General features: G+C 38.7%; 5 protein-coding genes across 17 annotated transcripts in view; 4 read left to right on the top strand and 1 right to left on the bottom strand.

The window, feature by feature from the left end:
* bcr (BCR activator of RhoGEF and GTPase) overlaps positions 1-14,544 on the top strand; it is a 73,565-nt gene extending 59,021 nt beyond the window's left edge. The window contains exons 10-24 of the mRNA XM_017410651.2: positions 1,720-1,841; positions 2,810-2,975; positions 3,101-3,220; positions 3,540-3,615; positions 3,863-3,967; positions 4,145-4,219; positions 4,405-4,502; positions 5,285-5,416; positions 6,840-6,899; positions 7,242-7,351; positions 8,521-8,660; positions 8,919-9,053; positions 9,209-9,314; positions 9,982-10,144; positions 10,256-14,544. Of these exons, the coding sequence (XP_017266140.1) occupies positions 1,720-1,841; positions 2,810-2,975; positions 3,101-3,220; positions 3,540-3,615; positions 3,863-3,967; positions 4,145-4,219; positions 4,405-4,502; positions 5,285-5,416; positions 6,840-6,899; positions 7,242-7,351; positions 8,521-8,660; positions 8,919-9,053; positions 9,209-9,314; positions 9,982-10,144; positions 10,256-10,345 (1,698 nt within the window). The 3' untranslated portion in view covers positions 10,346-14,544. The remainder of the gene's footprint in view (positions 1-1,719; positions 1,842-2,809; positions 2,976-3,100; positions 3,221-3,539; positions 3,616-3,862; positions 3,968-4,144; positions 4,220-4,404; positions 4,503-5,284; positions 5,417-6,839; positions 6,900-7,241; positions 7,352-8,520; positions 8,661-8,918; positions 9,054-9,208; positions 9,315-9,981; positions 10,145-10,255) is intronic.
* A 3,235-nt stretch (positions 14,545-17,779) lies between these two features.
* adora2ab (adenosine A2a receptor b) lies at positions 17,780-26,706 on the top strand. Of its 3 annotated transcripts, none has more exons than XM_025004728.2 (6): positions 17,780-18,071; positions 21,282-21,440; positions 21,546-21,853; positions 21,987-22,118; positions 23,623-23,726; positions 25,275-26,706. In XM_025004728.2, the coding sequence occupies exons 3-6, from the start codon at positions 21,654-21,656 to the stop codon at positions 26,213-26,215; spliced, it is 1,377 nt and encodes a 458-aa protein (XP_024860496.1). In that variant the 5' UTR covers positions 17,780-18,071; positions 21,282-21,440; positions 21,546-21,653; the 3' UTR covers positions 26,216-26,706. The 3 variants fall into 3 exon arrangements, with proteins under 3 accessions (XP_024860496.1, XP_017266027.1, XP_024860497.1); XM_017410538.3 differs by having other exon boundaries at positions 21,282-21,446; XM_025004729.2 differs by lacking the exon at positions 21,282-21,440.
* A 1,852-nt stretch (positions 26,707-28,558) lies between these two features.
* snrpd3l (small nuclear ribonucleoprotein D3 polypeptide, like) lies at positions 28,559-31,833 on the top strand. 2 transcript variants are annotated; one of them, XM_017410639.3, is made up of 4 exons: positions 28,559-28,706; positions 29,866-30,007; positions 31,133-31,325; positions 31,632-31,833. In XM_017410639.3, the coding sequence occupies exons 2-4, from the start codon at positions 29,882-29,884 to the stop codon at positions 31,694-31,696; spliced, it is 384 nt and encodes a 127-aa protein (XP_017266128.1). In that variant the 5' UTR covers positions 28,559-28,706; positions 29,866-29,881; the 3' UTR covers positions 31,697-31,833. The 2 variants fall into 2 exon arrangements, with proteins under 2 accessions (XP_017266128.1, XP_024860495.1); XM_025004727.2 differs by lacking the exon at positions 28,559-28,706 and adding an exon at positions 29,513-29,636.
* A 149-nt stretch (positions 31,834-31,982) lies between these two features.
* On the top strand, positions 31,983-49,552 carry LOC108232688 (calcium/calmodulin-dependent protein kinase kinase 2). Of its 4 annotated transcripts, none has more exons than XM_037979548.1 (20): positions 31,983-32,328; positions 32,605-32,792; positions 34,236-34,315; positions 34,415-34,702; positions 36,864-37,147; positions 37,257-37,598; positions 39,218-39,265; positions 41,348-41,401; positions 42,939-42,990; positions 43,076-43,209; positions 43,640-43,676; positions 43,859-43,880; positions 44,004-44,092; positions 45,433-45,632; positions 45,806-45,859; positions 45,969-46,042; positions 46,128-46,215; positions 46,456-46,587; positions 47,003-47,106; positions 48,231-49,545. In XM_037979548.1, exons 5-20 carry the CDS (start codon positions 36,929-36,931, stop codon positions 48,301-48,303), a joined length of 1,722 nt encoding a protein of 573 aa, XP_037835476.1. In that variant the 5' UTR covers positions 31,983-32,328; positions 32,605-32,792; positions 34,236-34,315; positions 34,415-34,702; positions 36,864-36,928; the 3' UTR covers positions 48,304-49,545. The 4 variants fall into 4 exon arrangements, with proteins under 4 accessions (XP_037835476.1, XP_037835475.1, XP_017266125.1 ...); XM_037979547.1 differs by having other exon boundaries at positions 34,219-34,315; XM_037979549.1 differs by lacking the exons at positions 31,983-32,328; positions 32,605-32,792 and adding an exon at positions 32,832-32,983 and having other exon boundaries at positions 34,219-34,315; positions 48,231-49,552.
* Positions 49,553-58,291: 8,739 nt separating this feature from the next.
* LOC108232714 (NMDA receptor synaptonuclear signaling and neuronal migration factor) overlaps positions 58,292-69,637 on the bottom strand; it is a 41,560-nt gene continuing 30,214 nt past the window's right edge. For all 7 annotated transcript variants that reach the window (XM_017410685.3, XM_017410689.3, XM_017410690.3 and 4 more), the window contains 8 exons: positions 67,976-68,106; positions 65,746-65,829; positions 65,586-65,619; positions 63,883-63,953; positions 63,689-63,768; positions 63,264-63,366; positions 59,404-59,479; positions 58,292-58,637 (listed from right to left, as the gene is read on the bottom strand). In XM_017410685.3, the coding sequence (XP_017266174.1) occupies positions 58,540-58,637; positions 59,404-59,479; positions 63,264-63,366; positions 63,689-63,768; positions 63,883-63,953; positions 65,586-65,619; positions 65,746-65,829; positions 67,976-68,106 (677 nt within the window). In that variant the 3' untranslated portion in view covers positions 58,292-58,539. The remainder of the gene's footprint in view (positions 58,638-59,403; positions 59,480-63,263; positions 63,367-63,688; positions 63,769-63,882; positions 63,954-65,585; positions 65,620-65,745; positions 65,830-67,975; positions 68,107-69,637) is intronic.

Genomic DNA, 69,637 nt, shown 5'->3' with positions numbered 1-69,637 from the left:
CCCTCTTTTCACCATCCTGATAATGCATGTAGAGCGCATTATTTGTGATGCAAAATCATCCTCACATTTTTAGGCTACTTCTTAGAATCAGATTTATAAAGAAACCCCTTAAAGGGATGCATGACACCTGTCTTATATAAACATCAAGGAAACATCTTGCATGATTTGAGCTCAGTGTATGTGATAGGGATGACTCTCAGCTCCCACCAAGCCAGTTTTTCTTACTCAATGTTTATAATAGTGGCAGAATTGTTGCCATTGTTGTGTTTAAGGTTGGTTAGCTGTGGAATCAGGTTGACTCAAAAGGTTGTAGATGTCCATGCAGTGAGTGATTTTTGATAGTTTCATTAAAAGTCATCCGAACACTTACACAGATGTGAGCAAAGTTATTATCGTCTGCCTTCAGCTGTTGGCGGCAGACGATAATAAGCAGCACCCAGTAGAGAGAATTGTGTCGTAGTAAATCTATATTTTAGCTGCCATGATTGGATCTAACCGTAGGGTCTCAACGAGTGCACTGAAGACGCCTCAACAACTCATCACAGAGCTGTTTGTCACATGCTTTGGTGTCTCTGAACAGTAAGAGCAGTGTGACATCTGTTCTGTTCGGATCTATCCTCTCCGCTTCCTCCACCCTCCTTATCATTCATTTTAACTCTGCGTAACACAGAGTGAACCCTCTCCTTGGCATCAGATGCCCAGCCGGGCTTTGGGAACGCAGAAACTTTCTCCTTCATTAGCCTCAGCTCCGCTCCGGCGTTCTCCGGCGCTGACAGATACCGTGCATTCATGATGAAGGCGGGAGGAGGAGAAGAAGGAGAAGAAGGGAGACAAGAGGGGGAGGTCACAAAACACGATGACAAGGATGTGGTTGGTTCTGAACAAGCATGATGTCATGCTCCATGGCTTCGCTGCAGGGAGGGGGGTTGAGTGCTGTAGGTTTGTGAGTGGGAACGTGTCACACAGGATTTTCTGTGAAGAAAAACAAATAGTTCAGTTTGTTCTGTTAAAACAAACATTCAAAGTTCTTATATTTATTAAAAAAAGGAAAACCTTTTTTTTCTTTTTTTAAGTGTTTGAGGGCAAAAATCCACTAATTTGAATATTAGCTGCCATTTCTTGTCACTGTTTTGTATTAATTCAAAGATTTCATTGTCTATTAAATCGTTTATTGGAGGTTTCTCTTACATTAAAAGCAACATTGAACCTTTTAGACTTATTCAAGAAATTTATTTTTCACACCACAAGTAAAACTGAGGTTAAGAGCATGTAAAATTGAGACATTTACTGAGCTGTGGTTTGATATTTGCCTGCCACATTTCCAGTGTTTTAGGTCCCATTTCTGTCTGTAGAAAAGGACATTACTGCCCCCTTTTGGTAAATGGCAGTACACATCTCATTATGTAGTCTGACATCAGTGATAACTCCAGTGCTCCAAATATCTCTCATCCTTTTTCTCAGCAAACCTCTGTGGCTGGAAAAGTGATGATTGTGTCGCATCGAGAATGCGCAGACTGAAACTGGATTATTAAAATGAGTTTTATGCAAATCCCTCTCTGGTTTTCAAAATTGGTTTTGGATCGTGCTTCAGCACAAAGACTCTGTAAACTGACTGTGACCCCCCCGCACGCAGGATATTCTAATAAAAATGCCGTGCTAACACAATAGAAGTTCTGCTCGTGCAGCTGACCCACTTGCTGTCGTCTCTCGGTGCCGTAGAACCGCCAACTGCTGAAGGACAGCTTCATGGTGGAGCTGGTGGAGGGAGCCAGGAAGCTGCGACACGTCTTCCTCTTCACGGACCTGCTGCTCTGCGCCAAGCTGAAGAAACAAATCGGAGGGTAAAAGAATAAACAACATCATCTTTCTAATTATTGAATCCTGACAAATTAAAGTCACTCCAACAAGGTAGTGAAATACATCAAAATGCTGACACCTCATTCAGCAGCAGATCTTACAGTTGAGAAAATAAAATGAAATACTCTGCACTTTATTCTATCTGTAAAGCTATAATATACAACTGACTTTAAAGACCCCTGATGGTTTCACAACATTTGATCTGAACCTGATAAATGACTGAATAGATTACATGATTTTGATCTGCTCGTATAAAACATTCAGACTCTAACAGCTATTTAATATTTAGATTGTAGAGATCTAATTGTGCTTGGACAAGTGACTTATTTCAAAGTTATGTCTTCTATGTTTCTTCTTAATTGTGTTAATTGGAACGTTGCTGCTGTGAATCCATGTGGTCAAAGATGTTCTCACTACAAGTGAAACAGACCATCCACCAGCTGCAAACACAAAACAGAGTAGGAACATTAGCAGGGCACCACTTTTTGACATAAAAAGAAAATAGTAAAAGATGGCCTAGCATTCCTTGAAGTAATGCATGTCACCAGCAGCCTTTCATTCCAGAGTTTTGAACTAAGACTAAAAAAGACAACGTTGTATTCCTTTTGGTCAATAAATGTTGTTTTTTGTGATCTCATGCAATATTGTGCAATCTCACAACATGCGTTAGTGCTCAGAATATATACTGGGGATGATTCTCATCTACTACAACTTTATTTGTCTTTAAATATAACCATGTTTTATTGTAACAAATGTGCTTTAATGCTCATTTTTGATGGTTCCTTAATAACCTAAGATTTAAAAATTGCAGAAAAAACGGATAAAACTTCTTCTGATTAACTAATCTGTGTCATTGATTCTGTTTTATTGATCTGCCTCCTGCTTCAAGTCGACTTTGTGTTCATTTTTACTGACTTCCTTCTCTGATTCTCTCTTCTTAATGCCGTTGTAGTAAAAACCAACAGTACGACTGCAAGTGGTACATCCCCCTGACTGAGCTGACCTTCCAGGGCCCTGAGGAGACGGAGCCTCTCACGGTGCCCCAAGTCCCGGACGAAGAGCTGGACGGCATCAAGGTCAAAATCTCCCACCTCCGCAGCGAAATTCAGAGGGAGAAGGTAAAGCAGACGGGCACAAATTTGCAGATACTCAGAAGTTGTTTGCACAACTAGGTTTAGAATTTGCTAATCGTCTCATAATACGATTGATTCCCTAACAGGTATTTTCAATTCTGTGATTTCAGAGAGCCAACAAGGGTTTAAAAGTCATCGACCGCCTCCGGAAGAAACTATACGAGCAGGAGTCTTTGCTGCTGCTGACGTCTCCGAGCATGCCCCTCAGGCTCTACAACAGGAACGGCAAGGTGACCACCATCTGCTGTTCCTTCTGATTTTAACGAAACTCTCAGGCAGTAACCACTGGACGCACGTCTCTAACTGACTGACTTTTGGAGTCGATCTGATTCAAGATGGCTGCCACAGCTGACCAGCTTGAGCAAACACAAAAATGACTTTAAATTAAACAGTTTTACAGATATTGAGCTAAAATTTGATGTTGTAGTAAATGAGAGTCAACCCCAACATATACTCCAGCAGTGGGCCATAAGCATCCCTTTAAGGAATGCTAGTTTAATTTATTTCAATGTGTTTTTATTAAACGCTCTTTGTCCGTATGCGTTTCAGAGCTACAGCTTCCTGATTTCATCTGACTACGAACGTGCAGAGTGGAAGGAGATCATCAAGGAGCAGCAGAAGAAATGTTAGTGCCCCAAAGACATCCTGTCTGATCTAATTATAATTATGAAAAACAAAAAGAACCTTATTTTTCCCAAGAGCACTATATGCAATAGATACACTTTGATAAAACTTGGGCATGTGTACATTAGACACAGCTATTTCTTGCTGATATTTTTCATCAAACCCCAAAGAAAACTCTTGTTTCTGTAGTAAACACTGTCTTTGATATGCATTGTCACTCACAGTCTAAACTTATTGTCTACCTCCAGGTATTAAAACACCCTCCCTGACTTCCATGGAGCTGCAGATGTTAACCAGCTCTTGTCTCAAACTTCAAACCGTTCACCACATTCCATTTAGTGTCAATAAAGAAGGTAAGCTGCTTTATTTTGTTCTTAAAAGCCCTCTTAAAATCATAAGTTTAAATCACACATTGTCTGCAGTACATTGCAGCTCAAAGACAGTGGTCTGTGTGTTTTTCTTGTTTGTCCTCACTGCTTTTTTTTCCTCTTTCCCTGTTTTGTTTTTTTGCACGTTGACTGTTTTTCCAGAGGATGAATCCTCTGGTCTCTACGGGTCCCTGAATGTAATTGTCCACTCTGCCTCCGGCCTCAAACAGAGCTTAAGTGAGTCACTCAGCTTCCGTTTTTATGCAGAAAATCACGGGAAAATATGCTATTTTGAAAGCAAAACTGTAATGGAATCATCCAAAAGAACACCGACTATTATCATTATTGTTGGCTAAATGTTCGGCTCCTTAATGTTTTAACATTTGGATTTGATTAGATCTGTTTTTCCCCCTCTCTGTTAGATCTCTATTGCACATTGGAGGTGGACTCTTTTGGCCTCTTTTCAAATAAAGCTAAGACGAGAGTGTATCGATACACCACCGAACCCAAATGGAACGAGGTAAAAAGCCCCAGCTCACATTTTTCTACAGGTCTGCTTTATTGAGGATAGGAAACCTAAACAAACAACATGTACCTTCCTTTAGCTCAGCATATTTACGCTACTTAAACATATTTTCCTCCTTGGACAATTTATGGTGCCTGTCATGTGTCTGACATCTGCTCTTTAAATCAGTTAGCTGTCTATTTCTGTCTAATGAAACCCACAAACAGAGCATCAGCAGCTCCTGGAAGTAACGGCACACATGCAACTGTGTGGTAGAGTGCTTATGTCATCTGAAACAGCTATAACTCTATCAGGTTTACAGATATGGATCTAAAACTTGGCCGGGTAGTAGCTGACACTAATGTTCAATAAACATTCTGAGAGCTAACTGATTGCACAAGATTTCGGTTTAGCATTCTGGCATAAAAGCTGGCGGATGATATGCATTCCTTCAAGGACTGCTGGTTTTTCTAATTTAAACAAAGTCTTCTTTGGGAATTCTGCTTGGCAAAGTGGAAATAATAGAAACTAATGAGGAGCTGCAGCTTTCAGTGACTCACATCTGTCTAAAAGCTAAATGAACCGAAGTGGTGTGCATCTCCTAACAATCTGCAAACTGTATGCAGAGTGCTTCCTTACATAACACAGCAGGGAATGTTGCTGGGCTCTGAACTGCAATGGGATGGGGTTTTTTGTTTTTTTTTTTAGTTCTGATCAATCTTTGGGCTTATTTATTTTCATCCATTTGATACAAAACAATCTCACATCTTTAATTTTTGTCTTGTCCTTCCCTGCAGGAGTTTGAGATCGAGCTGGAGGGCTCTCAGACCCTGAGGTTGCTCTGCTACGAGAAGTGTTACAACAAGACCAAGCAGAACAAAGAAGACGGAGACAGCACAGACCGCATCATCGGGAAAGGACAGATCCCGGTATGATATGACATCACCCCCCGCACTGACATCCGTAACTGTGACTGTGTACGGATAAGAAGTTATGTCACCACCTCTGCTAATTCTACAGGAATCGTGTGATATAGCTTATCGTGGGAATTTGTAGCAGACAAATTAGCTGAACGGGAAAAAACAGATCAGTGGGTGTTTTTAAAACCAACAAAACGAGATCACATCAGCAACAATTTCCACTTGAATTGGATTATTTTTGATGGAGGCTGTCATTAACTGTTTAACTGTTTAACTATTTAAAGCACTTGACACAATCGTGCACAAGTGGAAATGACATCGGCGCTGTTCGGTGTCCACAAAAATCGCTCAGAATCCTCGATGTGATGCAGGAGTCTGTGAGGCGGACTGATCCGATGCTGACGACAAATTTAAAGTGTCTGTGATTAGGTTACCAAGACAACACCAGCCTGAAGTTGGCTCTGTGGATCAAGAGAAAAACCATTTAAAAGAAAAGAGGATTTTCTTCTTTTGCTCCTTATTTCTTCCCCTCAGCTTGGCTCACGTGTGATTTTTACCTGGGTCCTGTTTGGTTTAGTTAAACTGCAGGAGGCAAGTCTGCGTCCTTGTTGTCTGCTAAACCTGCAGACACATGTGCCACCTAGTGGTTCTCTCTGTAAACCTGAGACCTGATCCCTTTCTGACAGATGATGTCATCGCAAAACAAGCTGCTAAATTGGGTGGAAAAGTTGCTCAGCAGGGTTTTTTTTTTTAATTAGTATTAATCTGAGTGAAGAAGCTGCCACTTTTCTCTGATTAGTCTCACATTTTCTGTCCAGTCTGTTTGTTTCACCAGTCAGTGGACTTAATGCCCAAACACGATGTCCAGGACTTGGCAGTTTTCTGTTCAATTATGTTTTCCAATTAGACAAACTGATTTAGTTTTCTATTATTCCCCAGCAGAATCTGTTTTGTCTTATTTGTTTGTGGCTCCAGTCGTCTGCATGTTTTAATTACAGCTTTTGTCTGGAAACACAAGATTTCAGAAGGCATTGAATTAAGTGATAAATACAGCAAACATGCAAACGTTACACTATTCAATAAATATTACTGCAATTTACAAATGGAGTCAGAGTTTTGCTGCTTCTGGTGCCGGCATGCTGCATTTGCTCGTTTTTCCACATTTGTTCTTCTAAGTTTGTCTGTATTTACTTAATGAACTCACCTCTTTAACAGTATTCCACATGTCTTTAAATTCATTTTCAGTTTTCTTTGGCCTAGATGTTCTTTATAAACCTATGACCTGCCTTAAAACGTCAGAAACAGCCCACTAACAATGACTGACAACACAGTGTGAATGTCATGAAACGTGTAATCAGTTAAGCCGGTGTATTAAAATCCTAATAATTAAAAATGGTTAATAATTATTTAATGTTTATGCTGTTTTTCTCAGCTGGACCCCCAGACTCTTCAAGGCAAAGACTGGCAGAGAACAGTTATTCCCATGAATGGGGTGAGTGGGACAAACTAATTCTGTGCTGATCAAACTGATCGTGGTCCACAATTTCGTTCCACCTCATGTACCACATGTGATGCGAATGACAATAAAGTCTCCTTGAATCCTTGAATCCTTGAAATTTTCTTCACTGTAAAAAGATTTTCATTCAGCATCAGCTTAAGCTTCTGGTGACTTTATATTTTTGGTTAAATCTACATATTTTTCACACACAGCTGTATTTCTTCTAAGTCATGAAATATTCTTACCGCTTTCTGACCTGCTTGATGGCTTCCCATTAAAAAAAATAGTTTTAAAGACTTTGATGTTTTGTTTGCTTGTTTTTTTCTCACCTGACAGGTTGAAGTGAAACTATCCATAAAGTTCACGAGCAGAGAGTTCAGCCTGAAGAGGATGCCCTCAGAGAAACCCATGGGTGTGTTTGGAATAAAGATCTCCACAGTGACCAAGTGAGTTCACATTAAAATGAAAAATTTAAGAGTAAATACACTAACACCCCCAGCCCCATACCATCAGGGAAGCAGCTTTTTGAATATGCGTATAATATACACTATATATAAAATTTAAAAATACATTTTAAATTAGGTTAATGCGACTTGCAAATCATTGCATTCTGGATTTATTTACATTTTACACAGTGTCTCAACTTTTAGGGAATCTGCATTAACAAATCCACATTATATCCCACACAGTCTAAGAAGTGTCCCAGTTCAACTCTTAACTTTTGTACTTCTCATCAAGAACTATACATGTTTTTAGATTATTCATTCACAATGAGCTTACAGCCTTGTTATTGGCCGTACACACCAGGAAGGACAACCTCGTGGTGGCACCTAAAGAAAAGATGGACTTAAAAAGTCATGAGAATACATCTTTTAGGTATGCTGAACCGTCGTTTTTTTTATAGGTAATGTTATAATCAAAGCCTGTAAGAATAAAGCCAGAGATGGATCAGGAACTTAAAGAGATTGTGTAGAGTCTACTGGCTCCATCCGTGGTGCCAATATACTGCTAATTTTCTGTTTTCATTGGGCAGGTTGAATCTCCTCACAGTTTTATTTATTTATGTCTTTTGTTTTTTTTTATTGTTTTATTTTCCACAAGATGTAATTACCAAACCAGTATAGCTGTAATTGAATGTTTTAAATGCTTCTATTTGTAAGTTTTATGGATTTGTTGAGTCAGCCAACTGGACAGAAACACTCACCATTCAGCAGTGGCCACCCCCTTCCTTGGATCTCCTTTAGATCTGCTCATGAATGAAGCTCTAAATATCAGTACTAATTTTAACAGGAGACTACATACTTAAGTTTTTTATCATATTAATTTAAAATATAAAAAGAATTATGAAAGGATGGAAAATAGTTTGTGGGTAAATCAGTATATTTTGAGTTTATGGCAGTTGATAATAACACATGATATTGTTGAGGACTGATGAACACAAATGGGTCACCCTGAAGTTTTAGCTAAACTTTGTTATCCTGGTAGATCAAGATTTCAGCAGAAACAAAAACAGCAAAGAATCCCAGCCTTAATGAGTTCCTCGGGTAATCAAAACAAGCCAAACTCAATTAGCTGTTCAACCTTTTACTTATGGTCTGTGTTTGTCTCCGTCCAGGCGAGAGCGCTCTAAGGTGCCCTACATCGTCCGCCAGTGCCTGGAGGAGATCGAGCGGAGAGGCATGGAGGAGGTGGGGATATACCGCGTGTCAGGGGTGGCCACTGATATTCAGGCCCTGAAGACCGCCTTCGATACCAGTGAGTTCAGCCCGAATCCATGTGCCAACTGAAGAATTTGGAGTTGTGAAATGATTAATTAGACTTATTGACTAATTTACTTATGCTTGCATGTATTTGCTGATAATTACTGCATGTTTTGTGGCGTACTCCTGTTGACGTTCTGACAGCAACAAGGCACAGAAACAGATGTTTGTACCGAAGCTTCCCCATCTCGTCATCTTCCTTTGTTATTGCATTCCTCAAGTCGTCGCTCAGCTCTCGTCTTCCCCACTGCAGATAACAAAGACGTGTCGGTGATGATGAGCGAGATGGACGTCAACGCCATCGCCGGCACCCTGAAGCTGTACTTCAGGGAGCTGCCAGAGCCCCTCTTCACTGACGAGCTCTACCCTAATTTCGCAGGAGGCATCAGTAAGACGCATCAGAGAGCTTCTAATTGATTTAATTGTCAGTTTAGACAGCTAATTAAAGCAGAGGTTCATCGAGGCTTTTGTTACATAATGCATGTCTTTAACTGTATTTACACAAAGCAGTCACGTTAGAAATAACATGGTCTTCCTTTGCAGCCCTCACTGATAGTGTTGCCAAAGAGAGCTGCATGTTGAACCTGCTGCTGTCGCTGCCAGAACCCAACCTGGTCACGTTCCTTTTCCTATTGGATCACCTAAAGAGGTATGAGTACGCACAAACATTAAGTCATGATTGAACAGTTGATTTACCAGCACTCAGAATCAGATGCCAGCAGATCTATTATCTAAATGTTGCTGTAATATAACAAACTTCAGCTTCAAATTCAACCAGATTGTGTCCCAGGGTCACATCTCTTTTGTTTTTCTCCAAATCAGCTGCTTTTCTCCCACTGAAAGTTGTCACTTCATCTGTTTTCTCTGATTACCATCTTGATTTTAGAAAAGATTGCATGAGCTGTTTTATATATGTTTCAGTCTATTATGTAATTGCGAAAGGTACTTTTCTGTTATAGTTTCTTAAATCTGTGTTTTATTTATATTTGTTGGCCAGAAAAAAATCCACAACAACTCTTGTCATTTGTGAAAGTTTAAATCTTTGTAAAGATAACAGTGTAAAACCACAATGAATGATGATGCGTGGGAATCCATCACATATGTAAGCTGGAATTACCAGATTCTTGTCACTTTTTCTTAATTTATCATCAGATCTTAGCATGTTAATAAAAAGAGTGATGTCAGCCGGTGATTGAAGGTAGAGGGTGAAAACAAAGATGACCGAAATGATATATTTCTGTTGCCTAAAAACTATTTGATTATGGACTAATTTTCAAGATAGCCACTGATGGACTTGTTTGTCTTCGTCTCCCCAGGGTGGCAGAGAAGGAAAGTGTCAACAAGATGTCTCTCCACAATCTGGCGACGGTTTTCGGGCCCACTCTGCTCAGGCCGGCGGAGAAGGACAGCAAGATCCCCACCAACCCCACACAACCCATCAGCATGGGGGACAGCTGGTCCTTGGAGGTTATGGCACAAGTGAGCTAAACACCATCTTCTATCTGCCCCCCTGGAAGCTTTTTGTTGAACATTGTGAAACAACTAACCTCTTTTTTTTTTTTTTCCTGTGTTCTCCTCATGTCCTCTCAGGTCCAGGTGTTGCTGTATTTCCTGCAGCTGGAGACGATCCCCACCCCGGACAGTAAACGACAGAGCATCCTCTTCTCCACTGAAGTATAGAGCTGACACTGAGTCTGTCTGACCAACAGGGTGCACAAAGGGGGGGCGGACACTGGCTCAAAGTGAGCCTACTGTAGTTTGTTTTTGAATTGACTTGGCAGGATTGTCTCTGGCGGCTCCTCTTGTGCTCGAACACAAGAGGGCGCCACTTGTCTCTGCAGCTCAGAGGACTGGAAGCCGTTGCCATTCATGTCTCTTCACCTGATGATTCCTTGTACCTGCAGAGGTTCAGGGTACAGGTACGTCTGCCATGTGTTTCTGCTTTCTGTTTGTCTCAGTGCTGAACGTTTACATCTGCCGTTCAAAACAAGGAAACAAGAAAAGAGTTGAGGACGTCTGTCCGTGTAACTTTACATTTGGGTTCCTAATTGAATTTTATTTTGGACAATCATTAGCAAAGTGTGTCATTCCATCTCAAACATTACTTCACGCCCCGACAAGAGGACAAAAAAGAAGAGATCGTTTTTTTTTGCTGTTGACTGAAGCTGTAAGTCGGCCACCATCTTGGCTTTTTCTCCCCTTTTTATTTCTGTGTTTCTGTAAAAGCACAGAAAGCCAACCCCTGGGATACTGTTTACAACATAAACAAATCTGGTTGGAGGTAAAAGCTATGACTTGAAGTTCAGAAATGATACAAACCCAATTCTCTCCCTCTCTTTTTTTTATTTGTATCACAAGGTAGTTTTCAGTCCAAATACCCAGAAGCAATATATTTTCTAACATAGGAACTGTCTGTGTTCATATCTTTGCTGACGAAATGTCCGTCTTGTTGTAACATAGGACATCTTGCCAAACATGTTTTTTTTTTTGGAGGCGCTTACATTTAAAGGTACAGTCCGTGTACATAATCTTAAAGTTGTATTTTTGTTTTATTTAATGATATATTCATTGTTGCTGTTATTGTAATTTATTCGGGGGGCCCAGTGAAGAAATTGGTGTGTTTTTCTATTAGAAACGTTCTTCTCGTTTATGAAGGTGGTAGGTCTTAGCCTTGACTTCAGGTCTTGCCGTAAATTAGCAAGATTTTGCCTTTTTTTCTAATGAAAACTACTTGCCATTCAGATCAGCCTGTCAGTGACTCATCTAGATAACACACTGAAGGTAACACACACACGTTGTAGTTACACATCGTATGCTGCTGTGGGAGTTCAGGCACAAGCTCTTCGCCTGCTGGGTGGTCCTCAGCAGGTGTGTCCAGAGACCGTCGCCCGTCTGGTGTAGACTTTATGCAACGCCATAATTCCAGAACACACGCAAACACGTTAGGATGTTGTCTTTTTGTACTTTTTGGTCTGTGGCTGCAGAAGTGCACTCATGCAATATTAAAACTACTGTATTACAAATCGAGTGGCCTGAGCATTCTGCGTTTATGTCCGGTGTTTGTTATATTAAAAAAAGGTTTTTTTCTTACTATTCCTATTGAAAAAGACTACATTGCCCACTGAATAGCCAAACTCCTGCTTCTATGTTAGTTTTTTTGTTCTTACTGATTTAACATGCAGGCATGTTTGATTGTTTTTTTTTTTGTGTCCTTAATATTGCTGTCTTTTTCCCCCAAGTGTGTCATCTTAAACTCAGAGTTTTGGTTGTTTACTGTGATCCTTTTCACACTACTAAAGCATGCCTTTTTCTAGCCAAACTAGGATTAGTTTTCTGGGAATATTAAAACTACCAGCCGTTTTTCCACTTTCTAATACCAAAACAAGACCAAGTCGTTTGGACCTGTGGAGTCGTGGTTCTGACTTGTTCTAACCCCTTCATTAGCTGTTTGCTTGTTTGTTTGTTTGTTTTTTGGGGCTGTGTGACGAAGGTGCAGCCATGAATATTTGCTTTCATGATGATTGAGGAATAGGCATGCCTATGAACACTGGTATTTGTCCAAAAACAAACAAACAAAAAACATCCACATTTTTTCTCTTTTGTTGCCTAACAACCTGGAATTTAATTGGATTTTTATTGGAATTAAGAGCAATAATTTTATAATAACAATAATAATTAATTCATCTTTCCATTTCCTAATAATGGATTTAATGTTGCTCTGTGGGATATTCATGGATCTGGGATCATTTCCTTATAGTCTGACCCTGATCCGAACTTATCCACAACTTTATCTCTGACCTGCGTGGAGAGTTCCTTGGTCTTCATGATGTCTCCTAGCCCTGACTACTTAGAGCTGTGTGTAACAGCTGGCAGGTTCGATTGGCCACAGGGTTATGTGGCTTCGGCAACGAATGGTTGGGGCTTCAAAGCCAGGGGACACTTTTCAGTTTTAGATTTTATTTTATTAATATTTAAACCATTTTTTAAATTTCCCAATAAGCTTCATTAATCTGGAGTACTTTTCAGAGAGTTGTTGCTTTTAATCAAATTAAAAATCCACCTAAATTCCAGGTTGTAAGGCAACAAAATAGAAAGATTACTAATAGGGGTGGATACTTTTGCAAAGCACAGTAAAATCTATAACCCAAGGTTTCCCAGCAGAAAGAAGAAGCATTAGTTAACCTCAAGTGTTGGGATATTCAATATTGTGGCTGGTTGGTGTCTTTTAGAGGCTTAAAGCTGAAAACGTTGTTCAATCAGAGGGTTTATAATGGTTTGTTTCCATGCTTGAATTTATTGGCAAAGGATATGAGCAAATTATTACAACCAAAGTAGCTATTTTGGCTTGCAGAAGAGAAAAATAGTGTTTTTTTAAATGCCTCCATTAGGTAAAATCATATATTTTGATATTCTCATGTCCCAAAGACATCTTTCTGTTTAGCAGATTATAAATCCTGTTGTGTTCTGTCGGTTACTTTATTTCCTGTCTGGATCAGTTTGACTCACTGTAGCACACTCACATTGTTGGTTCATCTGTATTTTAGGATGTGAGTGGGCATAAATCTCCTGTTTATTTGGTCATATTTCTTCTTTACACCAAGCCCCAGCTGCCTGCACTACTCAACCCCTTCGTGCCTCAACACTTGCTTTAGTTTAGCACCTGTGGTTCTCTAAACGCCAGTGGAAAAAAGAAAAAATTAAAAACCGCTCGTTCCTCCTGTTGCCTTTGCCGAGGACAGACACACACCTCTCATCTCTTACAGGCTAAGACAGGACCTTAAATTCAAACACGGTCTTAGCTCATCCGAGTGTTCGACTCCCTCCATTTGACTGTGATGCTGTAAGTAAATGAAACTCCGTGCTAAAAGTTAACGGGCCGACACGAGTTTCATCTCCTAATATTTGCCTTCTTTTTTTTTTTTTCTTTTAAAACTCCTATTTATTTATGATTCCCTCCAGTTTGGTGCAAGATGGTCTGCTTGATCTATTTAATTATGGTTATTAAAAAAAAAGTAATCTAAAACTAAATTAATGTTAGAAAATTGTCTTTATATATTGTGCTTTCTTTAGAAAAATCTAAATGTGTTAATCAGCTTCTGTTTATCGAACATGCTGTGTATTTTATTTTATTTTTTTCCTGTCCGGATCGTGACCACTAAGTAGCTCTGCAATGATCTTTTCAAGCCTCAATTCCACCTCTTTCAGCTCAGTTTCGTTATTTGAAGAGCAGACTGGCCACTGTGATTGTTTCGGATTCGGACAAAGGAAACTGGGGACTCCCGGCTCGTATGAAATGTCTCGTACTCTTTTTGCTTGCTGTGGCGCTCGCTGGCGTATGATTGATGGCTCAAGGATCGAGCCGGTTCACCTCTCGTCTCCTGGAAAGTCCGAGCCGTCGGTTTGTGGTGGAGGAGAGAAATCTACAAAGTGTTTGTCTCTGTAACTGCATGTACCCTCCATAACCTCCTTCTCAGCCAAAAACACGTCATTTTTCTGTGAACTTGCCTAAAGATATGGTACATATTGCATTTATTGTACAGGATCCTGATATTTATTTCCATATTATGGTGAAGACTTTCACACGACCCTCTGCTGCCACTTTTCGAACAAACGAAGCGACTTTCTTTAGGGAATATTCAACTTTCCTCTCATTCAGCACATAATAATCTAAAGTCCAGGATGAGATTTGTTGACCAAATGCAACATTTTTTTTTGGTTGTTGTTTTTAATTTGTCCGTTTTTTGACTCTTGTTGAATATTTAATGTTCTGCTTGTAGAGCTGTAAAAAGGAATACTGTATTCTGAGGGTAAACATGTTTGAAAGGCATTTGCAGCCTTTGTTTGTACACAATAAAGTTAAATAAAATCTCCTGTATCTACATAGATGTTGTTGTTTTTTTTATTTTTATTTTATTTTTATCACTCTTACTGAGGAAATCTGGAAATAAAACCCCATAAAGATGATCTTAAACCTGTCAGAGTTTGCAGAATGGTTCATCTAGTAATGTATCATTAACAAAAGTGCAACATTTTACAAAAAACATTCATATTAATCTGAAAATGTTTGCTGGTAAGAGAATTTTATGGCAACGTTTTGTTTACTTTGAAAAAAAAAATGACATTGACACAAAAATGTCATACAAAGAAATTTACCTTTTTGAAGACTTCTTTAAAATGAAACTAATTGTTTTGTATTTTATTCATGAATCTAATTAGTCAATGTGGTGCAACAGAACAGTGACACCATCGCAGCAGCAAAGCTTCAACAGAAGAAAAACAAATTCTACTGAAATTGAGACACCGTCCTGCGGTTATACAAGAGGAAGTTGGTTTCAGGAACTTCATATTTAAACAACCATAATTAATTATCCTATTTGACTGTGTAGTAATAAATAGGCTAATAAAACAATGAGAGTGAAGGCTTTGTATGCAAATCCAAGGAGACAGACTGGTTTATTTGCTGCATAACATGACAGCAAGAAGACCCTAAAAATGCAAAAAAAGACAGTTTGACAAATGTATGGGCTTGTACTAATGTAATTTTTTCTTCGAGTTGTTATTATGCAAAGATAAAATCTACATATTTTGATAAATATAGCATATAGTCCTGTTAGTACTACAGCTCTGATTATTTATGTTGCCTTTAACTGAGCTGGAGTCACGTTTAAACTCACTCTAACTGCAAGCAAATCTTACAAAAGACGGAAATAACATTCAAACAACAAAAGGAAAGAGATCTTGAGCAATTAATATACAAACAAATGCAACAAAAATTGAAAAATAAAGTTTGGGTCAAGACTTTCCCAGGAGTATACATGTCTGTCTCTCCACTGTTTCTTATGTTTGAAGGACATTCTCGCAACAATGCTTCAAATTTTGGGCGCTTGTAGCTGCTGCTCGACAGTCACAGGAACGTCGTGTAACGGTGGTGCAACAGTCGTGCATCGCAGTTGAGAAATCTGGAACGTGCTGCGCCTCTTCCCCAGTCCAGCAGTTGTTTTGTCATGGCATGTCAGGCAATGTATAAATACAGAAGCTGCTGGATGAGGACACGTGGATCTATAAGGTGACGCCTGTAACGTTGCTTGGGTTTTGGAAAACTGTTAGTAGTCCCAGAGTCATTGTGGACATCTCCAACTCTCAGTTTAGTTTATAGCTCTAGAGATGTATTTTGGCACCTACAAAGGGAAAAAAAATCTAGGCTACTTCCCTGAATGTCCAGATCTAAAAACCACGCTGATATTAAATAATAACAGCTGAAACACTGGGTGCCTTTAAATCTCAACTTAAAACCCACCTGCTTATGGCTAAATTAGGGTTAGAGTGCGGGTTTTTGATGTCTTCGATGTTTTTCTCTTTCTTACTGTTTATTCAATGTCACATGCTGTTTTTATTTTGTTTTTGTAATTATGTAAAGCACCTTGAAATGCCTTGCTGCTGAAATGTGCTATACAAATAAAATTTGATTTGATTTGATATTCTTTTAAAAAACTGTACTTCTTTTCAAAATTGTACTCTTGTAGATTGATTTCTAAACATGGAGGCAGCTGCCATAGTGGGTATGATCCAGGTGGAGGTGGGCAATGAAATAATAAACAGTTCAGAGTATGGTTTTATAATTATGGATATAAAAAAAAACATGTAAATTGGGATTTTTAAAAATGGCAAAACAGCTGCACCACTCACTGGTCACTTGATCACAAATACTCAAAATTCTGTGAGACTGCAACGGGAAAATTTGTATATCTTCCCATAATATTGAGCTGAGTTTGAGTTGCAGCCTGCAGTGAGAGATGCTACTTTTTTATTTCTTTCACTTTCTGAAAAAAACTAAACAGAGGAGAGTTCGAGACGAGTTCCGGTCTTGTGCGAAATTCTGTTCCCGGTGAAATTCTGTTCCCTCCGTGTCGGGAGCGCGCATTGCAGCCAGAGAGGTGGATCCGGCGGATCTGACCATTTTCACGGCGCTTCTGATCGATTTCTCGGTAAAAATTACTCATATAATCATGTCAGTGTTGTAACTTTCAGTTTAATCGGCAGCTATCAAAATAAAATAAATAAATAAACGAGGTCTTGTGTGGAGGTCTTTTTACGCTGTTCTGTGTTATTTTAAACGCGAAGAGAATCGATCTTTTTTCAACTTTTGTCTCTTAAGCCTGACAAATAAAAGTCAGTCAAGAAACACAGGTTCCCAACAAGTAGTGTGCATTTATAATTTTTCATTTCTGATACAAGAGGAGCAAAGTTAGCTGATAGCAGGGCACAAAAATAAAGACTTCCTGAAATGATCAGAGTGTAGACATTTTGGCAAATCCCGTTCTAATGTAAAATATGACAGATTACTGGATTAAGGAAATGTCTAGTATGCTATCACACATAATGTTTGAGAATTTGGAAACAGTTGCTTTTTATTTGCCAAAGTTATGGGGGGAGGAGAGAAGAGAATGGATATTTCAGCTGCCTGAAATAATCTGTTCCCCCTACATAAAATGGAAACAAATTAATTTACCTGCAAGTCTTTAACTGTGTTTAATCCTTTCCTCATCAACAATAAATCCTGTGATTTTGATAACATTTGCTCTTTATTTGCCAAAGTTAAGAGAGGAAACAAAATATTTTAGCCGCCTGAAATAATCTGTTCCCCCTACATAAATGGCAACAGGCCCTACAGGCTTTTGCCTTGGGAGACCTCCGTCTTTGTAAGTATTAGTGTGTTTAGGAAGCACTTATGCATATATGCATTTATATGTACATTATAATGTTGCTTTTGTCGTTTTAATTCATGTAAATACACTGGTGTTATACCTTAGTATATGTTTTGGACCAAAACATATACTAAGGTATCACATAATTGACATATACCAAAACCTTTGGTATACGTCTATTTTGGATTTATAGCCCCTCCTTGAGACAATTCCACCAGCCGCCACTGCCCCTGCCTCTGTTTACCAGAATCACCTGCTGTCCTTCCGGCGCACAAACGGTTCTTCTGAGGATGAAAAACTGAGTCATTAAAGGACTATCGCGTCATTGTTAAACCAAACTGAAAACCAAATTCTAAGAAACGTCGTTTTGGTTTTGTTGAGGGTAGGCGGGTTTCCCCCGCCGTCTGACCTCACAATCCGAGCAGCACAGGGCGCGCACAGAGCGCACAGAGCGCAGTGAACCTGCAGCAGCTTCACACAGCTACTTGCAGCCGCACTTTCCTGCCCCAGCGCGTCATTACGCGGCATCCTGCGCAGCGGGGCCATCATGTCAGGAGCTTCGGCTCCGTTTCTCTTTCTCTTAGGTTCCTTAGTCCAAGTCACGTGTCTGCTTTTCGACTTTTGCTTTATTTCGATGTAAATTAGCAGGGAGGAAGTAGAGAAACGACTCTTTTTTTCCCCTCCTTCATCCAAGTCATCAGGTAAGACGCGCTCCTTCCTGTTTAGGTTGTTGTGAATAACTTGGTTGACCGTTTTGTGACTTTCAGTGACAGGTTGGTAGGTTTCCATCCCTTATAATACCTTTTGAAAACTTGAAAATAATGTTTTTAAGCTATAATTTTGGCTGATTCTTTCACACATGAAACTGGAAACATCTGGCTTTTAATTCGTAAAACGATGAAAATATCTCTAGCGTGGTTAAACTAAAGCAAATGCATTGCTTTAACGTTTTAGGAGAAAGCCTGGCAACTTCAGTGTGTTGTAAATCAATTCAAGCCATGAGTCAGTCGTTCAACAGAAACTCATCTCTCAGGTTAAACAGTATATGCTGTTATTGAAATCCTCTCCTGCAGGTTGTAAATAGTAAGAACATTTCCTATTTGTTTTCCTTGGACTTTGGTGGAGCTGAGCTGGCACACATTGATTGACAGGCAGAGCAGAGACAGATCCTTCCCAACAGGATGTGCATTTTCTTATCTTTTCCTCCACTGCTGTTTAGAATCGTGGCCAAACAGATCTGGTTTTCTGCCAACGCAGTCAGCTGGAGAAAGGTTAGAGAAGCCCACTGCGTGAATTTATTTCTCTCTTTTTCGTGCAGCCTTTAACGTGAAACACTGAAGAAAAGCATGTAAGTTTCTGGTTTCACCCTTTACTTCGGGGGATTTGCAGGTACTTATTGTGTTGCAACCTCATGAGGTCTTTTACTGCAGCTTTATAAGCAGCTGGATAAATAGTTTTGGAATTCCTTTGGCCTATGAGAAAGTTTAAACAGCACAACAATGGAGGAGAAACTGGACTTTGGTAAACAGACCGCCTGTCAGGATTACCACTGGTGGAGCTAAAGGGCTGACTGTGACTCTGATGTGCATTTAAGGAAATTATCAATGAATGTGAAATGTGTTACAAGGAAGGAAATAGCTTTTATCACTTGTTCTCTTTGTATCTTATCTTATACGTCTTAAGACGTATATATGCAGAGTTCTCACTGGTTCTTTACACTTTTATGTTTACCATTCTGTAGTCAACAGAACCGGTTTCCTAAATCTGGGTCACAGCCTCACCGTGGGCTGTGGAACACCAAGTCGGGTTCTTGAGATGATTTCCAGAGATCAAATTAAAGGGATAGATCCTTGAAGTGGGGTTTCCCGGGAGGAGCAGTTAATATCTTACCTATTGTAGATAACAGCACAAATAAATCTTTACTTTGTTGTCAGTTTCATGGTTATTTACAGAGAACTATTTGATCATTTGTCAGCAGCTAATTCTCCCGGTGCAGCCTGGGTCAGAAGGAATGTTACTATATTTCTGCCAAAAAAGCTGTTCAACGTCAAGGTTTATGAAATAGCATTGACACAGACTGATGTAAACTGTTTTAAGATTGGAGTTATTTCGAGACCCCAGAAATTCACTTTGGTTTTGACATCATGTGCGCGGTTGGCAGCGTGTTCCAATAACCGATTGGTCATATTTCTCATATTTCCCATCACTGCCATTAGAAGCTCATTTATATCCGGCTACTTTAGGGGAATGTTGTTTCTCTGTGAAAGGAGGCATGAAAGTAAAAATGTTAAGTCATTTGGAAAAAGACTTGGATGCAAAAATTCTGCTTCCTCCCATCACTATTTTGGGTTTTGACAGGATGCGCAGTTTTACTCAATTAACCGGATCTAGTCATAATGTTCTGGCTGATTTGTGTAACCCCCTTAATTGGGGTATTAAAATGTATATTTTAAAATTAGACTTCCTATTTTTAGTCATTCAAAGGTGGCAAGTTCAGTAACCCAATATTTCTGTGGTTTGATATTAGTCATGGGAGATTCCCTACATGTAAACTGAAGCCATAAATAATTTAGCTCTTAATCTAAAAGAATTGGAGAATATATTTAAACTTTTTTAATGCCACTATTACAATATATTTTAATTGAGACTTTATGCTTCACAGAATAATTGAATTCCTGGACTCTGAGTCTTACATAAAGTGTAACATCTTGCTTTCGAACCATTTCGTTGTTTCTTTTTAGTCGTCTTGTTTTTGGGAGTTTCCCTGCACTTAAAATCTACTAGAATCGTGTAAATGACTCAAGAAATTCCATTTCCTGACAAGAATAAGCTCTCAAGTATAACCAGTTACAATGCAGCTTCACACTTCTGCACATTTATTGTCCACCCATGAATGTTGCGGTGTCAGTTTCAGCTCTGTAAGTCCATGATGAACAAGTTTCCTATTTCAGTCGTGGATTGAAGTGCATTTTTGGTCGCGTTAGATCCCAGCTTTGGTCCACAGTTCTGCTGCTTTTTGTTTTTGTTTTCACATTTTTGAGAGAACTCCGTTTTCTTTCTGCGTGCACTGACACACTGGTTTTTATCTTTTGAATGATGGAAATTCTGGTCAAGACGTCTCTTGTTGATGACCAACCAGGATGCCTGCTTGTTTTCTTGCAGCTTCATTGAGCTTCTGTTGAGTTTATATGAGTAGCTAGAGTTTTATTTTACTTTTAAGTTGTTTTAAACACCCAACCAATGACCCATGTCCTGTTCTTTTATTACCATTAAAACTACACTTACACGCTTTTGCCAAAAACACATTTTACATTTTTTGTTGAGCTGCCATTTTTATCATCTATATGTGATCTTGAGGTGTAATTTTTTTAATGAAAACTTTATAACAAAAGTAAAAATATCTTCAAAATCAATCAGAAATTTAGTTTTTGAAGTTCATGAGATTTTCTAAAGGCGCAACAGAAGTACTTCATCAACACAACCCAACATTTAGCTTCACTGTGAAATTTTTTTTCCCTTTTTTCCTTCAGATCTCTTGTTGCTGACGTTGTACAAGATTTGTGTAATAAACCCCACCTTCATTACAACATACAGGAATTTATCTTAAAAAAAAGTGCAAAAGTTTTGCAATGTCTGGTGCAGCATATCGGTGTTTTTTTGTGCAATTATCAGCGAGTTTGGAGGAAAGTGTGTCAGTAACTGGAATGATTAGCAGAAAGGGTTTATGGGAAACTTTTCCCAAAATAAAAAGCCCATTGTTGGCCTGTCTGCTTTGGCCCTGTCCCCTTGTCTTTAAAGTGATAGATAGTTTTTCTAACGTGTGTGTGCACGAGTACTTTACGGTCACTGCAATCTGTTTGTACACGCTTGAATCACTGACACTGTGTTTTATCTCCTCCTTCCCTCCGCAGACCGCTGTTCTTACTTTAGCATTTGTTGGCCAAACCTCTCAGACGTTCCGTCCTTAACGTACTACTACTTCCTTCTGTGACAAAGTTCACTGAACCAAACAGAAAAGATGCTAAATTTATAAAGAGGAAGACCAATAAACCAATACAGCAGTTGTGACGGTAAAGGTATAAAGTGAAATCAGGCATTTGAACATGTGATCGTTGTGGTGGGAACTTCCTGCTCCAGCTCTGTCTTCATAACACTTTTTTTTTTTTTTTGCTTAGGTCGTATCAAGCAGCTCCACAAGCCAATGTTTTGTCTAAAAACAAGACGAGCAGCTGAGTGTGTGGGATGAGTGAGCAAAGAAAGCAAAAAAGGAGGAAAAAACAACCATGCTGAGGAACTACCAAGTGGTTTACATTGGCCTGGAGCTGCTGATCGCTCTCCTGGCTGTAGCTGGGAACGTCCTGGTCTGCTGGGCCGTCTGCCTCAACTCCAACCTGCAGAGCATCACCAACTTCTTCGTGGTCTCACTGGCAGTGGCTGATATTGCTGTGGGGCTGCTGGCGATCCCTTTCGCAATCACAATTAGGTATCATTTCCTTGTTATTTAATTTGGGGCTGGAGTTAATGTTGTGCCACTGAAATATTACATTATCAGACACAACATACTGATGATTTCTTATGTTTGATTGGAGATGTTTCCCATTTTGTATTTATATTAGTGTGGGTTTCTGTGCCGATTTCTACGGCTGCTTGTTCATCGCCTGCTTTGTCCTCGTGCTCACTCAGAGCTCCATTTTCAGCCTGCTGGCTATCGCCATAGACCGTTACATCGCAATCAAAAACCCTCTCAGGTGAGTGGGGGTGGGGAGGATGAAGGGCAACTGATTTCCAAGAATGTTAGATTGTGTGCAGTTCTTTCCAAACCTTAAACAAAAACATGTAATGTTTTTGATGAAAGTTATTAAAACGATGATGATCAGCTTCCACCACACTAAATTTTAGCTTTATATCGGTAAAATTCACTGAGTTAGACATTTTTGTTTTGGCTAAGTTTCTGTGGTGGCCATCTTGAATTGGATTGACTCCAAAAGGTAATCAGTGATAGATTTACGTCTAATTATTACTTTTTGACAGTTTCATTAAAATCCAGGAGATATTTTGCCAATATAATCCAGTATCTCCACTATTATCCAAGCACTCGTGTGCATCCACAGCAGTGAAATGCCGCACTAAACTTTCCTGTTTCTGTTCAAGGGATTTTAACACAACACTGAGGTGTTTACGTATCACAGTCCTTTTTTTGGTGCCACTACATTAGTGGCAGTTTCATTTTCTTTTGTCAAGTATATTTAGTCCTATGAATTCTCATCACATGATGAATTTACATAAGCAGTTGCATAACTATTGTCAGTGTGTGTTTGCATGCTAACACAGGTGGATAACCTGCCCCTACAGGGTCTCACTCAAAAATACTGGGACAGTTTTATGCCCAAGTACTTATCTAGTTAGTGAATATTTATTCTTTTTTTTAGTCTACCACCATCAAAAGGGGAAGATGGTCAGTAAGACTTTTTCCTATGTTTGTGTGTGTTTATGTGTCAACTGTTACCAAAATATCCCACAAACCACTGCACAAATTTTATTTAAATATGCAGGAAGTAATCTTAGGATGGACGTTTACAACTGTTTAGCTTTTGGAGTCAGCTCGATTCACGATGGCCACCACAGCCAGCCAAACTTAGAAAACACAAAAATTACTATAATTCACCCTTTTTTTTCAGAAAATGGAGTAAAATTTGATGTGTTAGTAGCTGAGAGTGATTCACAACATGCACTCCAAGTTTAAGATCTTTACTTAAAGCTTATTTCACGCACAATGGCTACAAATTCATCGTTTCTCAACATAAAATGATTTTAGTTTAAAACTGTAATCAGATTTGCAAGGGTTTGAAGTCAGAGTCAAAAAAGACATATCAGCAAACTGTAGCATGAAGAGGAAATCATGTTTTATTTACAGTGACACAACTATATGCAGACTCATGTATCATAACATCAGGATGACAACACGTCTACACATTGAAACATTTAATGTGTTCATTTTAATAGGCAAATTTGTGAACAAGCCAGGCAGGGTACAAATATAGACATGAGCTGATTAATCTACACCTGTTTTACAAAGCTGAAGTTGAAGTTAAATTCTGTTTTAGACAAATATATAAATGATATAGTTAGACTTCATTGCACAGCCTTTTTTAAAAATATTGGCAGATTTTGACTTTATTTTATATTTTCACAAAGATTAAACAAAACATTTCTCAGTATACGGTATCACTGGGGTTCTGTTCAACCTTTCAGGTACCACAGCTTGGTGACGGGTCAGAGGGCGAAGTTCATCATAGCACTGTGCTGGATTCTCTCAGTTGGCATCGGACTCACACCGATGTTTGGCTGGAACACAGGTGAGACGTGTTTACTTGCAATATTAATAATGTCACTTCTATAAATTTCATATGAAAACTATTGTCAAAGATGTCTTTGTGCAAGAAAAACACATGAATGTTTTGTTAATCATTAGGCTGAATCTTGTTGGTTGAATCTTGTCGTATCCTGTTTATTGTCCAGTCTTGGAAACAGTCAGCATATCTGTGTGTATTTTCTTCTTGTACAATAAAGAGGCTGAAGAAAAAGCCCATTATGAGATTGTGTGTGAGTTCCACGTTGGCCCATTGTCTGTTTTTCAGTCCACTTATTTTCCACACGAAATAAAGACATGAGGCATGTCTCCAAGTTCTCTTCCACTTGTTCCCTGTTCTCACCACAGATCACAATGTCATCTGCAAACATCATAGTCCACGAGAATTCCTGCCTGACCTCATCTGTTGGTCTGTTCATCACCAGAGCAAACAAGAAGGGACTCAGACCCAATCCTTGATGCAGTCCCATCTCCACAATGAAGCTATCTGTCGGTCCTACAGCGCACCTCACAACTGTCCTGCTGTCCTCATACATGTCCTGTACCAGTCTGACATACTTCTCTTCAACTCTAGATTTCCTCATACAACACCACAGCTCCTCCCTTGGCACCCTGTCATATGGCTTTTCTAAAGCCACAAAAACACAATGAAGTACTTCTCCGTCAGCATCATCAAAGCAAAAATGGCATCTGTGGTGCTCTTTCTTGGCATAAAACCACACTGCTCCTCAGAAATAGACACCTCTAGTCTAAGTCTAGTTTACAGTCTAGTCTACTTGCGTACTCCTGCCTCCACTCTTGTAGGCCTCCCAGTGTTCCTCCATCTTTTGGAAGTATGTGTTGACTACAGCCATTTTCATCCTCTTGGCAAAATCTACCACCATCTGTCCTTCCTGGTTCCTTTACTTGACATCAAACCTGCCCATCACTTCCTCATCTCCTCTGTTTCCTTCACCAAAATGTCCATTGTCTTTCTATCCACACCATGGTAAAATAGCTTAAACCCTGTCCCAATGCAGCAAGCTTTGCTGGCCTTCCACTTGGTCTCTTTCACACATAACAGATCTACTTTCCTTCTCTGCATCATGTCAGCCAGCTCTCTACATTTACCTGTCATTGTCCCTACATTTAGAATTGCTACCCTCAGTTCTACACTCTAACCTTTCCTCTTCTCCCTCTGTCTCTTGGCACGTTTCCCCCTCGTGGTCTTTGACTAACAGCAGCACAATTTCTGATGACACCCTGTTTGTCAACAGCATTGTTAACCCAGGCCTTGGATGTTTGCTTTGGCAAAAGTGTTTTACGCTGGATGCCCTTCCTGATACAACCCTCACCATTTGCTTGAAACCGGCAGGAGAGATACACTGGGCTGTACTCCACTTTGGCTGGTTTCTGAGACCCAAACTATGCTTGTATTTTTACCTCTAAATGGGTTATCTCATGCACATTTTCTATTATGGTGAAATTTATTTAGTTGATATAATTAAGAATTAGGGAAAAAAACTGACAGTATTTTTTTGTTTTTGTTGCACAGGGTGGAACTCCAGCATCACCACAGAGGGAAACATCAGCTGTCCTGAAGGCATGACCCAGTGCTTGTTTGAGAAAGTAGTCACCCTGAACTATATGGTCTATTTCAATTTCTTTGGCTGTGTGCTGGTCCCTCTGCTAGTCATGCTGGTCATCTACGTCAACATCTTTATGGTGGCTCTGCGGCAGCTCCGACTGATGAATGTCAAAGTTGAGCACACACTTACTCCTGGGCAGAAAGTGCCGGCTTCGAGCTCGTCTCGTTCAGTCCTGCAGAAGGAAGTGCACGCTGCTAAATCGCTGGCCATAATTGTGGGTTTGTTTGCTCTCTGTTGGCTTCCTCTGCACATCATCAATTGTTTCAACCACCTGTGTCAGGGCTGCAAACGCCCACACATCTGGGTGATGAACATTGCCATCATCCTCTCCCACGCTAACTCTGTTGTGAATCCCTTCATCTACGCCTACCGCATTCGAGAGTTCAGGCAGACGTTTCGGAAGATTTTTTACCAACACATCCTGAAAAGTAGACAAGAGCTTGGGGTTGAGAACGCTGATGGCAGGGGAGTTGGGAGTAACAGCATCAGACGGACCTCCCAATCCAGTAAAGAGGGTTCGACATGTGGCACGGTAGTAAACAGCTACATTCTGGACCCCTTTCCTGATCAAACGAGACACAATGATGCACATGAACTTTCTAGCTGCTGGACATCAAGTTCAGATAATGCACCGAGCAGCTATGTACCCAATGGACACCATGTAACGAGTGGGACCATGACATATTCTTCACAGGATGCATCAAAATCAGTCATGTGTTTACAGGAAGCAGCAGGTGTTTTAGAGCTCAAAGACGGAGGAAGCTGCATTGCTTTTGCAAACATTCAAACTCACTCCCCAAATCAGACAGATTGTACCTGCTCCACAAATATCACTGAGGTTTCATGACAAAGTTGACTGTTTGCACAAAAACAGGTTTTAACACCGTGACACCCAGTGTTGTGCAAACATGACAGCATTAATGAAGTCTCAGTAAATCAGCGCCAACAATAAAAGTGGTTTTTGTTCATTGCCTGCCGCCTAAGGCGAAAGGCAATAATGTTTTAATTCATGTCTGTTTGTGTATGTATGTGTATGTATTGTCTGTAGTGTTAGGAGATATCTCATGAATGGATTGATTTTAATAAAAATCTCAGAAAGTATTCATTTGATGTCAACTAATTAACATTTGGAGAAATTCTAGACCTTTAATCTTTCTTTGAAGTCATATATATTATTTGTGATATAGCTCTTCTATATGCATAAACTAGAAAACAAAATGCTCAAAGCAGGTAGATGCTGAGTTTGTGCTAATGCTTATGGTTTCCCAACAAGGTCAACTATGGTGGTGTGTCAATTTTTTAATTGTATACAAATTGTGCGTCTTAATGTGAAAAAAACTGCAGAAAGTTTCAAACTCTTTAAAGTTTTTCTTTATAATTTTGTGTTTTTATTACATTATGACAACACTAATAACAGTTTAGTTTTTCTTAAAAAAAATTCTGAAGATTGATGTGTAAAAACAATTTGAATTAATGTTAAAATAATTATGACAAAAAACAAAATGTGAAAACTATCTGAAGAATATACATGTTTATTGGAATATATTACATTCTGCATTTTATTTTTTGAATTGCACCTATATTCCTGCATCAGGTAATATACTGTCAGTGTCTTTATGGAGCTGTTGCTACTTTCTATTGAAACCTATGAATGACAGTAATGAAGTGTTTTGCCCTGAAACACAGACATAATGTCATAGATGAAGTGTTTACATGCTGTATATGATAGACAGAAGTTGTTATAATAAATGTGTAATCAGTACATGATGTTAGAACCTGAGGAGGAGTGTAATATATTCTGATGACGCACCACTGCTTCAGTAAAGCTCTACTTCAATGTAATTTCTCAAATGCATGGATAACTGCAGAACCCATGATAGCTTGAAGGCTTGATCGGTGATTAGATAGCTGCCAGGCAACATGTGGCTGTTGCCATTTCAACATCTGTGTGACAAGATTCAAAGGCACAGATGTACACAAACAAACTACCTATCAGCCAAAACAAAGGGCTTATTTGAACTTAGCAAATACAACTCCATATATATGTTATGCTACGACTTTCAGAGTTTGACTTGTACACAGACATAGTAAAACTGCACATGCATTCATATGGAAGCACACACATGTAAAGTGCATGGCCACAAACTTACTCACCAAGAGGTGTTTACAGAGTAGCCAGGCCACTGACGCCAGTCAATGAGCCAAATGCAATGAAAATCAAATGAAGGTTCATTTGATGATGTCTTTTATTATCCCATTATGCGGTCTCTTTTCCCATTAAAAAGCTCTTCCCCTGTGGGAAAGACCTGCATTAGGCTACTTTTATGTACCTCATAGCAATCCCGTAGAGATGTCTCCCAGAATAAACATACATGGGTATGTATATAATATGCGCTTTATATTTATTCTAATCCTATGCATATCAGTTGTTTGGTACACTTTGTGATCATATCCCGGGATATTAAAATGAAATGAAGCTTTCATTTTAATTCTTTGTTTTGTGTGTAATGTTGTTTTGACAAGGACGAGATAAAGATCATGAAAATTATGTGGTTATGGGTGATTTGTCTGTGAGTCATTTTTCCAAGAAGAAAAAAAAGTTTACCATTGAGCCTTTTTATGGAATGCCATAAAGTTGTAAATGTCAGCTTGGAGCCATGATGACAATGGGATGCAAAACTGTTGTGTGTCATTTTAGAAAGAACATGCAAATCGACTGTGCTACTGAATCAAATGTTTTATTAATGTTTTTTTTGCAATTTTGTGTACATTTTCATATTGTAGTAATATTATCAGAAAATTCAGATGTCTTTGACAAACCTTACTTCAGTGATAGGGAAAATGTAGTCAACAACTGATGCACCTCATTTAATAAAAATATACATGTATTTAAACAAATATCAGTGTGTATTTATAGCATTTCAAGATTCAGCTCCAGGTAAGCAGACATTTATAAGTTATAGTTCCTATGCCACTTTAGCTGGGTGTCAAAATATTTCCTTTAAAACTTTACCCATTTAAGTTCAATTTGGTTCTTACTTTTATTTTTATTATTTTTTTTATTTTTTGGTTTTCTTTTTGTTAATCACACTGTGTTTCACTTGTGTTTAAAAAGTGCTATAAAAACAAGGTTTAGATGAGTTGGATTTAGGTTTTAATTCTAAAACGACATATCCCACAATGCACCGCGGCACGTGACACAGGAAGCACTCCTGTTGACCCACCGTTGGAGGCGGAAAAAAGGGCTCCAAAGATCTGCGGTAGCGTCCAGCGCACGTTGCAGAATATTGCTCAGGAAGAAACAACAACAAAGCAAACAATTTTAAACGCAATTTGAGGTAAGTATAACAAGAAATACTAACTACCGAGAAGAAATGCAGTTTCCCCTCGTTTTACTTTTACTATCGGTTTACGTCTGAGTTGCGTTTGGGAGTTCTTTTCATTCATTTGTAGCTTGGCTACGCGTATTTTTCGAACTGAATCTGGTTTGCTTAAAAATGGTCAAATATTAAATTAGAACTAGTTAAATAACTTAATGACTTAAAATAATTTATTTAGTGTCAAATTTACCAGTAAATTGTATAGAAGTTTAGTTGTAGTAGCTAAATAGTACAGGAAAGTAGCCTTGCTAGCTAAGGTAGCTAACTTAGCTCGAAGCTACATTTGACTCCAGACCAATCAGTACACAGTTACGATGTTTTACTCACTAGTAAAACTGTTTAGGAAGTAAACCTGTGAATAAACCTTGCTTAAATACTTAAATCAATAGACTTAACTCTGTTTCGGTTTACTGATGAGATAATCAGCTATAGAATTATGACCGTCCATCTACGACTTAGAAGCATCCCTGGCCAGTGTTGTCATGACTTCTGAAGGTCTGATTAAGTCTCCTGCACAAACTTTCCCCACCATATCTGATCATTACTATCGGACTGAGAGCTGAAGGTCCATTAAACCACTCTTGGACCAGTTTTGCAGGGTATGGTGGTTCATCTAGCTGGAAAAGACCTTTTGGATGAACAGTAGCATTTCCATGAAAGGGGTTGCTTGAAGACCACTATCCTGCATGTTTTACTTGTTTCTCTGCTCCAACACACCTGATTCAGTGGTTAAATTACCTCTTCATGTTCTGCAGAAGCCTGTTAATCACCCATTGATTCAAATCAGGTGTGTTGGAGCAGAGAAACGGGTAAAACATGCAGGATAGTGGCATTCAAGGACCAGAATTGACCCTTGTTCTAGTGCATCTGGGTCACAGGTTTATTTAGGTAAGGGATACTCAAGGACCTAAACAGCCACATAATTTGGAAAACATTATTTATCAGAAACAATCATCGTTTTCTATTGCTGTGTGATTTGGTTCTGATTCAGATTGATCAACTTGGGCACCAATCTGTGGCCACAAACACAACAAACTTATGGTTTCCAGATTTGGTCAGCCTTGTGTAGCAGGAAACGTGGTGAGCAGAAGGGTTGTAACATTGGTTTGTGTTCCAGGAAGACCTTTTGAAAGATGTCCATCGGTGTACCAATCAAGGTCCTCCATGAGGCAGAGGGCCACATTGTGACCTGTGAGACCAACACAGGAGAGGTGTACAGGGGCAAGCTGATTGAAGCAGAGGACAACATGAACTGCCAGGTTTGTTTGATGACATGACTTATTTCCCTGAATAAAATTCACACGCTACAACTGCTGTTAATACTAACGAATCGTCTAAAATATGAATTTAAAATGAAATTGAGCTTGCAGTATTCCAGTTCATACCTGTTGCAGCTGATGTCAGATGTGTACAGAGTGAAAAATATACTGAAAACCTAAATATCAAACACAACTAGGGAGTCTCATATGCTGTCCTGTTAGTGTTTGTTTATATCATTGCCATTCCTGCTCCCTTTATTTTCCCCTACTTGAACATGGACAGTGAAGCTGCAAAAAATTTGACACTTTATTATTAGACTTGTAACACATTAAGTGAATTGTTATTTTTTGATTACTTGGACATTTTTTGTTAAAATGTTTTGTGATCTGTTCATAATTATGGAATCCCAGAAATGTGGTGTGTAAGATGTGCACATTTCTCTGCGAGCTAGTTTTCTGCTCAGCTTTTTTTGTGTATAATTACTGGCAACATGTTAGTGCATAGGATTAGCATTTCACTAAATGTAAATATTTTTAGCCTTTTTTGGTCCTTATTTGGGCATTTAATAGTAAGGCAGTACTTGGATACATGATATGGTGCATTCTTTACCTATATGAGATTAAAGTATTTACCAGAGTAGTACAATATAATCTTCAACCTTTAAGGTCCAACCCTAATTTCTAAAAAAAATGGCCCAAGGGGGTAGGGCTTTTTAATTAGTTGTTCAATCCAAGAATCCCAAACTTTATAAATGATAAAGTTTGACAGTGCACATTTCTATAATGTGCAACTAGTTTGATAATTATTTTTGTTCTTCTGGGCCCCAACTCTTGGAATGGAGTTAGTTAAATATAGGAGATTTAGATTTTATTTATTCACCCTTCAAATTAATATGCATTTTATTTTTTGAGTAAGACTTTAAGCTTTTGGTAGGAAGTTTCTTTCACAGAAGTTTTGACAAATTTGTGACTAGCAAATCCTAAACCTGGTTTCCTAATAAGATTTTTGACACCTTTTATACTAGGATAGGTTTCTATGTATTACCTAACACTCTAAAGAGATACTTTTTCAATCTTTAATGTGCTGTGACCTTACAGTTATGTTTGTTTTTTTTACCTCCGCAGATGTCCAATATCACAGTGACTTACCGTGATGGCCGAGTTGCGCAGTTGGAGCAGGTCTACATTCGTGGCAGCAAAATCCGCTTTCTGATCTTACCCGATATGTTAAAGAATGCTCCGATGTTAAAGAGTATGAAGAACAAGAACCAGGGCTCTGGAGCAGGAAGAGGCAAGGCAGCAATTCTTAAAGCACAAGGTGAGTGGAAAGGATTTATATAAATGTCTCCCCAAATTGTGAGACAATATCGTTTTGTTAACCTCATTCACACAATTGGCATTAATACACTGCTGATGTTAAGTACATTTAAGCATTTCTTCCTCTCTGGAATTCCACAAGAAATCAAGAGTTGGAGGTAAAGGTGCTGGGGTTACTACTTCATTGTTTAATGCATTAGTTTGAGTTGATTCGAGTTTTCGGATTTGTGTGTTTATTTCCTGATGAGAAACACCCACACTGGAATTTCTCTTTAGTCAAATGTTTTGTTTTGTCTTTTTTCTACAGTGGCTGCAAGAGGGCGAGGCCGTGGTGGAATTGGAAGAGGCAACATTTTCCAGAAGAGGCGATAACTTTCCCGTTCAGTCTTTGTTTAATTTTGTCATCTTTTGATTCAAAATAGTTTGGTATTCTTTGCAATCTTGTGCTCTGCGGTTTATCACTTTGATTTTATTTTGTATGAAAATAAACATATTTCAGTTTTATTGTTTCTTATCCTCTCCTTGACTCAACTTTACTTTTGTAAAACTACTTTTATAGTACTTTACCTCACTGAAGCCAAGTTTTACAAGTTGCTTATGGTGAAACTTTATTGCTTTAGCTTTATAGTTTTTATATGGAAGAAATAAAAAAATCTGACTACCAATATGGACTTTTGCAAGTAATCTATTAATGTAACAAAATATCTGTATAGTCAAGTAAAGGTGGAAAATTGTTTTATGTAAACCAATGAATTACTGTTTATGTTGGGCTGAAAAAAATCAGCTGTTTCATTCTTCAGTTTGAGTTTTAATACAACAAAGTATTTTACAATAGTTAAAATATGTCCAAATGTTGCATTTCCCAAGTACGCCAAAAGTGGGGGCTCTTGGCTATTAAATGTTTGGAACAGAAATCGGGAACCGTGAAATGTTTTGTGCTTTGAACAAAAAGAAGAGCAATGGGCGGTGCGCGCCTCGTCCGCGGATGAAACGCATTTCTCTGAGTATATTTTGAAGCACATTTTAACCTTAAATGCATGCGCTTCTTGTATGTAAAGCACGGGATGCAGTTGTTTAGCTCGGTTGGTGTTGTGCTAAAAAAAGCACCCCTTCCGTCAAACGCATCCTCATCACGGGAAGCGCTTTTCAAGGAAGCTCTCAGGCGCACCCCTGATTTACATACACATCAAAATAGAATATCTGTACACTTTCGTAATAGTTGCAAGCAAACACAAACCAGTTTTTTTCCTCCTACTTTTGATCTCTCTTTTTTTTTTCAGCGAATACGACTGAGCTTCCCGTGACGGGGGAGGGTGCCTTTTTTTGGCACAACACCGTCATCACAACAACGGCTGTCAGAGTCCCTGCTACACACTCCCCGTTTGTCAAAACAGCTAGCTTGGCAGAAGCTGCTCTTACTTCTGGAGACGGGACCTTGTTTTAATTTAAAACGTAGCAACACAACAAGGTAAGGCTTAATGCGTGTCAGAGCACGTCTTCAGCGGCTGTGTTGTCGGCTGAACGCTACTACCAGCGACATCGGGAGAGTCGCACTAGCATCACTGAACGCCTATTTCCGCAACAGCAGCTGTATCGTGACAGATGTTGCAGCTGCTAACGTTAGCCGAGCCGCTCGACTTTGACGCCTAAAGAGCCGAGGTAGCTCGCTTTGGGACCCGAGACGACGAAAACGCCGTAGCTTTTTTATTTTTTATTTTATCTAAAAACCCGTCAAAGTCAACGTGAACAAGTCGCTAATAAGTTAGCTATTATTACCTTCCAGCAGAAAAGCTGAGAGCGAATTCCCGTGTTCCCTGTTAATGTTAACGATTTGTTCGTCGGATTCGTGGTTTAATGATGTCTTGACGTGTTAGATATGAGAATTTATCAACTACTCGCATTAAAACATTTTAATAGTCTTTGGGATTATGCAGCATAAGTTACAATGAAAATCCTAAATTGCATAACATTAATTCTTGCCCAGACGCTATTGTTAATCTGAACTGAATGCTAGTATTATCAAAATTTAGAATTTCTTTTAGTCTGATGGCATGAACACAGTTAAAATAATGATAAGTTTTAACCACCAGTAATAACAATCAGTGTCACCATGTCTTGTCTTAACAGGTGTCATTTAGGACCTTATTTCAGACCAGATCCTGGTGATCATTTAGTTTGTTTATAATTTGCTTTTTTGAACATTGTCAGAAATGATACTTTAGGACATTGTTAAACATCTATGGTTTAGTAAATCATAGTTATCTCGTGAGCTCTCAGTTATTTGATGTTTATATAGTGTTTGTTTGAACTTGAAGGTGGTGTAAAAGGATACAACTACTTGAGGTTCAAAAAAAAAACATTATATGACTATATAGTAGGCGATGCCCCACCTATCATTTCCTGATCTGCTGATAAAAAGCTGTTTTTAGTTTGCAAAACAGTCTGACTAATATAGGTGAATGTACGTGTCCGAGTTTTTTGAAGGATTTTAAAGGTAATTTATTTTAATTTGTTTCAAATTGCAATTTTTGTGCCTTGGAAAGGACGCCGTAACGTTTCTCCCTTTTAAAGTATTAATAAATGTATTATACTGTATGCTTTATTTGCACGTTACCTGGCTGCACCTGGCGTCCTTTTAAAAATGTTGTTAAAACACAACATTTGTCATACTGTTTGTTTGTATGTGTTATTTACGAAGAAGTATTCTAGATGAATGTCATATTGGTGATTAATTAAGAACATTCCCCTAATTGTACCTTTGACGTTCTAGGTATGTTTGCTGTTGATTCGTAGGTTGTTGCTCAGTGTTACCATTTTCAGATTCTTTGGTATAATCAGCCGTGCGAGAACAGTGTAGTTAAGTAACTCCAGCACATCCTTCATTCCATTTACAGAAGCTTATCTGCTGCAGATCGCTGACAGTGTTGGCCTGTTGATCTTTTAATGAAGCTGGGGATCCTGCTCTGATCCAGATGGCCCTGTTCTGTGCTGGTACGCTTGTAGGACCGTGTCCGTCTCACCATTAATGCTATACGTAGATTGGAACCCCAGGCTTTAATAAGTACTCCCTTCACCTCCCTTCATGCTCAGATCGTAAAGGTTAGGTCATGTGATTATGGTAATAAGAGGCATCGCATGGCATCTGGAGCTACGCAGCATCTGGCTCATCTGGCCTTTGTTCGTCGTGATGCTGCTGTGATCATCTTGGATCAGGGAAGTTAAAGGCTTTTATCCCGCAGTTCCATTATTTATAATATCCTGTCTCTTGATGTGATGTTTCGGTCCACAGATGTCTGATGATTTTTTTTTTATCTTTACTGTGAATTAACACCAGTTGCTGAGCACCTGTTTTTTGATATTCCACAAGTTTTGTTGAAGGTTTGGATGCATTTTTGTTTTGTGTCGATCCGATCTGAGCTAGACTAACAGTGGTTTTGGTGTTGTCTTAAACTTCCTTTGCAAATATTGGCTGCTGATGGCAAAATATTAACAGAAGTCACTGTTTGCTTTAACAGCATGCATCAAGCCGCTCTCTAATTGATTGATACTTTGAGCAAATTTCTACACTTGCCAGGCTGCAAAGAGGTTTGTCATGTCATTATCAGTTATGAAACTCCACAAACTGCCTGTGGTGTAAGTGGAAATATGACTTCATGTGTTTCTTACAGTTTATCAAAGTAGGTCAAGCATGATAAGTAGCCTCCGCTCCTTAGATATAAAAAGCCTGCTGTAGCTGTGATTTTTTAGTGTCACGACTCTGTATTTTTCTCAGCCGCGCTGAGGCTTAGTGTTCTGATCTGGGAATGTTGTGATAATTTTAAGAGGCGGAGATTGCTTTTAAAACTGGATTTCAGGAGCTTTATTTTCAGCTCCGTGCTAATAGCACCATTTCACATGAGCGGTACTTTGTCTGCTTTTTAGAATACACTGTTCGGAAAAATCGAAGGCCAGAATATGTCTTTTCTGCCAGAAATAAGCAACACTTGGACGGCGCAGTAAATGCTGAGCAGAGTAGAAAATCAGGCTTTCTTGGTGTGATGTAACGTCTGAAAATAATGTAACTGTGCAGCCATTTTGAAACAAAAGATACAAGCAGCTTCCCATGAAACAGCCATTAGCATTCTTCTGGTTAGTTTTGCCTATATATAGGCATGAAGGCCACCTGAAGTGGGTGTCTCCTCCCACATATGATGCTTATTCAACACTTGGCTGGAGCACCCACTGTCTTGTTTATTTTAAGGTTTCCTTTTGTTTTTTTATGTATCTGTTAAGTTTCTCAGGCATACAATTACATCTCCATAATCCTCCTGAAGCTCTGATGCAAATTGCATCCTTTTTCTTTTTTTAATTTTTTTTATTCCATTTTTCAGATTTCAAGAATATAAGCAGAGTGGCCTAAGCGATGGAAAATGTGCTGTTGAAATTATGCAAGAAAGTGCTTCGGTTCAGATAATGATTATGCGTGTTGTATAACTGACTTCAAAAGCAGACTGAAACTTTGCTCTTAGAGACATTTTTTTTACGCTGTATCTGCTTATCAGAAGTGAAATTTGCAAAACTAGATGTGTTTGCATGAATTAATTAACACCTAACATAATGTGTTGGGTAAAATTCGAGGCTCCACGGATGGTTTGTTTGGAAGGAGCTACGTCGACTTGTGTTTCAGAGTAGGTGATTAGTATTTCTGATTGTGTTTCCAGCATCTATTTATGACATTATTATTATGCCGCCACTGATGGCGATAATGTTTTTGCCTGTGTCAACCCCATTCAAGATGGAGGCCACAGCTAAGCAGTCTCAGCAAATACAAAAATAGCTGCAACTCAGCCAAGTTTACAGATATTGTAGGGAAATCTGGAGTGGTTGTATCTGAGAGTCATATCCAAGACATACTTTGAGCACAAACTGATTGCACCAGATCTGTGTTCAAAACTTTGCCATCAGCTATTTCTGTCGACTCTGCCTGCCTGTTAGCAAAATACATCTTGTGAACCACTGGCTGGATTTTAATGAAACTTTTAGAAAGTAATTATCAGATCACACAAGATGTTCTAATATGAGACTTAAAAAACATGGACAGTTCAGCAATATAATGGTGTTTGTCCCAGATGTCTTTGGGTTGCAGGTTTTGTAGACACCAGCCAATAACAGCTTGCAGTTGTCTTAAAAATAGTTTTGCTCTGTCTTCTTCTATGTTCTCTGTGTGGAAATCTACAGCACACTCACACATAGAGGCATCTGAGAGCAAAATAAAGAAATCTAGCTTAATATCTGACAATGCAGCAGCCTCCCACAGAGCCATGTGTAGGTGTGCAGCTCAAGAACAGAACTGCTCGGAAACAATCGGTAAACAAAACCTGATTTCTTTGATTTGCTTTGGTTTTCTATGGCCGGCTGCAGTCTGTTTTCAACAATACATTTCTCAAGCACTAACTACTTTATCTAACGTTCGTGCTTATGAATCACAAAACAACAATTCTCAACATTTCTAAAGAGTACTATTATATTTTTAATTTTATATTTTGCTTTTGTATCTTAGGCACAGTTCCTGTTGAAATTCCCATCTGATGGAGCGGTGGCTGTCAGTCTTTGTGGAGAGGCACCATGTTTCCCTGTCACGTAACCCCCTGGCCCTCTGCTGAGCCCCCAGCGTCGTGCAGCAGCCATGAGCCCGCACAACCTCTGCCAGATCTGCTGTGCAGCTGTCCCACTCCACCTTTAAACGCTGACTCGGAGACGCCGTCCCCGGATCCCATGGAGTCTCTCATCGTGGTCACAGAGTATGAACCCAGCAGACCGCCTGGGCAGGCCGGGGAGGACGAGGTAAGATGAACTATACTCCGATTTATACTGTGTACAAAATGAGTCAAACAGATATTTACTTCACTGCAAAATGTAAATAAATGTATTTAAACATAATGTGTCACTTTAGGTGGAAGAAATGGACAGCTCTGAGGCGCCCGAGCCAACCTCCTCCACAGCGGCAGCTTTCCGGCCTCCATTCTGTGACCTGCTGTCCCACACAGTTGGTCGGCCAGAGGCTCTGCTGCCCGGAGGCCAGGAGCAGAGGGGCAGATTGAGCCTGTCTGACCGGAAACTCTCTCTGCAGGAGCGCTCACAGACTGCACCCTCACCCTGCAGCTCCCCTGGACTTAACGGGCGCTATATTTACCCGTCGTTACCGTACTCCCCCATCACGTCACCCCACTCCTCTCCACGTCTGCCCCGCCGGCCCACTGTGGAGTCGCACAGTGTCTCCATTACCGATCTGCAGGTATGATAAAGTGATTTCACTTTTAAGGTTTAAAAAAAAAAATCGGTATAGTTTATTTATTGAAGTTTAATCTTTACACTTCTTAGAGATGCACAGGTTTTGGTAACAAAGTTGTTACTGATCAGATAAAATGGAAATAAATTAACTAGTTATAGGCCACATGCTGTGCAGTTGTAATCCTGATTATATAATTTTTGGAGTTTTGAGCCATCTGACCCACTGTATTCTCTTGAGGGGTGTGTATTGCATAAAACATCACACATGGATGGACGAACTCAGACTGACACAGAACCAGGCTCCAAAAGTGCTTCTGTTTAACATCTGTTAGTGTTCAATATGATCAAACTTGACTTAAAATAAGTAGACCTATGTGTGCATTTGTCTCAAAAGCAGCAGCACAGTGGTAAAGACCAAGTTTTGTGGATGCCAAGGTAAGGTTTTGTAAGATGTAGGTAGTAGCTGTGTTAGATGTAGATGTGAGTAGCATTTCTCTAAGGATAGCAACCTGCAGAAGTTCTTTGATGCTGGAAGGAGGTTTTGTTTTCAGTGTTGTATTTTGTAGATGATAGAGGTTCATTATTTAGCAGTCATCCTTTTTACAGGGATTAACATTATCGTAGGTTTAGTGCCATGTAGAAAATAATCCAGAAATACTTTGATTAGATTCTAGGGTTGGGTGACTGGATGAATCTATCATTACTGGCGATTTTAGGGACCAAATTTTCCACTTTATTTTAGCAAGTTTTACTTGACCTGTCTGTTATTAGCATGACAAAACTGCCTGAAGCTCCTGTTGCACAGATTCAGTACATTTCTTGAGTTTTAAAACCAAAAAAATACCAAATCAGTGACTTTGTATTCTTTAGACCACAAATAGTCCGCTTCCACTGTTGTACTGAGAACAGGAATTGCTCTGTTTGCTCCTGCTTAAAACAAAAAAAACAAAGCTTAGACACTTACAAGAATATGACATCAATCGATGGTTGTTGGACTGATGATGGATGATCAAAAATCTTCAGCCTGTCACCCAACCCTGGTAGGTTCTGGAGTATCATAGTAGCTCCTTCTTGTGTTTTAAATCTCCATTGCTTTTCGCTGTAAAACAAAACCTTTACTATTCTAAACCTGCTCCCACCACACATCTGTTTGATAATATCTCTTCTACAACTCAGAGCACATTTGTTTAGATTTGCATACTTATTATAACCCAACTGTAATCCTGTCATTTTTTTTATATAGGAAAGTTTAATTATTTCTAGGATTAAGCTAACAAACACATTTACTGGAAACCCAAAAATGTTTGAACTCACTTGTCTAGTTTTCTTGCTAACAAAGTAAAATATGCTACAAAACTGCTAAAACCGAAGATAAAATTTGACTTGATTTAGCAGATAGACATTTTTATGAACAGAGTTTAAAATGCAGATAATTCAAATGTAAAGAATAATTTAGTAAAATGTTATTGTGCATGGCTTTCTTTGTGATTTTGAGGAAGAACAGATTTTGAATGCCCAAAATGCACCGTATCTGAGGTGTGTAATTGCTGATGTGATTCCTTTTGAAAAGAAACAGATTTTTCCCCTTTTCTTTCTGCTTTTTTCTCTCTCTTTCTCCTCAAGGACTGCGTTCAACTCAACCAGTACAAACTGAAGGATGAGATTGGAAAGGTACCATCTGAGACAACTCTCTGTGATTGCTCCCTTTTCACTGACTCTCCTATTTCCTTCGCCCCACCGCCTACTGCATGTCTGTCAAGTAAACGCACATCATCAAGGACAACAGCCTCTGATATCCTCTCTCCCGGCTGTCCTCATTTTCCCAAACTCTGTGTAAAGCACCGGGGCCATGGGAGAGTTGGAAAATGGATGAAAGGCTGGTATAAATAGTGCTCTCTAAGGGTTGTGCTAGGCTTTCTGAATAGAAATGTGTGTGTGTGTGTGTGTGAGAGAGAGAGCGAGGGAGAGGGTGTGTGTTCACATTTTAGAGACTGTTGGTTTTCAAGCAGAATGAGTCTGACTTTCAGATAGGGGGTGGGAATCTTTGGGCACCTCACGATGCGATTATAAAATGATTATGGATGCATCTTGATCCACCCATAATCCCACTTCAAACAAAATCCTGAGTATAGACTCTCTCAGACCTAAAAGAAACCATTTTTTTTTTTTTGCTTACCACAGTAAAAAACAGTTTTCATTCATACAGTGTTTTCAAGAACTAAATGAAAAAGAAACAAGTTAAAATACTGAGTACGGCGACATAAGATTTTGTGGCAATTTTTGTCCATGCATCACATATTAGAGGTATTTTATCCACTTCCTTCAGTGTTTCCATGATTTTATTTTTGGTCTTGTTGTAGAGTGTGGGAATGGCCGTGTTAGTATCCTTGACATAAGGTTTTGTTGTAGCTCCAAAGGGTGCAACATAAGGTAGTATTTCACTTGGAAGCAACTGTTGGAGACTAGTTGATTACTCAAAATTGTGGGAAATTAAGTGAAATTGCCATTGCAGTCTCACTGAATTCACATAGTTTGTGACCAAGTGACCAGTGAGCTGTGCAGCTCTGTTTCGCACAGCCTGTGTTCATGTTCACGGCTTGTAGAAACATACTCTAGGACATGCACATTATTTGTTGCCCAACCCTGCCCACATTGAACCTACCTCGGCTCATTCTGTACTCTCCTTGGCAGCCACTTTCATGTTTATGTTTTGATCTACTTTTTTCAAATGAAGGTTGAGATCGAGTACCCTCGCAAACTATTTTAGAACAATCTAGAGACTCCCTCGTGAATGCCGTTTACCAACAAATATCCAGCAGTCACAGCCCAGATACTACCTTTATCAGCACTATCAACAGCTGGCAGTTTTTCTCCTCCTCTAGGGTGAAACGTGTACACAGCTTGCACATAGTGTGACTCATGTGAACATAATTTTCATAGAAACTAAGGCGCTTTGGAACACTGGCTTTGAATGCAGAAGACGTCACTTGCTCTTGGTTGTGTCTCTGTCTCGTGCTCGCTATAAACTGTTCAGGTGCTGCACTTCTGCATTTCAGAGTTCCACCTTTTGCAGTTCTCATGATGTTATTAACAATAAATAATAATCTATTTTTTGACCCTTTAAATTGATTTAGACTCGTTTATATCCGCATGGAGATGTATCTAAAAACAGATTACAACCCTCACCCATACTTTCAGTGTGTACGTTGTAGATGGACATGTTGATGTGTGGAGTTCTGAGCCCAGTGGAGACAATTAAAGCCTTTTAGGATTGTTGGAGAGGCTCCTGTTATCAGATCATCTCTTGGACTGAGGGATGAGCTATCTGCTGCCTCTCCATGCTACAATCTGCTCCCCCAGCAGGATTCGATCCTGCCCTCTCTCTCTCCCACTCTCTCTCTCTCTGTTGGTTTGTGTGTGTGTGTGTATGGGTTTGTCTGCACAGGCCTCTAATTGGGCCTACTTTCTGTCCTGAATTTCCTGTGTGTGGGAAGGGGAGCTTGATAGCACAAACCAGATCCAGTTAATTAGCCTGAAATCAAAAATGAAAGAGATGAGAGATGATTTGAATTTCTCTGTTCTCTCTTTGAAGCAGCTGGTACTCTTTCAGTGTACACTGTCAGCCCCCACACTTCCTGTGTGGGGAAAGTGTGTATTTCTATGTATTATTAATGTTTGTTTTCCACATTAATGTGTTTTTTTTTCCTTTCCTCATTTCTACTTGTAGTCATCGGCTTTATTCTCTTTTTATAGGGCTCTTACGGTGTTGTCAAACTGGCTTACAATGAGGATGACAACACATACTATGTAAGTTCTTCATGAACACAGTATTACAAATATTAAAACTCTTGTCTGTCTCACTTGCTTTTCATCTCTTGTCACATATCACACACCCTACACCCACTGTCTAATCTTACATTAATCAAACCCTCCTTGTGTCACTTACTGATATATTATATATTTAATTTAAAAACTCTTCATGTGGAAATGAGAATCTCCTGATAAACTGACTTCACAGAGTTGTGTAAAATGCGGCACCTGCAGAAATTCTCATTTAGCTGCGTGACAGCCACTGAAAATGAGTTGGGGATTATTTTAATAATTGACAAACTCCACATGTCACATTTTATAGTGATTATAGTATTGTCATGATGACTGAGCGCATTGAGCTAGATTATTAAAAATCAGTTCAAACCTTCATGATGTGACTGTTCTCTCTGTTGAACTCAGCGGATGCCAACTTTAGCACCATATTTTCCACACTATAGGTAGCACTGGATTATAATATGCACTGTTAATGAATGAACCTTTGTCATAGATAAGGCGCACTGGACTATTAAGCGAAACAAAACAGCCCCCTGCCTTTTCGGAGAATACCGCATCAATGTAAGCGTCACCAAGCACGGAGCCCTGCGAGACGATACAAAGCACGATTATAACTGAGCCTTAATGTTGCGAGTGGTGTGGGTTTGTAGTTTACCAAAGTGGTACTAAAACATCACGACTTCTTCCATATATAAGGTGCTCTGGATTATAAGGCGCACTGTCGTTTTTTTGAGAAAGTTGAAGGCTTTTAAGTGCGCCTTATAGTCCGGAAATTATTGTAATGATTAACAGGAAATAACTGGGGAAAATATAGCTCAGTGGTGCAGTGATCGGAAGATTAGTGGTTTGATCACCAACCCACATTTACAATACATTATCTGTATTATCTAAGTTGGAAGAAAATAGCATTGCTTACAAATAAAGTGTGTACATACACCCGTACTATTGCATCAGTCTATAATACTATCCAAAAATTAATACAAATTTAATTCAGTTTAACATACTGCTGGAGGGGTTTTAAGTTATGTATTATTCTAAAACCTTTTTTTTTAAACAAAAATATCTTAATACTTCATATTATGAATGCTGGTGAACTTGGACATTTCATTTTGTTCCTTCATGTTTTTAACATGTTTTAATGACAGTAAACATAATTGAAATATTCAAGTTAATATATTTTTTAAAGAAAACCTGTTTTATTAAGGATCTTTAATCATCAGGCCGAAACATGTGGAAGAAATCCTGCATGTGTTGACTTGGTGTCATTCACACTCCAAGTCTTCTTCCACTCAGAATCTAGCTTTTAACTTTACTTGTGCTGATGAAATTGGACAGCATCATATAAAAGATGTTCTTGGTTGGAAAGAAGTTCATGTAGTAGATGCTGGGACAGTCATCTGTACAGTTTGTAGGTGTATGAGTGGGCGCTGGGTCTTACTTTGCCAATGTTTCTTTTTTTCTGGGCTCTCCCACTCTCCCCTTTTTCTTTTCCTTCAATCCAATTCCATTTCTCGTGCAGGCGATGAAGGTTTTGTCCAAGAAGAAGCTGATGAGGCAGGCAGGCTTCCCACGTAAGTAAGAGCCTGTAGGTAGTCCCTTTTCCATCCTTCCTCCTGTCCCTCACTAATCACTCTTTGTCCCTTTCTCCTCCGTCAGGGAGACCGCCTCCCCGTGGACCCAAAGCGCTCCCTGAGGGTCCCGCTCAACCTAAAGGGCCACTGGAGCGAGTTTATCAAGAGATTGCCATTCTTAAAAAATTGGACCATCCTAATGTAGTCAAACTCGTAGAGGTGGGTAAGAAAACATACGTCTAGTTGGATTTTGTTTATGATTGTAAACATGTCTTTTAAATCAGTCTGTGGAGTGTTTTATAAATTTAAAGTGCAGATCGTCAAACTCCTGGGGTTCAGTTTTGGCCTCTTTCATCCTCGGCAGAATGAGACAGTTAGGAGGATGGATAAAGATGAAAACTAGATTGATTTTTTACAGTAAAATCCTGTCAATCAGATTTTCAGGAACCACAAATACATTCATTGTGTTCCACCTTAAAATGAATGTGGAAGTCAGAGCTGTTTTGTATTCGTGTTAACATCACGGAAAGAAATACCTCCACACTATTATTAGTAATCCCATTGCATGTGAATTTAATTTGACCACAAACAAAAGATGTGTATTGGAGTGTCTGTGTTTGTGTTTCATCCGTCTGTGTTTTGGCACCAGGTTTTGGATGACCCCAGCGAGGACCATCTGTACATGGGTATGTTTCTGCCAGGCAGTCAGCCCTCGGAGCAACACACACACACACACACACGTTATACAAAGAGTCTTACATAAAGAAAGCATTTGATGAGCTCATTTCAAATCCATCTTAGAAAACATTTTGTGTGTTGTCAAATGGAAAAGTTTCCCTCACTATTTTCAACTGTGTTTTTGTCGCAGTGTTCGAGCTGGTGAAACAAGGGTAAGTTAAGCTTCTTTTATGGAAATGGATGCAACCCTGGAATGGGCTTAATCTCATTAGTTATGATTGCTAATTTTATGCGTGTGTTTGTGTATCTGTTAATTCTCCCTCGTGTGTATTCAGGGCAGTGATGGAGGTGCCAACAGATAAACCCTTCAGTGAGGACCAGGCACGTTTTTACTTCAGGGATTTACTCAGAGGAATTGAATATTGTGAGTCTTCACAACTCCTTACGTTTTTTTTTCTTACGTTTTTTAACCTTTTCTTGCTAGTCCAATCTGTGGACTGTTTTCTGACTGACAGCACATTATAGCTTAAACAGGTCTAAAAGCAATCAGAACAAACATTAAACCAAAGAAACCCACCTACACAACATCCTGTAATCCACTTTTATTATCAAAATCACAATAAAACAGATATTATATTGGATTTTGATAAATAGTTGTATGCAGATGAAAGTGGTTTAGATGAAGAAAGTGGTATGAGCACTATCCGAATGCAATCTGATCACTTACTTTATCTATATCTATTTGCTTTCAGATTATTTATTACCAATGTAGATACACTGTCAGTGTGAAAGACTCAATACAGCTTTTTTATTTTTACTTTAAATGTAGGTTGATATAGACAATTACCTGCTTAAACTGGAACAATTTTGTTTCAAAACTATGCTGTAGTTATAGTTTTATTGATGTGTGTCTAAATTTGACTTGTATGGTTCAATAAACAATTATAAGCACTCACTGTGTTATCAAGATCTGCACTTGTTCTTTAAATCTCCCCCTGCTTTTTCCACGAGTCCTTTATCTGAGCCGTTCTTGACTCCAGCCTCCTACAAGGCTCATTTCACATCATCTCTCCCGCTCTTAATGCGTTTCTGCACGGGAGAAGTGATTTTGCTCAAGTGTTGTCTAGGAGACTAGTGCCGAGGAAAGGAGAGGGAGGACTCTGCATCAAGGATAGAAAAAAGTCAGAACTTTTTATAGAAGTCACTGTGTTCACAGGAATAAAATGTGCTTGTTTTAATTTATGGGCGTGGCACAGTGGCATAGTGGTTAGAGTTGTTGTCTCCAGCAAGAAGGTTGCAGGTTCGCTTCCCGGCCTGGGGCCTTTCTGGGTGGAGTTTGCATGTTCTCCCTGTGAACACGTGGGTTTACTCCGGGTACTCCGGTTTCCTCCCACAGACCATAAAACATGCATGTTAGGTTAATTGATGACTCTAAAATTGTCCCTAGGTGAGAGTGTGAATGGTTGTTTGTCTCGTTCGTCTATATGTGGCCCTGCGATGGACTTGCGACCTGTCCAGGGTGTCCCCCGCCTCTCGCACAGTGACTGCTGGGGATAGGCACCAGCTACCCGCGACCCGGAATGGAGAAGCAGTTAAAGAAAATGGATGGATGGATGGATGGATGTTTTAATTTATAGTATATGTTAGGAACTTCAAACTGCTGCTGACCCCAAAACAGTTCAGATTTTCTTACTGTCGCGTTTTAGATAGAGAATAAAAGAATGTTCAGGCAATACGCTAACATAACCGTGTTGTTTTTAACAGTACATTACCAGAGAATCATCCACCGAGACATCAAACCCTCGAACCTGTTGGTGGGAGAAGACGGGCACATCAAGATTGCAGACTTTGGAGTCAGTAACCAGTTTGAGGGAGCTGACGCTCTGCTGACCAGCACAGTGGGAACGCCTGCTTTCCTCGCGCCGGAAACTCTTTCTGAGACCAGAAAGAATTTCTCTGGGAAGGTGAAGCAACGTTTAGCTAACTACTGCCACCTGGAGATGATTTTCAGTAATGCAAGAAGTTGTGTTTTTTCTATTTTCTTTATATTATTGTCCATGTTTCCTATTTTTTCATTTTTTTTGTGCTGTTATAGTCAAGTGTCACGGTATTCACAGGGTGTTTGTTTTCCTCAAAGGCTCTGGATGTTTGGGCCATGGGAGTGACTCTTTATTGCTTCGTCTTTGGCGTGGTGAGTTGGTGCATTAGGCAGAAATAGACAAGCTTGTTTTCTTAAGGTTTCTTCCGAACGTCTGTCTGACAGTTTTCCCTAAAAGGCAAATGTTTTCTTGTCTTTACAGTGTCCATTCATGGATGAGCGTATTCTCAATCTTCATCAAAAAATTAAAACGCAACCTGTGGTGATACCAGAACAGTACGTTTTGCATCTTATTTATATGTATGTATTTACTCAATTGTCACAGTTTCGTCTACAGCAGGGGTTTTCTTTCTGTTAACAGTGCTGACATATCAGATGATCTCAAAGATCTGTTGTTGAAAATGTTGGACAAGAACCCAGAGACAAGGCTATCAGTACCACAGATAAAGGTAAACGCTTTAATTACACATGGGATACTTGAACCCAAGCTTCAGATCATATGCAGTTTATCAATTTATCTTTAATTTTGGTTTGGATATATAACCTACAGTGCACAGTTTTTCTATCTGTAGCAATTTTGGACATTCAGAACCACCCATATTTATAAATATTGCTTAATAAATCAGTTGGCTCATTACATAAACATTATTGAAAAAACTTTTCACTAGTATCAGTGGCTTTGTGTCCAGGCACACCCATGGGTGACGAAGCAAGGTGCTGAGCCTCTTCCTCCCGAGGATGACAACTGCTCCATGCTGATTGAAGTGACCGAAGAAGAAGTGGAGAATTCTGTCAAACACATCCCGAGTTTAGCTGCTGTGGTGAGATTTTCACTTCATTTCTCTGCCACAGAAGCATAAACAAGCCCTCCATTTATAAATCATATTGATTGCTCTTTATTAGCTGTGTTAAGCAGGTGGAGGCCTTGTTGGCTTGTTGCCTTTTATTAAAGAAATTAGTTTGGACAGATTTAAATCCAGAAGGCAGATGTAGCATTGCTTATTCACACAGCTGCAGTTAAAACCAACAAATGTTTAGTTCACTATATTTTCAATTTGTTAAGATGCTTTATGTGCAGATCAAATATGGATTTTTGCCCTATGTAAGCTGGGTAATGAAGAGAAATATTACATTTTTGAAAGGGTCTATGAGCTCTCTGCACTAGTGTATCATGTTTAAGTATAATCTTTGAATTTGTGTCATTCTGTTCGAATGTTGTTGTTTTTTTCCCCCCAGATTCTGGTCAGAACCATGTTGAGAAAGCGCTCTTTTGGGAATCCTTTTGATTGGGGTCGGAAAGAGGACCGCAGCAGTTTGTGTGCCCCGGGACAAACACTCACGTGAGTCCTATTTACTGACAGTAAATGTTCCAACAGTAACATCTGCAGTCTGTGAGCAGTGTTTTCTCAGCGGCATATTATTTTGTAGAGCTGCTCGAGTCTTTTACTCTCAGATGGTATCAGTGTACACGGCCGGGGCTTGTTAGTGTTTGTCAGAGAAACCGTTTTTAGGCTGACAACATGTATCTCCTTTCTTCATGGCCTGCAGCAGAGGCAGATCAGGAGATGCTGCAAGTTTCACTGTAACAAAAGATACAACAAAATAAAGATCAAAAATATCAGGACGACCCTGTCCTGGTTATACTGTCACACTGTACAGTTTGTAGCATTGTTTGAGCAGCTGGTTTTCTTCAGTTTGAGATGGCCAAATACTCATGTGTGTTTTCACTCACCATTACTGGTAATGATCAGCGTTGACCGTCTTCACAAGCCCATGTGTCTGTATTGATCATAGTGACATCTTTGTTTTGGATGACCTTGGAGCTTTAAGGTTGCAAACATCTATCAGTGCTTTCTGATTTGGGCCTTTATGCACACATATTTCTCCTGACTTTCTAAATCCTGTCACATTTTTATGCATCATAGTAGCTGACAGGTTTATTTATTTATTTTTTTTAGAAATGTATTTTGAAGTGACTGATGGCTTTCTGACAGCGTGGTGAGCCACATCTCCATTCTGTTAAACCCAAAACCTTCACCTGTCAGCAATAAATCCTGCCACCGACTTCCAGAATATCATTACATGCACATTTTACAAATTGCTTTTTGCTTTTTGTCTTAACATTTTCAGTGCTTTCTGAGTGTGATATCTAGATTTTTAAGAAGTATTTTGTAAATAAGTAAAGTTTGTCTGTGAAGATGCTGATCTTTTTCTTTGTTCTTGCCTGTGTTAAATAAAAGTTGAAACAAATGACCCAATTTAAGATTAGGGAATTTTTTCTTATTATTTTTGCATTAAAACAAACTTTTCTTGTAATGCACTCTGCCTACAGTGGGAACTGGTAAATGGTAGCTTAGATTTCGCCTGTACACAACCTAAAGCACATTATTTTTGGTTTTGTGGGACTGGCACAGACCCACAGCGTTGCTCTGACTAATACTGTGTCTCTGTTGGTGTTGTGTAGGAAACAGGAGAGCGGTGACGGTGGGAGAAGTATGGGCCTGCCCTACGTAGGAGAGGACGAGGCTCTTTCCTGATACAGACGCTTTAATATGCACACTGAAATCTTCCTACCTGTAAATGCACAGCTCGACACCCCTTTACTCACTTTAATACTGTCAGCCGACAACTACGGACATAATCTTGGAAGGTGGACGCAAAAAAAGGACGTTTATAATCTGAGGCACTTTGGCAACAATTTCTTAACTTTAAACCTCTTTTTGTCTTCTTGTACAACTCAGTTTGGGGTTGTTGGATTTGTGACTGTCACGTGTGAACCCCAACCCTTGAACTTTGACCCTTTTTTTTTTTTCCTCATAACCCTCTTCTTCCTGTCCTGCATGCATTTATAGTCCAAGCATGCCTCGTCTCAGGCTTCAACTGTACAGTTTCAGGTTTAAACCTGGTTTAGCCTCTCATTTTACTCCTCGTTTTTTTTTTTTTTTTTTTACTTAACGAGACTTTCAGGTGCACACAGGACTTAGATACGAGAGATGGCGAAGGTTTAAGAGGAGTTTGTTTTCACTGCCGTGGTTCTCTTTAGCGTTTCTCGACGATGATCGAGTTCAGTCCGCTTGAAAGTAGCAGGGCCCTGTTTTGTATCATAGGTCAGAGAGAAGAATCTGTACAGTTTACCGCAAAGGAAAAAGGGAAATGAAAACACGTTTACTTCAGTAAAATGCATGCGTCTATTTTCTTAGTGCAAATATTTTAAAAGCTGTTTATCTAGATTCTCACATTTGATGTTCGGCACATTTTTTTCCCCCCACGTCTCTCATGTACTGCAATCAATATAGAGCTTTAAAATATGAAATTAATTAATATAGTGCTTTGTGAACAATCATATTTATTATGAATGCATATAGATGACTTTGGGAAAACTAGTGCTTTTAGTAGTTTTGTTTAAGTGAACAGTTTTTAGATGTTTGCTCTCAGTTTGAAATTCACTAAGCTGCAGTAAAATGAGAATTAAACATACTTGACCTGAGAAAAACAGAATGTTTGCAAAAAAAAAATCTGTAACCTCATTTTTTTTTGTTTGTTTGTCCAACATCGGTCTCTTCAGTCAGCAGGGGTGTAACGGGACGCGTATTTGTACCGTGGCCTTTGGGATGGGCACAGGGAACCAGATAAAGAATACGACAGTCACAGGCGAGCACCGCTCCTGTCCAGAAGCACATTTTAGGTAATTGCATTTTGCTAAAAGCCACGACAGAAAAGAAGCAGAGAAAGATGCTTTCTGAACCATCTAGATAAAAAAAAAAAAAAAAAACGAAGCCTGAGTGGTTCACAATAACACAGAGAAGCTTCTTGAAGACCTGTGTTGAAAAACACAGCTAATCAAGATGGCTGCAGAGGGGGGAGACGAGAGGCACATGTACACAAAAATCAAGGTACAAGAATGGTGCAGAGCATGTACATTTCAGGTGTAAACAAAAAGTTAACAAATGTACCGTTGCTCATGTTTATACCTTTTTAAGGTACAGAAGGAGCAACGAACCAGGCTGCCTTTTTAGGTATATTTCTGTGCTTTGATTTATTATTATATATGGCAAGGAGTTACTCCAAATAATCACAGCAAGCTTCATTTTCCCTCACTAGCATCCACTTGGTGAGAAGCTTGGTGAATGTTTCACAATGTTTTACTGATTTTGGTCAAATTAACTAAAGCAAACACTCCCTGTTTTTTTTTTCTTCCTATTTTTGTACAATTTTCTGAACCCAAGAAAGAGATACTTTTCTGGATTTTATCAAACTATCTGTTTTGACACATAGAAACTCCTAGCAGTTCAAACTGAATGAAAATTTTATATACCAGTTGGTATATATATATATATATATATATATATATATATATATATATATATACCAACTGGTATATAAAATTTTCAAACAGCTCCTGATATATATATATATATATATATATATATATATATATAAAACCTGACCCTCTCCCACTAGCATGGGTGCTTTGATTTTCTGTCTCTGCTTCTGGGAGAGTTATTATCTGTATAAAAGGAGAAAAAAAACATTAGCATTAGGTGTTTGTTTCTCCTTCCTGTTGTATTGAACCCGCACTGAATTGTGACCCAGATACCAAGGAACGAACCGAACTGTGACTCGGGCGTACCGTTACACCCCTCATATCCAAACAAGATATTTTCTTCTGCTGAAGGACATGTTTCCAGCTGTGTCACGCTGAAAGCTGCAGTTTTTGCAGACCGAAAAACCGAAACTGAAGACAACAGAACCTCAAGATAAAGTCATGAATAGTTTACGTGTTTTATTCGTTTTGTCGTAGAAAACTTGTATTCATTTAAGCCTGAACATTTCAGGACACCACCAAAAAAGTTGGGTATTTTTTAAAACTAAAAACTAAAAAAAAAAAAGTTACATTTATATTAGCTGGCTACTGACCTAAAGTTAAGATGGAAGCATAGTGCCAATGCCGACTTTTCCTACAAATCTATGCATGACATGTCCACATGGGTGTTGAACTTTAAAGAATGTTGTCATCTTTGGTCAGAAGGTAAATCAGCAAATATTTTCACTTTTAATGCACTATTTCTTTTTATTCATCAATGTGTTTGACGTTAGATCTTAAAGCAACAAATTAGAGCATTTTTACCCACTTTTCTTCCTTTTGTTCACTTGTTTTATTGCATTTTCTTGACTGAATGTGTCTCTTGATAACAAATGTTCTTGATACAGTATATTTCCACAACAGTTGATGCTTCCACACACTTATTAGTTCAGCACTTATGTGTTGAATGTAGAAAAAAAAAGGGACTTGACTTTTTTGTACTCATTTCTGTATTTGCATGTCAGTCTGATCTGTACCTGCTGTATGTCTGTTTTAAAAGACTCGTACTATGCACATGATGCGTCTTTATGGTGCAGCGGTGTTGGATTGTACAGTAAGCACACTCAGTCGTTACATCCGGGGTGCTGTGTGTGCTTTGTTGATGCTAATTTAGTTTGTTTTTACTAAAATAATCAAAGTTGTGCTCTCGACGGTAGAGCCCAGCACATGAAGACTGCTCCTCTGGTTTTACATTTCAATAAAACAAAACTTATGTTAGAAATTCCATCCCGGCACCCGTTTAACAATGTGAAAGATTTAGTCAGGAAACCCCTCCGTTTGTTTTAGTAGTGTGAAATACCACCACTCATTTACTGATGACAAATATCACCCCATGGCAGACTGGAAACTGCTGTGGACGTCTGGTAATTAAAAATATTTTGTCCTCAATATTCATCTGGTTGTGAATACAGGGTCACAGGGCAAAAAACAAACAAAAAAAGGGTATTCATATTTTATACTTGTAATATTTAAACTTGTACTTTGTTTACCTGCCCATTGTTGTGAGAGTGGCCAGGCTAAAGTGATTTATTGTTACATGTTTTTACATTCGAGCGCGTGATTCCTTTTATTATGAGCTGTGGGGGCTCTTTTCCACTAAATGCATGCCAACATATTAAACCATCAGATGAGAGGTCCATCACAGAACAACAGGACCTTTAACATTAGTAATTCTACACAAACTGTACCTTGTTCATCATATAAAATAAAAAAGAACATTGCTGCCTTTCTTTAATGTTTTTAGTCATGTCATTATTTCAGTTATGATGGCTTCAGGAGGGTTAAATAAGCCAACAGTGTGTCTGCAGTATTTAACCACTAGAGTGTGCTGTTTACTGTAACATTTTTGAAGCTACAACATATAACTTTCATGTTTACATCTATGTTTATTTTAAGGCTCTTAAACACTTTGTACATATAAAGTGTAAACACTGTTTTTGGATAATTAAGGATTTATTCTTAAAGATTTGTTTTTGACGGACAAGTTGAGCAGTAATTGTTTTGGTTTGCTGATTTGAGGAAACATTTCAACTTCAAAATGAAAAAAAAAATTAAAAGTGGCTTCAATATTTGCTCCTGTCTTTGGAGATTTACATCAAGCGAACTGACTAGGGTGTTAAAGCTGTGTGCCAGCATTTAAATAAGGAATATCTAGTAAAATATTCAGCTAAGATACTTGGCAGAAAGACAAAACCCCACCGCAGGAGATCTTTGAATTTTCTAAAACTCCAGAAGAGGCTGAGGTCACCGAGTGCAGACGGGCCTCCTTCCCCACCTGTGGCTGTAAGGTGTTTGGTACTCACCTGTGAGCTCAAGTCAAACAGATTTTTGGCTTATAAATTACACTTCACAGAGGATTCACGTCTGTAAGAAATTAAAGTGAACCTTTATGTTATTTTTTAATAACAGATACAAAGAAGAACTCTTAGCTGTTAAAGTTCCTACACTGATGGGATGCTGACAGCTCAAATCACACCAGCCCTCATAACACAGCTCCTGATAAATGATGAAAAATGTGAAGAAAATATATCAATATTGTTGTTATTATCACCTGCCGCCAAGAGGAGAAGGCGGGCATTAATGTTTTTGCACGTTTGCAAGTATGTCTCATATTGTGTGAGATCTTCACCTAAAACTGACATTAACTGTTAGAGTCAACCCGGTTTGTCTGTTAGCAAAATATCTCATGAACCACTGGATGGATTTCAATGAAACTTTCAGAAACTAATCATTGGATGAACATCTACAACTGATTAACTTTCAGTCTCTACCCAGTTTGCAATGTTTACCACAGCTAGTCAATATTAATCTGCACAGAAATTGTTATACCTCCGTCCGTTTTACATGTATTGATCTAAAATTTGATGTGGTAGTAGCTGAGAGTCATTAACAACACATACTCTAAGCGTGACATCTTGTAATATTACATGAGATCATGCGTAATGTTATTTTCAAGGTTGACCAAAACAGCTGCAACTCTGTCATTTCTCAACATATGATGATTAGTGTTTATTCGAAACCTGTGTGCAAATACTGATTTGCACCAATGTTTGCATCGCTGTTAGTGGTGTTTGTCCCTCGTGAACTCAACATTGCTTGTGAAAAGTCAGACTAGTTGTAGTAAAGTGATGCTTTAACACATCTTGAAACAGAAAACACACTAAATTCTTGTGTTTGAAGAATCAGCATATTAATTCTCTATTAATTTGAACAAATGTATGGGCCTGGAAAAGGACAGCATCCAGTTTTGGTTTTTGAGCTTTTAAAGGCCGTGGCCGAGGTTCAGTTTTTCTACGTGTAACAGAACGGGGAGTACAAACATCCGGAGGGCAGGTTAGAAAAGGGACACCTGTCACAAACTGCTCACTGTGGCACAATGTCTGCTGATGTTCACCATAAAAAGGTGCCGTGGAAACGCAGCTCAGAGGCTGTTTCAGGTCTAGAACTGCGCTGTGTGTTGTGCGCCCCCGCTGGGGACACATAAGGAAGCCTTGAAACCCCCACATCAGCACACGAGAACTGCTGATTGTGACAGAATCGGAGGCCTTACTCATCTTACTCAGTTAATTGTTTTCCAGCTGACGAGAAGAATAGAGGCAAAAGCAAAAAAAATTTTCCCAAACAAGCAAAGAAAGCTCCTTATCAGCACTCTGTAAAGATGCAGGTTTAGATTTATACAAATTGATATTTTTTACCCTCTCGTTTCTGACTTTTAGATTGTTACATTAGAGCGGTCTGCAGTTTCAGAGTCTGTGCCTTTCAAGGAGAAATATAACACTGAAATGAACTTCTGAGCTTTTTATTTAAAATGTATTAACTCATAGCTGACTAGAAGCAGAGGCTAAACTTAGGTGATATATTTTAACACACTTTCTGTTTTTCTCAGATTTGTCGCTGAAACACACCTCTTTTGATGTAAACATCTGTTGAATCTTATTTAAGCCATTTGGAACAATTTGATCAGCTATTTTCTAAGTAATTTGTGTTCAAATAAAACACCTAACACTCCTTGAAGGAATGCATATCGCCCTCCACATGTTTAGACTAAGATCATCATATTGTAACGAGAAATGAAGTTGTTGCCATTTTGGTCAAACCTTGAAAATAATATTATGTGCAGATGTGATGCTTAGACTCTGTGTTGTGAATGACTCTCAGCTACTTTCACATCAAATCCGTATCCGTAAAACTGAATGAGTCGTAGTCATTTTTGTCTTGTCTAATGTTGGTTAGCTGTGGCTGCCATCTTGAATTGGATTGACTCCAAATGTTAATCATTTGTAGATACACACCCAGTGATTCCTTACTGAAATTTTATTAAAATCCATTCAGTGGTTCATGCTATATTTTGCTAACAGACAAGACAGAGTTGACTCCAAATATAATGGCAATATTTTAAACAAAGAGCTTGTGAAATCTGTTAGCGCTCTAAGTATGTGTAGAGGTGAATCTCTGCTACAAGCAAACAAAATCTTAGGTCAATAACTGTAAAATTGACTGAGTTGTAGATATTTCTTTGTTTGTTAGGGTTAGCTGGCTGTGGCAGCCATGTTGAATGGGGCTGACTCAAAAAGTTGATCTGCTGTAGATGGACATCCAGCGATTACTTTACATGAGGTGGAGGATCAGAGTTGCTTGTAACTGCAAACAACATGTTGCTTCTTGTTGTTTCATCCTCCAAATACAGCAAAAGAAAAGCAAACAACAAATAAAGATGAACACATTAGTATCTTTAATTAGATTTCCAGTAAAATGCTGTTAATGTTTTTTTTTTTTTTCATTGCTGATGATAGAAACAGTAGAAAGCTCTCTGAAACTCCTGCGTCTGGTGCTCAACACATTGATGGTCGGTTTAGTCGAATTGTTTTATTATATTCTAGAATGACCCTTTTTAAAAACAGAATAAATAAGGTTTTTTATTATTGTTATTATTATTATTTTTATTCTGTGGCACTTTTTTAACTAAAATCACCCGTGGCTGTTCCTGACGCGTAGAATTAAACCTGCTCTGGAAAGTAATCCCATTAAACCCAGCAGCTGTTTAGGGCGACGTCTTGCAGAATTTGGCAGCTTAATGCATACGCTGGAATTAAAAATGTCTCCGAGAAATGATGGGTTGTGTAACTGCTGAATTTTAAATCTGTGGTGGAAACGTACTGCGTGACTCAGAGAGAGAGGGAGAGAGAGAAAACTGTGGGCCAGGACTGCAACATCAGAGAGCAAACACACAATTTCAATCAGAAATAAATACATTAACAAATAAAAACAATAAGCACACAGTTCTGCTGGATAGAAAGCAGTCCAATGAGACTGACGAATACAAAAGGATTCAGCACATATGGGTAAAGGATTAATGCAACCACACAAATATTGACAAATGGAGACTTTAAAGTTAGATTGAGAGGATCATTGATCATGAGTGTGTGTGTTATCCAAAGCTAGGAGCACTTGACACTAAAGACTACTTAACATTTATCCCAAAGCTTTTTCCGTGCAAAATGTAAACTTTCTGCATCCAGGTCTGCTGACTGTGGTTTGATATTTGCAGTATTGTTGGTTGTTTTTCAGGATTCAGGTCGTGTGACGCTGCTCTCAGCTGTGGCGTGAATGATGGGTTGCGCTTTTTTTTATAGTTTTTTTTAAATTGTTCATCAAGTGAACACTTTTATGATAATTCTTCGTTCTGATACAGGACTTGAGAGGTACAAATGCTCGATAAAAATGGTAAAAAAACACCTCTCGCAGATGTCTGCACAGCCAACATCATATACCAGAGAAATTTTCCCTCAGAGACGATACAAAACAAACTCCAGGTAACAGGATTAAGTAGCATCTGTGGCGAGGGCTTCTAATTTTGTCCTGATTTAAAGGGATGGTTCAGTTTTTATTCATGTTGCGTTCTGTTGAGTAGTTATTAGCAGTCACTGTCTTACCTACAGCGTCAGAAAGATCTCAGTTTGGAGAGTTGGGGAGAAATTCTCTTGAAGAGTCAAGATGATGGCTAGCTCTAAAGTGGATCGCTGCTGTCTTAAAACCTCTCCAGTTGTAAATGTTTCATAAAGGTTCATACAAACGTTCATTTCTAAAGCTTTATACTGCCATCACCTTTACATTAAATGGTTATTTACATAAAATTCTATCATTTTTATTACTGAAGTTGGTCTGCAGTCTGTTAACAATAAAAGTGAATAAAACACGTTGCAAAACAGAGTGTGTTAAGTGTAACCAGACAGAGTAGCTGATGAAAAACTGATCAAATAGAGAATAGTGTCCACTGAACCGCTTTAACATTTCTGTGTTTTTACTCTGCCGCTCAACAGGTTTAGTTTTGCAGCAAGCTCCACACAGATTACGGTAATGGACCGTAGAAGACAGTCCTCAACACTAATAAGCACAGGCTTTTATGTAAATAAGCATTTAATGCAAAAGTGATGGAGGCTGATCCATGTCTTTCTTTTTTTTTTTGTTGGAAATTGAAGGACCGAATTTACAGAAGCTGCCATGTTGTGTTTTTGGGATCAGTGTCTGCACACTAGGGATGTGGACTTTAAGCCCCGCCCACTCCCCCGCAGGCTATTATAGTATTACATGTTTTCTTTTAAGCATGAAATAACTAATTACGGCTAAATGTGTCAGATTTTTTTTTAACATACAATAGCAAGAGAAGCAAAAAAAAAAAAAAAAAAACAGCAACAAAATATCCAAGGTGTATTTTTTATTTTACTAATGATAATTTTCTTTTTGTTTAGGTGGAGGGGGCGGGGCCTAAAACATTTATTGGAACCAGCCTGCAGGGAAGCTGGTCTCGTTCTGGCTTCCAACTTCTGGCTTCTGGTTGGAGGTCTAGATATGAACAGTCCATGGTTCCCACACTGACTAGCTGTTAGCTCAGGGAGATTTTCTCCCTGATTCTCTACGCTGGGATCTTTCTGTTGGCTGTCTAATGCAGGTAAGACATTGAGCACTACTAACCACTTCACACAACCCCACTTTTAAAACTCCCTTAAAGAAAACACACATCCCTTTAAATCTCTGACTGTATTTTGGTCTCAGCCTTAACCTGTGTGTGTGTGTGTGTGTGTGTGTGTGTGTGTGTGTGTGTATGTGTGAGGGCTAGACCATCCTTAATCAGTCTGAAACTGTCCAGATTGCTCAACTAGTACAGAAGTCTAAAAAGCAGACACACACCTGGTGCATCTTGTCTTTTTTTTAACAAGCTGACACCTGGCAGGGGAGGCAGATAGCTGCTCACAACTTTTCCTTCCACTCTGAGAGCTCTGGTCCTCACGCAGGATGGCAGCCCAGCGAAGTGAGAGGGTGGCGGAAGCTCGTTTGGCTGCCATTAAGAGAAGCCTGTTTGGCAGGTAGACAGCAGAGCCCAACTAAGTGGCATGAACCCTTGGCAAAAGAACAGGAGGGATCATTAGGGTAACTCCTTCACTGCAGTGGTAGGAGCCCTTGGATGGCTGTTATATCCCTTGACATCATAAATCATACTCGACTGTCATGCTGTTTGAATGTACATGACAAAGAGAAACGTGTGGGGATGCTGGCGATTACTCTTTTTGCTTTAAAGGAGGAAATGCACACAATTGCACGATTTTTTTGAAACACACACTCAGCGCTTTTTTTTTTCTTTTTTTTTTCCCAGGAAACATTCAGTTCCTCAAACACAGATCTCTACAGAGATAATACATTCATCCAAAGCAATGGCATTGAATATTAGATTAATATTATTATCATAGAACAAACAGACTCATTACTTCATGGCTAAAACCTGAGTTATCTCAAAATATTCCCATATGAAACTGCACAACAATGCACATCAAAAAAATAAGGGATGATCCATTATAGAGTATCATTTGCAGGAATAAGCTAATATATTCATGTGAACTATACACACATTAACGTATGGATTATTTATCTATATGCATGTCTCAGAGGGCTGAGACTTTCTGAGAGGTCAGGTCAAAACACAGAACCACACAGACAAAATGAGTTACAGCAATTTATCTGAAGCACATCGGCTCCAAAAACACAACAAAAGGTGTAACTAAAATTGTATCTTTTTTTAAATATATATTTTTTTTTTCCAACTTTCAGTTTTTGTAGGGAACTTAAAAGGCAGAAAAATCCGATTCGTTCCGTCAGGGTTTTTCCTCTTTTTTTTTTTTTTTTTTTTTTCCAGCATGAGTACAGATTTTAGGTTTCTTCTGTTGATCTCTGACCTTCACTTTGAAAACGAGGAAGATCAGAGTTGCGTCTCTTCGTCATCTTCGTTCTTCCTCTTTCAGCCCAAGCAGGTACGATTGTTTATGTGGAGCCGACGCCCCGAGAACACCACCCGAGCAACGTTCAGTTTCTACAGCGCCCTCGTGGCACCGCGGGGCTCGTTCTTCGGACGTTTCGGTCACAAAAAATCCTCGTAGTCCAAGAGTTTGGAGTGTTGCCGTGTCTTCCAAAGGCGGTAGAGGCGGAAATCAAAATACATCTCGATCATTTCTTTGCCTTGAAAGAGAAATGAGATGGAAATACAATAAGACATAAGTTTGTATTCTGATCCAGACTGATTAAATACATAGAAATAGTTGTGTTTGTGTCTGTTACTGTTGTAGTCTAACGTTTAGGCAAGCTATTTTTTATTATTTTATTTTACAAACTTTTACAGCATCATTAATTTCCCATCACGCAGTTATTCTGTCAGGAATATTATGATCTATGCGCTGAAGGCGCTACAGCTAACTGCTGCTGTTTGCACATGTAAACAACACCATAATTAAAAGTTGAAAGCAGTGTAAATGTTGATAAAATAAAGTTTGTAAGAACCTACGTGACATTTTGGAGATTGGTTGTTTTAAGTCGGCGGCAATCCACTTTAGCTGCTTGTCGGAATTAAACTCCATTTTTCTAAAGTGAAGCCATTTAAAAAGCTATCTGAAACAAGTTAGATATTATTTGTTTATAAGCTTCCCATAGAACGCCACATTAAAAGATCTGAACTATCCCCTTCAGACATCGTTAGAGAAGCATGAGGACTAAAGCAAGTGAATATTCAAGAGGAATATGAGGCGATTTGAAATCAAAAGGAAGTTAAATTATAGATATTTTCCATTCTTCAAAAAAAATTTTTTTTAAGTTTTACAAATTCCTCTTATATTTTTCAGCACTGAATGGAACTTGTGTACATGTTTGCATAAATGTGTGCGTGTCCCTGCGATCTGCCTGTCTGAGTGTGTGTGTGTGTGTGTGTTTGTTGGGGTGTTCTGGGGCCCACCTTGCGCAGACAGCTCCAGCGGTGACTCAAACTCAACAGAATAAGGCCTCATCAGATTCTTCAATTTCTGGAACAGCTGTTGGGAGGAGATAAGAAAGCAAGCGCTAATTAAGCGTACTTCACTTGGATACGCTTACAACAGAGGAGCCTGTGTTTTCAGATACAACACACACAATGAGTTTAGCTTGTTACCGCCTGAGAGACAAATCAACACTGGAAACTAAAAAAAACAAAACAAGAAATGTAAAAGATGTTGATTTGACTCTTTAGCTTTTATGAGTCGACATAAAGTGATCTGTAAAACACCTCCGACAGCTTTACTCTTCAGTCGATAGCAGAGAGAAACAGAAATGTGATACTGGACAAATTGGATTCAAAACTTGCATTTTGTTGTCACAAAGGGACCCCAATATCAGGGGAATCAAATAGCAAAAGGGTTTTCTTTTGATTATTTATGATTCTGAATTGGAGGCGCTGCCCTTGTGTTGGCTGTGCTGTGCTGGGAGTCTTTTAAAAGAGATAAAAGATGGTGGTTAGATGGGAGGAGATTGTTTAAGGAGGTGGAGGAGAAGTGGCTTGTCTGTAGTGCAAAACAAGCTGGAGGCTAATAACTAATCCAAGGTAAACGAGGTGCATGTTGGGTAGTTTCCTGCTCGTCCGGTTAATCACTGTTGATGCCGTGACATTAGAAGATAGAAGGATTTTTATTTAGCCAACACAAGCTAAAAAAACACATTAAAGGATCTCTTTATGTTTGACATCACTTAAAAACAGCGGCACACAGACACTCTGACCTTCTCTCCATCCTTATGTTCACTGTGGACAGGAGGATGAAAGGAGGGTGATCATGTTCTCTTTTTATGTGAAATTGTTTGTCTGTTATCAAAACAGCTCACTAACAACTGGAAAGAATTAATCGAAACTCTCAAGAAGTAATCGTCAGATGTACATCTACAACTGATTGGCTTTTGGAGTCAGACTGATTTAACATTAGTCAATACAAAACTGGCTTAAACTCAATTTTGGAGATATTGAGATCAATTTTGGTGTGGTCGTAACTAAGAGTAAGCCCCAACATATACTCCAAGCACCACAATATTGCACAAGATCTTAGTTTAGAACTTTGACATTATCTCTTATGGTCAACCTTGTCTGTCTGTCAAAATATCTCATGAGCCACAGGATGTATTTTAATGAAATTAATGAAGCATTAGATACACATCTACAACTGATTAATGTTTGGCATCAACCTGATTGAAGATGGCTACCACAGCTAATCACCCTTAGCAAACTTTAAAATGGCTTTAACTCAAATATAGAGCTAAGATTTGGCCACCCCCAACAGATCTTTGTTTCAAACCTTCGCAAAGGGTGAAATCCATTCCTTCAAGGAATTCTACTTTCCTGTAAAACCAAAAAAGTTAATGCGACAATACCACATTTTTCATAAATTAAAACAACGTATTATCAGAATTTAATTTATTTAACATTACAAAAATCAGCTTTCTTTGTGCTTTCAGGTTGTTTTTTTTTCACACAAAGGGTTTGGTTTCATTTGCTTCCTGTAAATTTATGTATATGAATACATGCATCATAATGGGCAGTTTACAAAATGTGACTTTCATTTAAAATCTGGATCCTAAAGCTCAACATGTAACTTAATTAAAATCAAACTCTTGCTGTTGTTGTCCCCTTGAGTTTGGAATAAAACACTAAGATGTAGTTTAAATTGAGCCAAATCCTTGAAAAACAAAGAAAAATTTGATTGTGCCAAAAGTATTCACTCTCCTCCCTTCACACACATATGAACTTGAGTGACATCTCATTCTTAATCCATGGGGTTTATTATATTGTTGGTCCACTCTTTGCAGCTATAACAGCTTCAACTGTTCTGGGAAGACTTTCCACAGGTTTAGGAGTGTTTATGGGAATTTTTGACCATTCTTCCAGAAACTCGTCTGTGAGGTCAGACACTGATGTGCTGACTGCCTCTCAGTCTCTGCTCTAATTCATCCCAAAGGTGTTCTGTCAGGTTGAGGTCAGGACTCTGTGCAGGTCAGTCAAGTTCTTCCACACCAAACTCACTCATCCATGTCTTGATGGACCTTGCTTTGTGCACTGGTGTGCAGTCCTGTTGGAACAGGAAGGGGTCATCCCCAAACTGTTCCCACAAAGCTGGGAGCATTAAACTGTCCAAAATGTCTCGGTACGCTGAAGCATTAAGAGTTTCTTTTACTGGAACTAAGCATCCGAGCCCAACTCCTGAAAAACTGACTTGTCCGAACTCGTGCTTTACACTGCATGAGACGCTTGGCATTGCTCTTGGTGATGTAAGGCTTGGATGCAGCTGCTGGCCGAGTTGCTGTCGTTCCCAATCGTTTCCACTTTGTTATAAAACCACTAACAGCCGATTGTGGACTTATTGCACAGGTGGCATCCTATCATGGCACCACGCTGGAATTCATCGAGCTCCTAAGAGCGACCCATTCTTTCACAAATGTTTGTCGTAGCAGTCTGCATGCCCAGGTACTTGACTTTTTTTTACACCTGTGGCCATGGAAGGGATTAGGAACACCTGAATTCAATGATTTGGATGGGTGAGTGAATACCTTTGACAATATAATGCATATGCTTGTTCTGTTATCTTGACTTTTTTTAAAATTCTTTTCAAACAAAGATATGTGTTGGCATCTGTCTGTCTGTCTAGGTGCAGAATTCACTGATGTGCAGTCTGTTCTGCATTCTGTCCATCAACCCCGGAGAGAAGCACTTTATATAACAAAGGATTGTTTGGCAGACATGACAGGAACAGACAAGCCGGGTCAGACAAACACCGCTGGTGAGGGGTTGTGTCTGCGAGTGCCAGATTGTGCCTGCTTTTTTTTTTTTTTCTTTTCCCGGTACGTGTGTCACTGTGGGTCTTAATGTTTGTTCACATCAAGTTTATAGAAGTGCAGCATCATTTGGCGTCTGTGCTACTCAACTATATGCAGTAACATTACTCAGACATAGATAACAGTCAGACAGGTGGAGGAAGAAACAGCTCGATGGATAGCATGCTGATTATCAGACAGACAGGAAGAGCAGCTAGACGCAGGGAGAATAAATGTAAAAAGGCACCAAGGAATAAAATGTGGGGGAAATGAGTTATTAAATCAGATTTGAAACAATCTTAAAATCCTAATTTTAAAAATAATAGTTTACGGTAATGTAATGATTTAATGGAGCGACCCTCCTGGTTTCATACGTGACAATTTTCCCATGGACTAGTGAGGAAACAAGTTCTTTTTTTACACATTTCTTTGCTTGAGTTGGCTTGTAGGTTAGGAGAAAAAATTACTGTGACTGAGTCGAGTGCAGGAAAAAGGCACGAGCAGAAGCAACCATTTCTCAGCAGAACATAAAAAAAATTATTTAGATTAATTTTTTAAGACAAATTTTATTATTTTTGAGCAGCCAGGTACCAAATGGTCCGTGGACTGGTGCTGGTTCTTGGCCCAGTGGTCAGGGACCCCTGCTTTAAGAAATACCCCATCATGGAGGAGATTTAACCAGTTCCAAAACCAACTGAGATTGGAACCTGCAACTTTCTTGCTGAGAGGCAACATGTTTAATCTCCCATTGTTTAGCCTGACACACCACCAAATCACACTGAATTTCCCTACAGTCTGAGCACTTTCTCTGACACTTACTGATATTTTCACTCGACTTTGGGACCCTTGTGGAGCACGGTTAGAAACTGTGGCAGCGCCCACTATGAGCTTCAGTGTTTTTTCATTCTTGTTTGGTGAAATCTTCTCATTGAAAGTCCAACAGTGAGGCAGTTTAAGGTGTTTGGGTTTGTTTTAGTATTTAAATACCTTTTCTCCATTGGGGTTCCCCAGAACGTAGCATCCCATGATGTGGATCACATTTGGCTCTGGGTTGATTTTACTCATAAAACGACTCAGTCTCTTCCAGAATCTGAACAGAAAAATAAAACCACTTTCAGGATTCTGTTTCCTCAGAATGTAGAAAAGCATACATTTAAAAAAAAAAATACATAGGAAGAAAATTAAAATGACATTACATTAAGCTGCCCCAACTGCCTAATTTAAACTATTTTTTCAAGATGTGTAAATATAAATTTGTTCCCCCAAAAGTCATGGTCCAGGCTGTAAGAAAGTGAGCTTCATTTCCATATTCAGCGTTATCACATGTTTTTGCATTAAAAGTCATTAAAAATAAATGTGAATTTATGCGACTTCAGGCAGCAGAAATAGACCCAGAAGTAAAAACGACTTACTGGCTCATGTCTTCCTCCTTTTCCACTTTAGCAAAGGTTGCCACTTTATTCTTCAGTAAATACAAATGACCAGGTCCGCCCTATTTAACAGACCCAAAAATGTCAACATATAATACATGCAGTTCAGTGCAGCAGGTTATTATGTTCACTTGGTTCTATGAGATTCGGTACGATTTGTGTTTTCCTTTTCTCACCTGACAAAAAATAAGCATCCTCCAGAACTTGCTTCCTCTCCTGTATGCTGTGAGCTTCTTATCGATTTCCTCTGGGGCCCAGAAAAAGAGAGGGATTGATGTGAACGACAGAGATCGAGAGAGTTAAAACGAAACAAAAATAAAAGCACTGTGCAGCGAGAAGGAGACGCGTGCTTAAACAGATCGTCTGGAGGGAGCTGAAGTGTGATGAAAGACAGTGAAAACAAACACCGGCCAAAGGTGTGAGTTTCAATTAAATGTGACATCAAGTTAGGGCAGTAGCTGGTGTCACAGTAATATAAATTAGATCAATGAATGTCAGAGAAAATTACTACATTTGCATGTGTAAATAAAGATTTCAAATGGTTCTTTCAACTCCTTCATGTTCGCTTTGTTGTAGAATTGTTGGTTAGCAGCAACACTTTAACAACGCAGACACTCATTTTAAAACTGTCATCTAATTACACGTTCATGAGCGAAAGCCTTGTTCCTATCTAAAGTCTTTATTAAATGTGAAGTTTATCACTGATTTAATTTTCTGATCTTTAATATCAGAGTGCAGTTTGCTTTTTCCTGTTTAAGATCACAGGGGGGCTGCTGCATTTTAACGTTCATATTCCCTTCGATCAATTTTAAACATTGAACCATGCAGGCCTACAATATGTGTCTTTAGATTCGTGAAAATTAAAAATATAACTATCTCATTTTGAAATAATAAGTTAAAGTAAATATAATAATTAGACCTGTTTGTTGGATACTTTATTGGGACAATGAATTATTTAAAACTAAAAACAGACACCCTATTTATTTCAACTTTATTGATTGTAAATCAAAGGTAAACTTTTACTTCTAATTCTTATTATCAAGTAGAGTTATTTGTGCAGAATGCCTTATTTTAATGACTCGTAATCTGTGATGGGTTTCAAAAACTGCACTTTCTATTTTAAAAGAATTCAACAAATATTAGTTTTCTGGTAGAACTGAGAGGAAAATCACTGTGGGGCTGAACGTTGAAGTGGTTTAACAGGCTAACAAACTACTTGCATTATCAGATTAATACATTTGATGTCTTTAATTAGTAGTATCATTCACAAATTTGTGAAAAACTAGTCATGAAAATGGCTAAAACTAGTCTTTCCTGTTGTTGGTTAGCGCTACGAAGGGTGACTGCAGAGGGACCAAAGAGCTGCAGTTTGGAGACATTGGCCCTTTATGTTCAGCTTAAGTTTCCTGAACATGGTTCCTGTCATTTGTCATATCATTTTTCATATACAGTGTATACTACATCACTGTGCACAAGTTTTAAATCACCCCTAATTGATTTTCACGTTGCTTCCAAACAGCCAGACTTTCTTGCAATCTTGTAAAGTGGTCTTGCTCAATAGTTCTCCGGTCTTTCTGAAGGTCTTTCATAGTTTCTTTCTGTCTGGTCCTTGCCTCCTGAACATTACTGCATATTGTGCAATGTGTGTATAAATAAAAGAAACAGAGGACAAAAGCAGCAGCGTCAGGGCTACAAAACAGTACACAGCAGAGGAAAAGTATCTGAAAGTCATATTGGAAAGATTCTAACAAAGTTTGGCTCCTTGGAAGTAAAAGAGAAGGACGAGTCAAGACTTTTGCACAGTTCTGTAAATACTTTATACATTTTTTATTCGCTTTATAAGAGGCAATGCAAAAACGCTATTAACAATAAAACTTACCCAAAATATCATCAAAGGTTGCATGTTCGTGGTCCTAAAAGAGAAGACATTTTAGCAAAAACTTGGGGAAAAAAGACCTTTATCAGAAAAGAGCTTGTAAATGATTGATTGTGTTTTGTGATGTGTGCATGTGCACAAAGCATTAATGTGTCCGACTCACGTAGAGGATGGGGATGATGGACGGATCGTCCCTGCGGATTATGGTGGGAACGTACTCTGCCTTGGGAACCTTAGAGGAGATCAGCTGTGGGGGACGCAGGAAGAAAAAGAAAGAGGAGAAGAGATTTAGGAGTCTGGATCCAAAAAATGGATGAAAGTTAATAACTTGGAAAAATCTGAGCAAGGGGAAAAAGCAAAATGATTGTGTTCAAACGCTCCCTTTTTTTTAAAAAGTGGAATGTACAATTCTAAAAATATTACATTTTAAGAGACAAAACACACACAGTTAGCTTATTTAGTGTATCATCTATGAAATATTTTTGTTTTAAAGTGGTATTTTCATTTAGTAGTGACTTTTTAAATCCCTCCTGTGTACTTCTGACCCATTTCAGGACTGTTTGCTTTTAAAACTGTTTATGTATTGCATGTAATGATGGATGGATTGTGCCTTCAGATGAGAAGTGACTCTGCCAAGTCACGACCTCACTGTGGACTGTGAATTATGTGAATTTAAATAAGCTCAGCCTGAACTTGACCTCCACAGCTACAAATAAAAAACAACAAACCCTTTTCTGCTTGTTGAATAGACATTTTAGATGAGCTTTTCCTTCAGCAGATGTGAGAACTACGCAGCACTGCTCTGTCCACGGCCTTATCTCCTGCTTTAAAAAGCCCAAGTCTGGTGCTGAATCTCTAAATCTGTTTACTCTGCCTTTTTATGCACAAAAAAAACATATTAAATCTTTTCTGTGACACTAATTTTCCTATTTCCGTATTTATTTCTTCCTTTTTTTCCCCCCGACATTACTCAAAATTGTGTGACACAGTACTAAACGCGTATCTGAAATAACACATTCAGGGAACATCCACTTTATTATAATACACACATATCTGGCTGTTTAGAACCTCTAAAACAAAAATGTGGATGTGGGATGTTTTATTTTGACAGTTTTGTAATTATATTGCATTTATTGTATCTCCGACTTATGATGCTTGTCCTTAAAATGGTGTAAAAAGTTTATTATAAGCAATGTTACCTTTTATCAGACCCTGTCTACAGATTGTTCGAACATATGTTTGAAGATTCAGAGTGTAGAGACCGAAAATTACAAATAAAGTATCACGATTATCAATGATGTGGTTAGTCTGGGCCACAGTAATCCAGAGAAACCTAGCTTGGAGATAAAATGTCTACCAATATTATGAAAAGATGCTCAGATAATGTCTGTTCAAGAGTGTAATATTTTCTCTTACTCCTGCCGTTGAGATAAGAAATATAAGTATCATTGTTGCTACGCTCAGTGAGAGATCCAGATTACAACACAGTCTGAAGCCTGTAAAACTGGTGAGCCAGCTAGAAGTTAAACCTATTTTCTTCTAAATTAAAAAAAAGAAAAGAAAAACTTTTTACAACTTTTTCCTTTTTTTTATTCCTCATTTGCATTGTCTTACAAAATAAATACATTAGGCCACTTTGAAGAAACACTTTTTGTAAATGACCCAGTCTTGTTCAGACGTTTTTGAAATTAGGTTTAGTTTTATTTTTAAAAACTTTTTACTTTTAAGTGAACAGCATCAGCAGAAGGGGAAAACCTTTAGGAAAGTAAATGGTGAAAGTACAGATAATAATGTCCTATTAAGCTCCTGGCTGACAGCAGGAACAAGGTATTGTTATAGTTTGTGGTGTTTTAATAAATTTTTGTATGTGTACACAGTAAGTGATGTTGAAACTAAAAGCCTATAAACTGTTTTAATGTAAAAACTGAACCCAGATTTGCCACGCCAAAAGCTGGGTACTGTCATATTTTAAGTTAAATTTAAACAAACCAGGAACACAGCTTTATTTCTCTTGTAATTTTGTTGTTAGTGAACAGAAGCACATTTTAATATGTTTACCAGGAGCTAATTGTTGGTAATGTGACTAAGAATGGGACTTTCTGTTTGTATGTAAAGGCAAATAAGTGACTGGACGTTTTTGCAGCTCTTCGGGTGTGCTCACAATGTAACGGTTCACCACATGACTTTATGGATCAACTGTTTTATTTAATAAATATTGTGAGTCATTGGTGCAAGCGACCATCCTGATACAATTTTAATTGGAAAACTGATCATTTACTGCAGTAATAAGTCGCACAGTTAAATCTGATTCCCCATCTAATCCTCCACTTGCAGTTAATTGGATTTGAATAATAATAAATCTGAATGTATAAATCTGAACACTGAATACATACCATGATTTTGGGAGGAACAAAGTCGTCCCCCTCGCAGGCCAGCCTCTCCATCTCTTTCTCCTCCTCCCAGTCTATGGCCTCATCAAGACCCCCTTCCTCCAGGGTCCCACTGGAGGTCTGCAGGTCTCCACCTGGAAGAGAATAGTCATCAAGGTTTGAGCTAATGGGATGTACAGAGAGGGATCTGAAGCAAGAGGGATGATAGAAAACAAGAAGTTGAGTCAGAAAAGTGTGGAAAAAAGAAAAAAATAAGTTGTTTTTTATCTTTAATTAGGTGGTTGGTTTTCATCGCACCCTGAGAAAGGTCTGTATTTAGGTTCTTTCTTCTATTACATCTTGTGACAGTTTTTATACAGCTATTATGTGCTTGTTTGTAATAATTATAATAAAAATAATGACTTGACTTTTTTCATATAGATGAACAAACTCAGTAAACAAAGTGCCAAAAATCTTTGTAGAGGACAATCTGGAAACCATTTTGATGTTCACTAAAGAGCCGTAGCCTGTCAACTGTTCTTGTTTAAAATGAAGACTTTTTATTTTTTAATAAAGTATTTTTAAAGAGGAGTTGATGAAGAAAAGGGAGCATGGAATAAGAGAGAACAAGTCAGATTCACAGTTTCACCTGAGAAACAAGAGAACAGTTGTTTTCTCCCCCGTTAAGGAGGAAAAATAAGGCATCAAACGCACAATTAAACTCTTATTAACAGGTCATTTATTTTTCATCAAACACTGAAACACTGAGACAATGGGGATGGAGATAAAACAAAAAAAAAAACCCAACAAAAAACTACAACCACAAACTCAACGCAGACAGCATGCAAACAGTGAAGCGAAACCCAGTCAAAGCTCTGCAGAAGAATAAAAGATGCACAAGTCCTCGGAGTAACGATTCCACCAGCCGATACATTTAGACTCTGACACACACTCCGTACTCACAGAACGAGAGAGCGTCACAAAGTTGAAGAAAGACCCACGGTCATAAGGAGACAGATGGACAGGGTCAGCGTCAACAACAAGGACAGTCAGTTTGTATGTGTGATTGTAGGGTTGGTGTGTGTGTGTGTGTGTGTGTGTTAGTTGGCCAGGAGGCGAGTTGTAAAACTGCGATGCCAAAATGTCGCCTCATTATAAGTAAGATCTACAGACCAGACTGAGTGTCGTTCTCACAAGTCGTGTTTGTTTTGTTGGAGCTTTCTTTGGGATTAAACTTTAAAGTAAATCAGTCTCCGCTCGGAACAATGTTAATAAGATTTTTCACATTTTACAGCCTTAGATTAATCTTTACAGCTTAGGCTTCATTTAAGACTAAACATGATTTATCTTAGCAGCACTACCGCTTTGGCTCAAGCTCGTATACAGTATGCGTTCCAGCCATCAGACGCGTTGTTTAAGGAGCTAATTTCAGCTTGACGATTTAACATTTATATGAACAACCCAAGTTTGAAAATTAATTTGTGAGGAGGGAGCAGGAGTGAATCAATCTATCGACCAAAATGTGGAGGCACAAAGAAAATTAAATGAATCTAGAAATCTTTCAAAAACATAATTTCAGTTTTCATGGCCGTCATCTAAAGAATCTAAATACTTCAGAATAAGAATTTAGAATATTAAGATCTGTAAATGGGTAAAAATCATTGGGGATTGTTTCAATTACTCTTA

The sequence above is a fragment of the Kryptolebias marmoratus genome, linkage group LG14 (assembly GCF_001649575.2).
Source record: "Kryptolebias marmoratus isolate JLee-2015 linkage group LG14, ASM164957v2, whole genome shotgun sequence".
NCBI lineage: Eukaryota > Metazoa > Chordata > Actinopteri > Cyprinodontiformes > Rivulidae > Kryptolebias > Kryptolebias marmoratus.
Note: the sequence above shows the minus strand (reverse complement) of the source record. Positions and strands in the feature narration are given on the sequence as shown.

Excerpts from the sequence above, each read along its gene's own strand:
- snrpd3l (XM_017410639.3), top strand. The coding sequence starts at position 29,882 with ATGTCCATCGGTGTACCAATCAAGGTCCTCCATGAGGCAGAGGGCCAC. Across the intron at positions 30,008-31,132 it reads AGGACAACATGAACTGCCAG|ATGTCCAATATCACAGTGAC; the intron begins GTTTGTTTGATG and ends TTACCTCCGCAG. Across the intron at positions 31,326-31,631 it reads AGCAATTCTTAAAGCACAAG|TGGCTGCAAGAGGGCGAGGC; the intron begins GTGAGTGGAAAG and ends TTTTTTCTACAG.
- LOC108232688 (XM_037979549.1), top strand. The coding sequence starts at position 36,929 with ATGTTTCCCTGTCACGTAACCCCCTGGCCCTCTGCTGAGCCCCCAGCG. Across the intron at positions 42,991-43,075 it reads GAGGCAGGCAGGCTTCCCAC|GGAGACCGCCTCCCCGTGGA; the intron begins GTAAGTAAGAGC and ends CTCCTCCGTCAG. Across the intron at positions 46,588-47,002 it reads TCCCGAGTTTAGCTGCTGTG|ATTCTGGTCAGAACCATGTT; the intron begins GTGAGATTTTCA and ends TTTTCCCCCCAG.
- adora2ab (XM_025004729.2), top strand. The coding sequence starts at position 21,654 with ATGCTGAGGAACTACCAAGTGGTTTACATTGGCCTGGAGCTGCTGATC. Across the intron at positions 22,119-23,622 it reads GCAATCAAAAACCCTCTCAG|GTACCACAGCTTGGTGACGG; the intron begins GTGAGTGGGGGT and ends TCAACCTTTCAG. Across the intron at positions 23,727-25,274 it reads GATGTTTGGCTGGAACACAG|GGTGGAACTCCAGCATCACC; the intron begins GTGAGACGTGTT and ends TTTGTTGCACAG.